General features: G+C 45.3%; 2 protein-coding genes across 3 annotated transcripts in view; both read right to left on the bottom strand.

The window, feature by feature from the left end:
- Nucleotides 1-3,054, bottom strand: part of TPGS1 (tubulin polyglutamylase complex subunit 1) — a 9,309-nt gene extending 6,255 nt beyond the window's left edge. The window contains exon 1 of the mRNA XM_040420402.1: nucleotides 2,729-3,054. Coding sequence (XP_040276336.1) covers nucleotides 2,729-3,054 — 326 coding nt within the window. The remainder of the gene's footprint in view (nucleotides 1-2,728) is intronic.
- Nucleotides 3,055-37,871: 34,817 nt separating this feature from the next.
- Nucleotides 37,872-64,965, bottom strand: MADCAM1 (mucosal vascular addressin cell adhesion molecule 1). 2 transcript variants are annotated; one of them, XM_040420400.1, is made up of 7 exons: nucleotides 64,850-64,965; nucleotides 59,951-60,217; nucleotides 59,123-59,422; nucleotides 57,415-57,672; nucleotides 51,021-51,278; nucleotides 48,130-48,408; nucleotides 37,872-37,908 (listed from the first exon to the last, which is right to left on the bottom strand). In XM_040420400.1, exons 1-6 carry the CDS (start codon nucleotides 64,902-64,904, stop codon nucleotides 48,191-48,193), a joined length of 1,356 nt encoding a protein of 451 aa, XP_040276334.1. In that variant the 5' UTR covers nucleotides 64,905-64,965; the 3' UTR covers nucleotides 37,872-37,908; nucleotides 48,130-48,190. The 2 variants fall into 2 exon arrangements, with proteins under 2 accessions (XP_040276334.1, XP_040276333.1); XM_040420399.1 differs by lacking the exon at nucleotides 37,872-37,908 and adding an exon at nucleotides 38,924-39,637 and having other exon boundaries at nucleotides 48,117-48,408.
- Between the last annotated feature and the right edge of the window lie 7,124 nt (nucleotides 64,966-72,089).

Below are 72,089 nucleotides of genomic sequence, written 5' to 3'. Positions count from 1 at the left end.
TCCTGTGTGGTGGTGGTGGTGGGGACCACCTCCTGTGGGGTGGTGGTGGTGGGGACCACCTCCTGTGTGGTGGTGGTGGTGGGGACCACCTCCTGTGTGGTGGTGGTGGTGGTGGTGGGGACCACCTCCTGTGTGGTGGTGGTGGTGGGGACCACCTCCTGTGTGGTGGTGGTGGTGGTGGTGGGGACCACCTCCTGTGTGGTGGTGGTGGTGGTGGTGGGGACCACCTCCTGTGTGGTGGTGGTGGTGGGGACCACCTCCTGTGTGGTGGTGGTGGTGGTGGTGGGGACCACCTCCTGTGTGGTGGTGGTGGTGGTGGTGGTGGTGGTGGGGACCACCTCCTGTGTGGTGGTGGTGGTGGGGACCACCTCCTGTGTGGTGGTGGTGGTGGGGACCACCTCCTGTGTGGTGGTGGTGGTGGGGACGACCTCCTGTGTGGTGGTGGTGGTGGGGACCACCTCCTGTGTGGTGGTGGTGGTGGGGACCACCTCCTGTGTGGTGGTGGTGGTGGGGACCACCTCCTGTGTGGTGGTGGTGGTGGGGACCACCTCCTGTGTGGTGGTGGTGGTGGGGACCACCTCCTGTGTGGTGGTGGTGGTGGGGACCACCTCCTGTGTGGTGGTGGTGGTGGGGACCACCTCCTGTGTGGTGGTGGTGGTGGGGACCACCTCCTGTGTGGTGGTGGTGGTGGGGACCACCTCCTGTGTGGTGGTGGTGGTGGGGACCACCTCCTGTGTGGTGGTGGTGGTGGGGACCACCTCCTGTGTGGTGGTGGTGGTGGGGACCACCTCCTGTGTGGTGGTGGTGGTGGGGACCACCTCCTGTGTGGTGGTGGTGGGGACCACCTCCTGTGTGGTGGTGGGGACCACCTCCTGTGTGGTGGTGGTGGTGGGGACCACCTCCTGTGTGGTGGTGGTGGTGGGGACCACCTCCTGTGTGGTGGTGGTGGTGGGGACCACCTCCTGTGTGGTGGTGGTGGTGGGGACCACCTCCTGTGTGGTGGTGGTGGTGGGGACCACCTCCTGTGTGGTGGTGGTGGTGGGGACCACCTCCTGTGTGGTGGTGGTGGTGGGGACCACCTCCTGTGTGGTGGTGGTGGTGGTGGGGACCACCTCCTGTGTGGTGGTGGTGGTGGTGGGGACCACCTCCTGTGTGGTGGTGGTGGTGGTGGGGACCACCTCCTGTGTGGTGGTGGTGGTGGTGGGGACCACCTCCTGTGTGGTGGTGGTGGTGGTGGGGACCACCTCCTGTGTGGTGGTGGTGGTGGTGGGGACCACCTCCTGTGTGGTGGTGGTGGTGGTGGGGACCACCTCCTGTGTGGTGGTGGTGGTGGTGGGGACCACCTCCTGTGTGGTGGTGGTGGTGGTGGGGACCACCTCCTGTGTGGTGGTGGTGGTGGTGGGGACCACCTCCTGTGTGGTGGTGGTGGTGGTGGGGACCACCTCCTGTGTGGTGGTGGTGGTGGTGGGGACCACCTCCTGTGTGGTGGTGGGGACCACCTCCTGTGTGGTGGTGGTGGTGGTGGTGGGGACCACCTCCTGTGTGGTGGTGGTGGGGACCACCTCCTGTGTGGTGGTGGTGGGGACCACCTCCTGTGTGGTGGTGGTGGGGACCACCTCCTGTGTGGTGGTGGTGGGGACCACCTCCTGTGTGGTGGTGGTGGGGACCACCTCCTGTGTGGTGGTGGTGGTGGGGACCACCTCCTGTGTGGTGGTGGTGGTGGGGACCACCTCCTGTGTGGTGGTGGTGGTGGTGGGGACCACCTCCTGTGTGGTGGTGGTGGTGGTGGGGACCACCTCCTGTGTGGTGGTGGTGGTGGTGGGGACCACCTCCTGTGTGGTGGTGGTGGTGGGGACCACCTCCTGTGTGGTGGTGGTGGTGGTGGGGACCACCTCCTGTGTGGTGGTGGTGGTGGTGGGGACCACCTCCTGTGTGGTGGTGGTGGTGGTGGGGACCACCTCCTGTGTGGTGGTGGTGGTGGTGGGGACCACCTCCTGTGTGGTGGTGGTGGTGGTGGGGACCACCTCCTGTGTGGTGGTGGTGGTGGTGGGGACCACCTCCTGTGTGGTGGTGGGGACCACCTCCTGTGTGGTGGTGGTGGTGGTGGTGGGGACCACCTCCTGTGTGGTGGTGGTGGGGACCACCTCCTGTGTGGTGGTGGTGGGGACCACCTCCTGTGTGGTGGTGGTGGGGACCACCTCCTGTGTGGTGGTGGTGGGGACCACCTCCTGTGTGGTGGTGGTGGGGACCACCTCCTGTGTGGTGGTGGTGGGGACCACCTCCTGTGTGGTGGTGGTGGGGACCACCTCCTGTGTGGTGGTGGTGGGGACCACCTCCTGTGTGGTGGTGGTGGGGACCACCTCCTGTGTGGTGGTGGTGGGGACCACCTCCTGTGTGGTGGTGGTGGGGACCACCTCCTGTGTGGTGGTGGTGGGGACCACCTCCTGTGTGGTGGTGGTGGGGACCACCTCCTGTGTGGTGGTGGTGGGGACCACCTCCTGTGTGGTGGTGGTGGTGGTGGGGACCACCTCCTGTGTGGTGGTGGTGGTGGTGGGGACCACCTCCTGTGTGGTGATGAGGCACTTGGTGGTCATGTGTCACATCACTGACAGGAAAGCCTCTGCTGGATGAAACTATGAAGATACTGACAGGCCTGCTACGACAGAAGAGGTAGTCTTCCCCTTGCACTGGCATGGCGCCCACCCTCGCCCTCTTCTGTGTCACCAACCTCTGGGAGTGATGCGCCAGCTTCAGGTACCACAGGGCATGAGCTAGACGTTGCTGCCCCGCTATGTGCGACCCCCGGTCACCGATCTTTGACACCCCGACGCCCATTTTCTTGAAGTAATCAGCCAAGAAGAGCACCGGGTCCTCCGGCCTGGCCTCCAGCAGCTTCAGCACGGCCATTCGTAGCACGTCACGTACTCCTGCCTGAGCCAGAAAGTCGGCCTCGCTGGTGGGTCGCGGCTGAGCCCGCGGTACCGGGGAGCCTGCTACAGCACGTCTCTTGTCCGCCATGCTGCCAGCCGCTGTCAGAAGCCGGTCAGGCGCCATCTCACGTACGGGCAGTGTCATAGCACTGATTCCTACAAGATAGCCCGGCTGCCATCTTTAGTTATGGCAACCCTGGTCGCCATGACAACCACAGACGCTGCCTTTATCTCACTGACTGTGGAAAGGGGTGCGATAGTGGGGAGAGGTTTCCTTGGGTGAGGGCTGTTTTTTGGCAGACAAATTGTTCTTTCTAAAGGCACCATTTAATATTACATACAATGTAGTGGGAAGCTGGAAATGCATTTCTGCCATAGTTTCATGGATTTTGTTTTCACAGCGTTCACTGTGCGGTAAAACTGGTCATCGCCATATTTTGACCCTACTATAACTTTTTTATATTTATGTCTATGGAGCTGTGTCAGGGTTCATTTTTTTGCGGGGTGACCTGTAGTTTCCATCATTTTGGGGTGTGTGTGACTTTTCGTTCATTTTTAAGGGTGCTTTCACACTAGCGTTTTTGTTTTCCGGTATAGAGTTCCATCACAGGAGCTCAATATCGGAAAAGAACTGATCAGTTTTAGGCTACTTTCATACTTGCGGCAGAGGATTCGGGCAAGGAGTTCCGTCGCCGGAACTGCCTGCCGGATCTGGCAATCCGGACGCAAACTGATGGCATTTGATAGACGGATCCGGATGCGGATCCGTCTGACAAATGCATTGCAATACCGGATACGTATCTCCGATGTCATCTGGAAAAACAGATCCGGTATTAATTTATTTTGCATGCGCAGACCGGAAAGCCGGATCCGTTTTGCCAGAATACTTAATGCCGGACAGCACTAATACACTTCAATGTAAATTAATGCCAGATCCGGCATTCCAGCAAGTGTTCAGTATGTTTGGCCAGAGAGAAAACTGCAGCATACTGCGGTATTTTCTCCATCCAAAAAACGTAAGAGGGACTGAACTGATGTATCCTAAACGGATTGCTCTCTATTAAGAATGCATTAGGATAAGGGCACTTTCACACTAGCGTTATTCTTTTCCGGTATAGAGTTCTGTCCTAGGGGCTCAAATCCGGAAAAGAACTGATCAGTTTTATCCTAATGCATTCTGAATAGGGAGCAATCCGATCAGGATGCATCAGGATGTCTTCAGTTCAGTCCCTCTTACGTTTTTTGGATGGAGAAAAAAACGCAGCATGCTTCAGTTTTCTCTCCGGCCAAAAATACTGATCACTTGCCACAATGACGGATCTGGCATTAATTTACATTGAAGTGTATTACTGCTGGATCCGGCATTAAGTGTTCCGGCAAAACGGATCCGGCTTTCCGATCTGCGCATGCGCAGACCTTTAAAAATGCAAAAAAAATTAATACCGAATCCGTTTTTTCCGGACCACATCTCTTCAATATATTTATTAATGATCTTGTAGAAGGCTTGCACAGTAAAGTGGCAATTTTCGCAGATGACACTAAACTGTGTAAAATAATTAACACTGAAGAGGACAGTATACTACTACAGAGGGATCTGGATAGATTGCAGGCTTGGGCAGATAAGTGGCAGATGAGGTTTAACACTGACAAATGTAAGGTTATGCACATGGGAAGGAATAATGCAAGTCACCCGTACATACTAAATGGTAAAACACTCGGTAACACTGACATGGAAAAGGGTCTAGGAATTTTAATAAACAGCAAACTAAGCTGCAAAAACCAGTGTCAGGCAGCTGCTGCCAAGGCCAATAAGATAATGGGTTGCATCAGAAGGGGCATAGATGCCCGTGATGAGAACATAGTCCTACCACTTTACAAATCATTAGTCAGACCACACATGGAGTACTGTGTACAGTTCTGGGCTCCAGTGAACAAGGCAGACATAGCAGAGCTGGAGAGGGTCCAGAGGAGGGCAACTAAAGTAATAACTGGAATGGGGCAACTACAGTACCCTGAAAGATTATCAAAATTAGGGTTATTCACTTTAGAAAAAAGACTGAGGGGAGATCTAATTACTATGTATAAATATATCAGGTGTCAGTACAGAGATCTCTCCCATCATCTATTTATCCCCAGGACTGTGACTGTGACGAGGGGACATCCTCTGCGTCTGGAGGAAAGAAGGTTTGTACACAAACATAGAAAAGGATTCTTTACGGTAAGAGCAGTGAGACTATGGAACTCTCTGCCTGAGGAGGTGGTGATGGTGAGTACAATAAACAGGGATCTCAAGTCTCCCGGAGGTTCAGGGAGTCTCCCGCTATTAGATAGCGGCTCCCTGACACCCACATGTGAGACAATATATCCGGAAAGGTTTATCTCAGTCAGATAGCAGAGCAGAGAGACAGAGAGATAAGAGAAGTGACAGGACACAGAGTTTACATTACAGGTTGAATTAACCCTTTAGGGTCAAATTGGCTTCTCAAGGAGATATATATGTTAAAGTCATCCCTTCCTCTGTCTCATTCAGTAGCTCTATAACTATTGAGAGAGATGTATTTTTTAAAAATACATTTACACATTTAACCCTCCATTTTAATTATATTATTTACCTCAGAGTTAAATTCACCCCCCTGGATGCTTGATTTTTTTTCCCTACAGTGGGTAGATAATTACACACAGGGTTTTAAAGAATAAACCTGCTGACTCAGACCAAGAGCCGACTCAGCGAGTCAGCAAGTGAATTGAAGCTTCCGTCATCCGCACATGCGCATTGCGCAACCTAAGCTTCGGTTGACTTGTTTCTTGTCAGCTCAGCGAGTGAACCGAAGATTCGATTCATGAACCAATTCATGTGAAAGATCCGAACTTCCCATCTCTAGTTTACTCGCAGTAAACCTTTCCGGCAACCTGTAGCAGTGTCCCCTTCTCGGCGCGTGCGCACAGTGCAAGAAGAAGCCGATGCCAGTAGTCCGCAACGGCGCATCAGGCTGAGCCTGTGCGCACGCGCGGGATCTCAAAGCGGGAGGAGGGGGAGAGGCGGCACTGAGGAGTAGAAGGCGGCGCTGGGCACGAACGGCGATGTGTGCGGCCGGGCACCATGCATCCACAGACCTCTCCTGCTTGGGCACCTTAATTCAATGATTGACAGGTTAGTAAAACCTATTTTTTCGCAGAATAAAGCCATAAATAGCTTTTATAAGGCCACCTTAGAAATCAGAATGCTACCTGGACATGAGCAGATGTTCAGCACACAAGGCTTATAGGTGGTGACAGAATCCCTTTAACCATATACAGGGTAATGAGCCCCGTCCTCCACACCATAGAGCAAAGTGTGCAGATACTGCATATGTCTGGAAAATGTCATAAAAAGTTTGTGAAAGAAAAAAAAGAAAACCTCCTTGAAATGAGTTTTTGCAGGTTGGGATGTCTGAATAAAGGAATTCAAAAGGGGCCTGGATGTATTTCTGGAGTGTAATAATATTACAGGCTATAGCTACTAGAGAGGGGTCGTTGATCCAGGGAGATATTCTGATTGCCTGATTGGAGTCGGGAAGGAATTTTTTATTCCCCTAAAGTGAGGAAAATTAGCTTCTACCTCACAGTTGTTTTTTTTTGCCTTCCTCTGGATCAACTTGCAGGATGACAGGCCGAACTGGATGGACAAATGTCTTTTTTCGGCCTTATGTACTATGTACTATGTTACATCGGAGAGACGGATCTGGTATTGCAATGCATTTGTCAGACGGATCCGCATCCTGATCCGTCTGAGAAATGCCATCCATTTGCGTCCCGCATCCTCTGCCACAAGTGTGAAAGTATCCTTATTCAATTTTTTGGGGAGGTAACACAATGAAAAAAAGCAAATCGTCCATTTTGATGTTTTTTTTTCTATCACACCATTTGCCGTATGGGATAATTATTTTTAGATTTTTATAGTATGGGTGTACTGTGACATCACTGTGTTTATTATCCCTGTACTGTGACATCACTGTGTTTATTATCCCTGTACTGTGACATCACTGTGTTTATTATCCCTGTCCTGTGACATCACTGTGTTAATTATCCCTGTACTGTGACATCACAGTGTTTATTATCCCTGTCCTGTGACATCACTGTGTTTATTATCCCTGTACTGTGACATCACTGTGTTTATTATCCCTGTACTGTGACATCACTGTGTTTATTATCCCTGTACTGTGACATCACTGTGTTTATTATCCCTGTACTGTGACATCACTGTGTTTATTATCCCTGTACTGTGACATCAATGTGTTATTATCCCTGTACTGTGACATCACTGTGTTTATTACCCCTGTACTGTGACATCACTTTGTTTATTATCCCTGTACTGTGACATCATTGTGTTTATTATCCCCGTACTGTGACATCAGTGTTTATTATCCCTGTACTGTGACATCACTGTGTTTATTATCCCTTTAGTGTGACATCACTGTGTTTATTATCCCTGTACTGTGACATCACTGTGTTTATTATCCCTGTACTGTGACATCACTGTTTTATTATCCCTATAGTGTGACATCACTGTGTTTATTATCCCTGTACTGTGACATCACTGTGTTTATTATCCCTGTACTGTGACATCACAGTGTTTATTATCCCTATAGTGTGACATCACTGTGTTTATAATCCCTGTACTGTGACATTACTGTGTTTATTATCCCTGTACTGTGACATCACAGTGTTTATTATCCCTGTACTGTGACATCACAGTGTTTATTATCCCTGTACTGTGACATCACTGTGTTTATTATCCCTGTACTGTGACATCACTGTGTTTATTATCCCTGTACTGTGACATCACTGTGTTTATTATCCCTGTACTGTGACATCAATGTGTTATTATCCCTGTACTGTGACATCACTGTGTTTATTACCCCTGTACTGTGACATCACTTTGTTTATTATCCCTGTACTGTGACATCATTGTGTTTATTATCCCCGTACTGTGACATCAGTGTTTATTATCCCTGTACTGTGACATCACTGTGTTTATTATCCCTTTAGTGTGACATCACTGTGTTTATTATCCCTGTACTGTGACATCACTGTGTTTATTATCCCTGTACTGTGACATCACTGTTTTATTATCCCTATAGTGTGACATCACTGTGTTTATTATCCCTGTACTGTGACATCACTGTGTTTATTATCCCTGTACTGTGACATCACAGTGTTTATTATCCCTATAGTGTGACATCACTGTGTTTATAATCCCTGTACTGTGACATCACTGTTTTATAATCCCTGTACTGTGACATCACTGTGTTTATTATCCCTGTACTGTGACATTACTGTGTTTATAATCCCTGTACTGTGACATCACTGTTTTTATTATCCCTGTACTGTGACATCACTGTGTTTATTATCCCTGTACTGTGACATCACTATGTTTATTATCCCTGTACTGTGACATCACTGTGTTTATTATCCCTGTACTGTGACATCAATGTGTTATTATCCCTGTACTGTGACATCACTTTGTTTATTATCCCTGTACTGTGACATCATTGTGTTTATTATCCCCGTACTGTGACATCAGTGTTTATTATCCCTGTACTGTGACATCACTTTGTTTATTATCCCTTTAGTGTGACATCACTGTGTTTATTATCCCTGTACTGTGACATCACTGTGTTTATTATCCCTGTACTGTGACATCACTGTTTTATTATCCCTATAGTGTGACATCACTGTGTTTATTATCCCTGTACTGTGACATCACTGTGTTTATTATCCCTGTACTGTGACATCACTGTTTTATTTAGGGATCGACCGATTATCGGTTTGGCCGATATTATCGGCCGATATTGAGGATTTTGAACGTTATCGGTATCGGCATCTATTTTGCCGATATACCGATAACGTATGGGGAACACAGAACGCGCTGCTCTCAGCGCTCTCTGTGTTCCCTCCGCAGCACAGGGGAGAAGGAAGCAGTGTCTCCTCCCCCTGTGCTGCCGCTGCCGCCAATGAGGGGATAGAACATAAGAGAAGGGGAGGGGCTGTGGCCGCTGCGCCACCAATGAAGATAAGCCTCTCATTCATTCATATACAGGAGGCGGGAGCTGGCTGCAGAATCACATAGCCGGCTCCTGGCCTCTATGAGCGATAGCTGCGGTCCGCGGTAGTTAACTCCTCAGGTGCCGCGGATCGCAGGTACCGCTGATAGAGGTCGGGAGCCGGCTATGTGATTCTGCAGCCAGCTTCCGCCTCCTGTATATGAATGATCGAGAGACTTATCTTCATTGGTGGCGCAGTGCGCCCCCCCAAGCCCCCCAGTATTAATCATTGGTGGCGCAGTGCGCCCCCCCACCCCCATCCCAATCCCGGCCAATAGTAAAAACATTGGTGGCGCAGTGCGCCCCCCCCACCCAGTATTAATCATTGGTGGCAGTGGCCACAGGATCCCCTCTCCCCTGCTCCTCCGATCGGAGCCCCAGCTGTGTAAGCCTGGGGCTCCGATCGGTTACCATGGCAGCCAGGACGCTATTGAAGCCCTGGCTGCCATGTTCAGCTCCATGCTGCTGTGTGCACTATGCACAGAGCAGCAGGGACAGTGTGAGATCCTATTCACCCTGATAGAGATCTATCAGGGTGAATAGGACAAAGGTTCTAGTCCCTAAGGGGGTTAAAAGTTAGTAAAAAAAAAAACACAAAAATATTAAGTATAAATGAAAAAGATTTATAAAAAAAAAATACACATTAACAATAAACAAAAAAAATACACATTAACAATAAACATATTAATTTTCAGCAGATTTGTGTAGGAATTTTTTTTTTTCTCAAAAATGAAAATTCCCAGAATATCGGTATAAATTATCGGCTATCGGCCTGAAAGTTCACAAATTATCGGTATCGGTATCGGCCCTAAAAAATCAATATCGGTCGATCCCTAGTTTTATTATCCCTATAGTGTGACATCACTGTGTTTATAATCCCTGTACTGTGACATCACTGTTTTATAATCCCTTTACTGTGACATCACTGTGTTTATTATCCCTGTACTGTGACTTTACTGTGTTTATAATCCCTGTACTGTGACTTTACTGTGTTTATAATCCCTGTACTGTGACATCACTGTTTTTATTATCCCTGTACTGTGACATCACTGTGTTTATTATCCCTGTACTGTGACTTCACTGTGTTTATTATCCCTGTACTGTGACATCACTGTGTTTATAATCCCTGTACTGTGACATCACTGTGTTTATAATCCCTGTACTGTGACATCACTGTGTTTATTATCCCTGTCCTGTGACATCACTGTGTTTATTATCCCTGTCCTGTGACATCACTATGTTTATTATCCCTGTACTGTGACATTACTGTGTTTATAATCCCTGTACTGTGACATCACTGTGTTTATTATACCTGTACTGTGACATCACTGTGTTTATAATCCCTGTACTGTGACATCACTGTGTTTATTATCCCTGTACTGTGACATCACTGTGTTTATTATCCCTGTACTGTGACATCACTGTGTTTATTATCCCTGTACTGTGACATCACTGTGTTTATTATCCCTGTACTGTGACATCACTGTGTTTATTATCCCTGTACTGTGACATCATTGTGTTTATAATCCCTGTACTGTGACATCACTGTGTTTATTATCCCTGTACTGTGACATCACTGTGTTTATTATCCCTGTACTGTGACATCACTATGTTTATTATCCCTGTACTGTACTTCAAAAGGGGCCTGGATGTATTTCTGGAGTGTAATAATATTACAGGCTATAGCTACTAGAGAGGGGTCGTTGATCCAGGGAGTTATTCTGATTGCCTGATTGGAGTCGAGAAGGAATTTTTTATTCCCCTAAAGTGAGGAAAATTAGCTTCTACCTCACAGTTGTTTTTTTTTGCCTTCCTCTGGATCAACTTGCAGGATGACAGGCCGAACTGGATGGACAAATGTCTTTTTTCGGCCTTATGTACTATGTACTATGTTACATCGGAGAGACGGATCTGGTATTGCAATGCATTTGTCAGACGGATCCGCATCCTGATCCGTCTGAGAAATGCCATCCATTTGCGTCCCGCATCCTCTGCCACAAGTGTGAAAGTATCCTTATTCAATTTTTTGGGGAGGTAACACAATGAAAAAAAGCAAATCGTCCATTTTGATGTTTTTTTTCTATCACACCATTTGCCGTATGGGATAATTATTTTTAGATTTTTATAGTATGGGTGTACTGTGACATCACTGTGTTTATTATCCCTGTACTGTGACATCACTGTGTTTATTATCCCTGTACTGTGACATCACTGTGTTTATTATCCCTGTCCTGTGACATCACTGTGTTAATTATCCCTGTACTGTGACATCACAGTGTTTATTATCCCTGTCCTGTGACATCACTGTGTTTATTATCCCTGTACTGTGACATCACTGTGTTTATTATCCCTGTACTGTGACATCACTGTGTTTATTATCCCTGTACTGTGACATCACAGGGATGTCACTCGGTCTTCTTTGGGGAGACTGGGACACCTAGTTGCTCAAATAGATTGATGGTAGCTGTGAGGCTACTGGGAGGGGAAGTGTTCTCCTCGACCAGTAAGAAATCGTCCAGGTAGTGTAATACAGTAGGGCATCTGGCTATGTTCAATAGTAACCAGCACAATTCCTCGGCAAATGTGTCGAAAATAGCAGGGCTACTTTTGGACCCAAAAGTTAAGTGGGAGAAAAAATAGTAGTTCCCGGACCACTTGATGCCATGTAAGTGCCATAGGGTAGGGTGAATTGGAAGCAATTTAAAGGCGTGAGTAATATCGGTCTTACTAAGCCATGCTTCCCCCGACCCCTGCCTGTATGATAGCTGTAATGGCGTGATCTATGGTCGTGTATTGCAGGGAGAATTCTTCGGAGGGTATGAGGGAATTGAGACTGGGGTTAGCCGATGAGTGTGGTGCAGACAGGTCAATAATGAGTCTCTGTTTAAGGGAAGATTTCCCTGTGACAATACCAATGGGGTTAGTGCGCTATTCGTTGAATGGAGGAGACTGGAAAGGCCCCAATAGGAAACCCTCAGCAACTTCCTGGGCTATGAGAGTGTCAACAGCTGTAGGATTGTGCTGTGCGGACTGTAGATTAGGGCATTTCAGAATCCCGGATGGTATGTGTAGGATACCCGTGTGGAAGCCTTCTGTTATACCAGAGATAGAAAAATCTACCAAGTGTCTAGACGGGTGATGTGACAGAAATGCTGTAAATGCCAAAATGTTAATAGACGTTAGGTATGGCTTAGGGTACATTTTATTCGAACACATGGTTTTGGCATGTGCCCTGAAACATTTTAAACAGATATACAATAATCTACAACCACTATAATTATAAGACCCGACATTGAAATTATTACATATCTGGGACTTGCCCAGAAACTTGATCGGGCGTCCCAGTTTGCCTCTGGTCAATTTCTCTGAAACACCAGAGGAACTAGCTCCTTGCGTGGAAGCATGTTCGTACGCCGTGGTGGGACAAAAATTTGTCGTAGAGGAGCAGTATGCACAAGCCGGTGTTCTTAGACCTGCAAAGTGTCTGCAAAAAATGACGGTATCGATCCTACCCCAGTTGGATCTTGAACCATACTGGGAGAAGGCCCCAGACACTTTTGCAGAAAAAGACCTATGGTAGTCATAAAAGGCTGATCTACCATATTTGTTGCCCAGGTCTACCAGCTTGTGCATATAAAGATCAAACTCCTCTCGTCTATTGGGATAGACCGCACAGATGACATCCCGGTAAATACCACATGCTAGGACAAACTCGGGGATAGTCAGTTTCCTGTTTAGGCGGGCGTCCCTAGATCTGACAACAACGGACACATCATCATAGGCATAAGTCTTATTTTCAACGATATCCTGGGAGGCAATCAGCAGAGAAGCCAGGTTGACATCTTTACCTTCCAGGATATCTCTTTTAAGGTGCTCAGGGATCATATGAGCAAGGTTAACTTCCTGGTCCTCATAGGTGATGGCTGGAGCAACTAATAGCAAGTCGGCCGGTGCTGGTGAAGCCGCAGCGGGTGGCCCGGCTAGGGTAAGGGCCGTGGTGACCGACTCGAGCCTCTCCAGCCTGGAGTTGACCTTGCTCATGGACACCATGATTGAAGACAACATGCAATGTATGTCACCCGGGTTGGAGTGGCTGGGTCCTTCCCCAGCATCCATGTTGTTAGTTGAAGTACGTAGTAGTTTAAAAAGCTCTGCTTTCCTTGCTATAGCGGGGTAGGGGATTTGCCGTCTCCTCAATTCAGTAGTTATACGAGGGATCGTCCAGGATCTGATTGATGCTGGACTGGTTACCTCTCCTCCTCGTGTAGGAGAAATTGCTCTAGCCGGGGTGCTAGGTAGGGAGAAATCCTCTACCCCTTCTTGAGACATACTAAAATAAAACAATTTAATTAGTGTATGAAGACCACAGAGTTTGTACTGGCAGGCTAGCTAAGCCAAATGGCAAAACAATTAAACTTGTTTGATGACAGGTGAGGCCCTGCTAGTTGCCAAGTGGCTTGAGAGGCTCTATCTATGCGTTGGCGCGAGGGGATTCGAGGCCACCCGTCGTAGTGGCAGGATTGTAGGCCTCTTGGTGACTGTAACACAGAAAACAGGGGAAGGGAGTGACAGGTGAGGCCCTCTCTATGCGACATGCGAGGCAACTAGCTCACGTGTGGCCCGATGGGTGTTTGCCTCCGAAACGTTGAGGCGGGGTGTTGGCCTCGTGGGACCACTAGCCGATGGCAATGCCAAGAAGGGGTAAATACCTAACTGGGGAGCCTGTGACCCTGTTGCCAGTACTCTAAACTAGGGCGGGGGGATGAAATGTATGTAAGAATACTACGTGAGCAGGCGTACGTACCTGGTAGTATGCGTATATTTCTGTGAATCGTAAGGTGAAATATAAACCTGGAAAAAAGGTAATACAGTGAGTGTGGTCTGTGTGGGAACAGTGTGGTCTGTGTAGCCCGTACCAGAGGGTCTTTAAGGACTTGATTATGGAGATAAACTGGTAACTGTCACGAAAGTGTAGTGAACGTCATGACAACAGACTGTTTACAAAAGGCCAAGTGATGCAGTGTTGTTTTTTGTTTTATTTTTTATTTTATATATAAGCCAGGATTCTGGCTAGAAACAGAGGAGTTATATGATGGGGGTAAATAATAAGGGGGAAGGGTATCACGATACTCCAAAGTGAAGATGTGAGGCGTGTATGATAGTATGTGATGCCAAGACGTATGATTGGTTGGATCAGTGCGTGTGATTCAACCTGAGAGTTCCCTGTTTGGGAAAGGAAAACATATCCTCATGTATATGTCGTGGGTCGCAGTTTGAACCCAGAAATGAGGCCTGTAATCGTAGGCTGAAAAACACGTGACAAAATGTATAATTATAAAAACCCCTGAAAGCGTGGGAGTCAAATATTTCATCCAGATAGTGAACTTGTGAAACAAAATACAACCTTGATACCTTTAAACAGAAAAATAGATTTAGTCTATATCCAGTAAGCATCGACAGCATATCACGAAAAAGCCAAAAGGTGGAAATAACCGAAAGGATTGCTGATTTCGTCAAAAACACGGAACAGATTTAGGCAAAATGATACCCCTTAAAAAAAAGAAAAAAAAAAAGCTGAATAGTGCATGAAATAATTGCACGAACCGACTGTCTGATGCAACATAGCCGTACGTATAACAGGGAAAAAAGACCGTAAAGTGAGGACCAGTGCTGTACCGGACGCCGTGGGAACCGATCCTGGCGTGACAGGTAGGTCTTAACTTACGGTTTAGGAGTCCCTGGGACGCGATCTACGACGATGACCGGGGTAAAGAGAAGCTGGACGGACTCGTGGATACTGAAAAACCAAGAAGGCGTCTGGGAGAACCTGGAAGTGGATCCTCATTCAACGCTGACCTCGAATGGTATGGAGCCAGGTAAGGGGTGTCCCTTAAATAGGCTAGGAGTAAATAACGAGCCCCTCCCACAATCACAGGCCAGCTGGCCTTAATACATACGGTACGAGTATACCGACAAGGCAGATATGCATGTCTTAAAAGCAGATATGTATCCAGAAAGGGATAGCGAAGCCGCAGCAGAGGTATAATATGTATCTCTCGTTATGCAGACTTCACTTCTCTAATATGTATAGAAATTTGAAGGAAAGAAGCCCAGTGCATTGCACTTAGTGCTCACAAACTGGCAAACGCCCCCCTACACATTGTCTCCAAGCCCATGAGAAGGTTTTCATACTGACGGTTTTACCACTGGTCCCGATTCAACCCAAGTACCCTCTGCTAGAGCGTTCTTCGGTTTAATCCGACACAGGGAGACAGATGACAATCTATAAAACACACACACAAAAATTTCCACAACAGTCCCTCCTCTTTGTCATATGCTCCCCAGTGTCCCTCGAATCTCGATCTTCTTCTTTGAAAAAAAACTGTCTTGTCTACGAAAAGTCCTGAATCCATAAAACAAAACAGATGATGGAAAACAGAAAGTCAATCTTGACACATAGCATCGGGAGCTGACTCAGGAGGTGGTGTTTCTCGTTGGTCGCCGGCTGGTTTGGAATCCTCCTGCATCTGGTCCATGGTTTGGTCTTCAGGGCGTCTTGTCTGTTCGGGCTTCGGTAACTGTCACCGCCAGCTCTCTGAGAAGGTCTGGCAGACGTTCTTCTGTACCTCTTGCATGATGTTCTTTGTTTTGGTTTCACTTTGTCATCTCCTTTCCTTCTCCCAGCTGTCATCTATTTACACTGATTGCCTCCCTTTATATTCCCTCCCATACTGCCTCACTTTGCGGTTTATACTACTTCCTGGGTTGTGTTCACTGCTGGAGGCTGCAACTGCTGATTCCTCAGATAAGTCTTTTTCCCTTTATTTGTGTTTCCTTGCTGGCTTGATTCTAGGTGACCCTGACTCCGTCCGTATTAAGTGCAGGGAGCCGGTGGTCGTGTCCCCTCACTATTATAGGGTTTTCAGGTGTCACACAGTCTAGGTACGAGGGCATGCAATCGTCTACCATAAAGACCTTTGCATGGGCATAGCAGTCAGGGAGAGCTCTAGGGTTTTTTTTAGGGCTCACCCATATGTTCCTTAGTTTGGGATCAAGTCAGTCGGATGTTTATTTATAACTTCCAGTTTTCTGCACCACCATCCGTGACATTATAAACCGCCAATACCGTCTTAAGCATGGGTCCGGTTTCAGCCTTGATTGACCGCATGCAGGGTCTTTCACTGGAGGTAGCAGATCTCCGCAAAACTGTGTCTCAGTTTCAGGTGACCGGTTCTACTTGCGTTCATGGAGTTTGTTCCGAGCCTAAGATCTCGCTTCCGGATACGTTCTCCGGGGGTAGTGAGAATTTTGTTTGCTTTAGAGAGGCTTGCAAACTCCATTTTCGCCTACTTCCCCATTCCTCTGGTGATGAGGAGCAGAGGGTGGGGATCATCATCTCGCTGCTCAGGGATAACGCTCAGTCTTGGGCCCTTTTCGCTGCCGGTGGGGGCACGGCCCCTCTGATCGGTGGATGAATTTTTTGTAGCCCTGGTGCAGATATATGATGACCCAGATCGTATTGCTCTGGCTGAATCTAAACTGCGTCTTTTATGCCAGGGTAAACAGTCCGCAGAGATATACACTGCGTGCAGAATTATTAGGCAAATGAGTATTTTGACCACATCATCCTCTTTATGCATGTTGTCTTACTCCAAGCTGTATAGGCTCGAAAGCCTACTACCAATTAAGCATATTAGGTGATGTGCATCTCTGTAATGAGAAGGGGTGTGGTCTAATGACATCAACACCCTATATTAGGTGTGCATAATTATTAGGCAACTTCCTTTCCTTTGGCAAAATGGGTCAAAAGAAGGACTTGACAGGCTCAGAAAAGTCAAAAATAGTGAGATATCTTGCAGAGGGATGCAGCACTCTTAAAATTGCAAAGCTTCTGAAGCGTGATCATCGAACAATCAAGCGTTTCATTCAAAATAGTCAACAGGGTTGCAAGAAGCGTGTGGAAAAACCAAGGCGCAAAATAACTGCCCTTGAACTGAGAAAAGTCAAGCGTGCAGCTGCCAAGATGCCACTTGCCACCAGTTTGGCCATATTTCAGAGCTGCAACATCACTGGAGTGCCCAAAAGCACAAGGTGTGCAATACTCAGAGACATGACCAAGGTAAGAAAGGCTGAAAGACGACCACCACTGAACAAGACACACAAGCTGAAACGTCAAGACTGGGCCAAGAAATATCTCAAGACTGATTTTTCTAAGGTTTTATGGACTGATGAAATGAGAGTGAGTCTTGATGGGCCAGATGGATGGGCCCGTGGCTGGATTGGTAAAGGGCAGAGAGCTCCAGTCCGACTCAGACGCCAGCAAGGTGGAGGTGGAGTACTGATTTGGGCTGGTATCATCAAAGATGAGCTTGTGGGGCCTTTTCGGGTTGAGGATGGAGTCAAGATCAACTCCCAGTCCTACTGCCAGTTTCTGGAAGACACCTTCTTCAAGCAGTGGTACAGGAAGAAGTCTGCATCCTTCAAGAAAAACATGATTTTCATGCAGGACAATGCTCCATCACATGCGTCCAAGTACTCCACAGCGTGGCTGGCAAGAACGGGTATAAAAGAAGAAAATCTAATGACATGGCCTCCTTGTTCACCTGATCTGAACCCCATTGAGAACCTGTGGTCCATCATCAAATGTGAGATTTACAAGGAGGGAAAACAGTACACCTCTCTGAACAGTGTCTGGGAGGCTGTGGTTGCTGCTGCACGCAATGTTGATGGTGAACAGATCAAAACACTGACAGAATCCATGGATGGCAGGCTTTTGAGTGTCCTTGCAAAGAAAGGTGGCTATATTGGTCACTGATTTGTTTTTGTTTTGTTTTTGAATGTCAGAAATGTATATTTGTGAATGTTGAGATGTTATATTGGTTTCACTGGTAAAAATAAATAATTGAAATGGGTATATATTTGTTTTTTGTTAAGTTGCCTAATAATTATGCACAGTAATAGTCACTTGCACACACAGATATCCCCCTAAAATAGCTAAAACTAAAAACAAACTAAAAACTACTTCCAAAAATATTCAGCTTTGATATTAATAAGTTTTTTGGGTTCATTGAGAACATGGTTGTTGTTCAATAATAAAATTAATCCTCAAAAATACAACTTGCCTAATAATTCTGCACTCCCTGTATTGTTCAGAATTTCGGAGATGGGCAGCTGATACTGGTTGGAATGATGCTGCACTCCGAAGTCAATTTTGCCATGGTCTTTCGGAGGGATTGAAAGATGCATTTGCCTTTCATGAGAGACCTGCCTCGTTGGAGTCTGCCATGTCTCTAGCTGTTCGTATTGACAGGCGTCTTAGAGAGAGAGGAGAGACCACTCCTTCCTGTCATATTCAGTCCAAGGACAGTGGGGCAGTCTCATTCAGTGCCCAGGGGCCTCAGTCTCTCTCAATTCCCTCTGAGCAGGTGGCATGCAGCTGGGTTTGCTTGCCTCTGATAGTAGAGGATTCAGCTCTCAGAGGAGGGTTTGTTTCTGTTGTGGGGGTATAAATCATTTGGCAAATGTTTGCCCCTCTACGAGATTCAGGGAGTTTTCTGAGGGTAATAAAGAAACAAAAAGAAAAAAAAACTCTAAAAACGTTCCATCTGTTACTATCGGCAAGGTTGATGCGGAAATTGAAGGTTTGCCGTTTGCTTGTAGTTCCCGTTTTTTCCTACCTGCCAGGGTGGCGCTAGATAGCAAGAACATTGTGAGATTTTTGTAGATAGTGGAGCAGCTGTCAATCTCATTGATAATCAATTTGGTTTCTAGGTATGCACTTTGGGAAAGGATATACCTGTTTTTGCTATCGATTCCGCTCCACTTTCTCAAAAATCGTTAAAGGGCATAGTTCTCAATATCCGTTTGACTGTGGGTGATGCTCATGTTGAGGATATGTCATGTTTCGTCCTAAGCGGATTACCTACTCCTCTAGTGTTGGGGCTACCCTGGCTCACTAAACATAACCCCACCATTGATTGGCAAGCAAGGCAAATAAATGGTTGGAGTGAATTTTACAGAGAATTGCCTCACAGTGTCTCTTTCAGAGGTTTCTACCAAGACTGTACCATCTTTTCTCTCTGAATTTTCGGATGTGTTTTCAGAGAGTGGTGTCCAGGAGCTGCCCCCTCACCGGGAGTACGATTGCCCTATTAATCTCATCCCAGGCGCCAAGCTGCCAAAATCACGTTTATACAATCTCTCCCAACCTGAAAGAGTCGCTATGCGTACTTATATCTCTGAGAGCCTGAGAAAGGGACACATCCGACCCTCGAAGTCACCTGTTGCTGCTGGGTTTTTTTTGTTAAGAAAAAAGATGGTTCTTTAAGACCATGTCTGGATTTCAGGGAGCTGAACTGTATCACAATTCGTGACCCTTATCCGCTTCCTCTGATCCCGGACCTGTTTAACCAGATTGTTGGGGCTAAAGTTTTTTCTAAGTTGGATTTAAGAGGGGCATACAACCTAGTCAGGGTCAGGGAAGGGAATGAATGGAAGACAGCCTTCAATACCCCTTTCGGCCATTTCGAGAATTTGGTTATGCCCTTTGGTTTGATGAATGCTCCAGCCGTCTTCCAACATTTTGTGAACAGCTTTTTTTTATCATTTAATGGGTAAATTTGTACTGGTGTATCTAGATGACATTTAGAATTTTTCTCCTGATTTCAAAACTCATAGGGACCACCTATGTCAGGTCTTGCTCATTCTGCGGGAGAATAAATTGTACGCTAAACTGGAAAAATGTGTGTTTGCGGTTCCGGAGGATCAATTTCTGGGTTTTCTTCTCTCCGCTTCTGGTTTTCGCATGGACCCTGAGAAGGTCTACGCTGTGCTTGATTGGGAGCTTCCTGAGAATCAGAAGGCACTGATGCGGTTTTTGGGTTTTGCAAATTATTACAGAAAGTTCATTTTGAATTATTCCTCTGTTGTTAAGCCACTCATTGATATGACTAAAAAGGAGATAGATTTTTCCTCCTGGTCGGTAGATGTGCTTAAGGCCTTTTCTAGTATCAAAGAGAGTTTTGCTTCCGCTCCCATCTTGGTACAACCTGATGTCTCTCTACCTTTCATTGTTGAGGTGGACGCTTCTGAGGTGGGTGTGGGTGCGGTCTTGTCTCAGGGTCCCTCTCCTGTCAAATGGCGACCGTGTGCCTTTTTCTCAAGGAAACTCTCCTCCGCAGAGAGAAATTACGATGTGGGAGATAGGGAGTTGTTGGCCATCAAATTAGCTTTTGCGGAATGGCGCCATTGGCTAGAGGGAGTCAGACACAATATTACTGTGTTTACCGACCATAAGAATCTGGCCTACTTGGTATCAGCCAAGCGTCTGAACCCGAGACAGGCCAGATGGTCTTTATTCTTTTCTAGGTTTCATTTTGTTGTCACGTTCCGCCCTGGGGTTAAAATGTGAAGGATGATGCCCTGTCACGTTGTTTTCCGGGAGGGGGGAACTTTGAAGACCCGGGTCCCATTTTGGCTGAAGGGGTGGTCGTCTCTGCTCTTTATCCTGATTTGGAGGCAGAGGTTCAGGCAGCCCAGGCAGAGGCTCCTGATCTTTGTCCTCCTGGGAGGTTGTTTGTGCCTCTCGCTTTACGACACAAGGTTTTTAAGGAGCACCACGATACTGTCCTTGCTGGGCACCCGGGGAGTAGAGCCACAGTGGATCTCATTGCTCGGAGATTCTGGTGGCCGGCTCTTCGTAAGACGGTTGAGGGTTTTGTGGCAGCCTGCGAGACCTACGCTCGTGCCAAGGTCTCTCATTCACGGCCATAGGGTTCTCTCCTCCCATTACCCATTCCTTCCCGTCCTTGGACGCATCTGTCCATGGACTTCATTATGGACCTGCCTCGTTCCTCGGGGAAGACTGTGATTCTGGTAGTAGTGGACCGTTTTAGCAAAATGGCACATTTCATTCCCTTTCCTGGGTTACCCAATGCTAAGACGCTGGCGCAAGCATTTGTTGATCACATTGTCAAATTGCATGGCATTCCTTCAGACATAGTTTCTGATAGGGGCAAGCAATTTGTTTCCAGCTTCTGGAAGGCCTTCTGTTCTCGCTTGGGGGTTCGGTTGTCGTTCTCTTCTGCTTTTCACCCGCAGTCGAATGGCCAGACCGAACGCGTCAATCGGAATCTGGAGACATATCTGCGCTGTTTTGTGGCAGAGAATCAGGAGGATTGGTGTTCTTTTTTGTCCCTTGCTGAGTTTGCTTTAAATAACCGTCGCCAGGAGTCCTCTGATAAGTCACCATTTTTTGGTGCATATGGGTTTCATCCGCAGTTTAGGACATTCTCTGGAGAGGGGTATTCTGGTTTACCTGATAAGGAGAAATTTTCCTCGTCTTTGTCATTTATTTGGCAAAAGATTCAGGGTATTCTGAAGAGGATGAGTGAGAGATATAAGCATGTGGCGGATAAGAGACGTGTGCCTGGTTCGGACCTGAATGTGGGTGATCTGGTGTGGTTGTCTACAAAGAATATCAAACTGAAGGTTCCCTCCTGGAAGTTGGGTCCTAAGTTTATTGGGCCTTACAAGATCTTGTCCGTCATCAATCCCGTTGCCTTCCGTCTTGATCTTCCTCAGACTTGGAAGATCCATAATGTTTTTCACAGGTCCCTATTAAAACCGTATGTCCAACCCACTGTACCCTCCTCTTTGCCTCCTCCTCCGATTGTTGTTGATGGTAATCTTGAATTTCAGGTTTCTAGGATTGTGGATTCTCGCATTATCCGCGGTTCTCTCCAGTACCTCGTTCATTGGGAGGGTTATGGTCCTGAGGAGAGGATGTGGGTCCCAGTGGCGGACATTAAGGCCACTCGTCTCGTCAGGTCTTTCCATAGGTCCCATTCTGAGAAGGTGGGCTCTGAGTGTCCGGAGTCCACTCGTAGAGAGAGGGGTACTGTCACCGCCAGCTCTCTGAGAAGGTCTGGCAGACGTTCTTCTGTACCTCTTGCATGATGTTTTTTGTTTTGGTTTCACTTTGTCATCTCCTTTCCTTCTCCCAGCTGTCATCTATTTACACTGATTGCCTCCCTTTATATTCCCTCCCATACTGCCTCACTTTGTGGTTTATACTACTTCCTGGGTTGTGTTCACTGCTGGAGGCTGCAACTGCTGATTCCTCAGATAAGTCTTTTTCCCTTTATTTGTGTTTCCTTGCTGGCTTGATTCTAGGTGACCCTAACTCCGTCCGTATTAAGTGCAGGGAGCCGGTGGTCGTGTCCTCTCACTTTTATAGGGTTTTCAGGTGTCACACAGTCTAGGTACGAGGGCATGCAATCGTCTACCATAAAGACCTTTGCATGGGCATAGCAGTCAGGGAGAGCTCTAGGGTTTTTTTAGGGCTCACCCATATGTTCCTTAGTTTGGGATCAAGTCAGTCGGATGTTTATTTATAACTTCCAGTTTTCTGCAACACCATCCGTGACAGTAACTCGGTCGATTAGACATCAGGAACATCTCACTCCGGCGTATAGAAGGAATGGAAACAAAAAAACATAAGTACATGTCCTATTTCCTTTCGCCCGGAACCAATGGAAAACCAGTGAGCCCCAAGACCTCCCAAAGCTTTAAAAAGGATTCCGACCCTCACTAGTCATAGCTCCGCCTCTGCTCCTGTCAGTATGGGCCTGACCCTTGTCAATGGTGTCTGCTAGCCAGGCATAACCATAGCACATCTTCGGGTCGCCTAGCTGCCTGGACACCCATATAGGATTAACAAGCGAGGAGCAGGAGCCAGAGCTAATATTAAACCTATAGCTGATATTACCCTCTAGGAATGTATCGTTATGTGCTATTAACAAATGTCTCCTTGTAACAAATAAACAAAAGTGATACTCTTCATTCTTTGACTAAGTTGAGCATCTTCTTGCAATGACTGGTGTGGATCCAGTTGTCTCGTCCCTCGAACTTCAGAGAGGTTAGCGTCCTCAGCAGCACCTGGAATGGCCCAAGATATCTCGGCTCTAGTCCCGTCCTCTGATGTTTCTTTAGCACGACCCAATCACCTGGTTGACTAGAATGAACACTGGTTATTGAGTCTGGGTCTGGGAGAAACTCCTGAACCCGGTGGTGGACATCGGGTGATAACCCGTGGGGCTGCCTGGGGGCATACCTGATTGAATAAAAGGGTTACAGCGGAACATTCAGGCCATGGATCGGCCGTGATTTTTACCTTCTTTCAAAAAATCTGACCCAAGTACCATCAAAGAAAAGGCAGTCGTGAAGGTTCTCAACGTAATTCCCTACTAGGTTAGAAAATTGATTGACAGTTGAGAGGTTAGAATGGTTAGTAAAAAGTTTGAAGATCGTTGTTTTCGGCACCACTTTCCCCCCTTTTTATCGTCCTTAAAACCAGGACGAAGAGAAGCTGGATTAATCGTCTCAAGGTTAGATGGAGAGATGAGGGAGGGATGAGAGAGAGAGGGAGAGATAGAGAGAGAGAAAGAGAAATAGAAAAGCGCTTCTATTGGACTCTGTAGCTTTAGCTGGACGGGAGTACTTGACAGTGTTAATTCGCACTGTCTGGGACTTTTGAATGCCCTGTTGCTGGAGATCGATGGATTCGTGCAGCCACAGTTCTGCTTTCTGGAGGGAACCATGGCTTTGGAGTCTAGTGGGGAATTCACGGACAAACTTTTTCCCAATCCAGACTTTAAAGGTCCCTTCCTTGGGGATGGTCCACTCTGAAGCTACAGTCTCTTGGTGCCAATATTTGAGGGGCTTAACAACTCCTCCTCCATAGATGGATTTCATGTACTGCTTGGCTGTCCTATAGTCAGAAGTGGTACCCTTCTGTTCCCTAAACCCATGCTCTAGCCTTCTAAAAGTAGGTGTGTCCACCTACAGTGTCCCGCGACACACGCTTGGACTGTCCCGCGACACACGCCTGGACAGCTGCTACTCCCCTTCGTTCGCCTCTGAGTTGCCCTAGGGTTTCTGGCACCGACACACGGACTCCGTTCACCCTAGTTAGACCTCAGGAAAAGGAGTAACAGTGTGAGAAAAAGGGCTCTCGCCGACACACGGCGGCCCTCTGAGTCTCCTAATGAGATATATCAGCCTCGGTTTTGGCTCTGAATAGTGACCTGACCACAGGATAGGGCTTCCAATTGACCTGGAGTGGAATGTGCGCACAGGAAACAAACACACAGTACTCCTGTGGGGAAAGGGGTTACTCACACAGCTATTGGTATGCCCGGGTGATATATATCACCTTGTCTCCTTAAAAAAAAAGCTCATCAACTCACTTTCCTTTACCTATATTATTCTATATAGTCAAGCTGAACAGCACACAAAGTCCTTTTTGCAGTGACTGATCAAAAACCTCTTGCTCAGCAGCAACCCTTGAATTCAGACAGTAGTTCCCACACAATATCATGAGACCCCCAGTACTCCTAACCAAATCTACAGAGAAGAGAGAGAAAGAGAAAAAGAAAGAGAAAAGCGCCAAAATATGAAAAAGGAAAAAAATTATAATAGACTAAAAATAAAAATGGGTTAGTAAAAAGGAAAAACTGAAAAAAACTTGATTACATCAATAAAAACCTAAAAAATAAAAATGGATTAGTAAAAGAAGACCTGTAAAAAGGAGAGAAAAAAACAACATAGAAAACTTCAGTTACAGAAAGTCTTGCTATATACATTGAGATTCAGTAAAAAGTAAATTTTAACTTAAAAACCGAAACTCAAATACAAAAACAAAAATCTTAGGAACACATACAACTGTATAGGACTGAATTACCACATCAATGTCTTGGAGTGTTCACCTCAAACCGTGAAAAATAGCAGAAGAATTTCTACCCACCCAGTCATTGAAATGTTAATTTGCCCAGCCCCAAACCAGCTTTAGATTAATTTTCCCAAAGAAGCAGGATTTAACATTACAAGGTCCCAAAACCGTTTTTTTTTCTAGGGGAAGGGAAAAATCTATTTAAATTAGGTCTTAAGAGTTAAAATGGTTTACAAAGACCTTAATTTACCCTTCTCTGGCACATAAAAATTAGAAACTCTACTGAATTCCAGGAACCGATCTCTTTCCTCTCTGAGCTTCACATTTTCAAATTTTAACCGTTCATATTGGTATTTAAATTCTGCTTCATGGATCAATGACCTTGGCTGTCCCTTGGTCCTATACCTTTGCAAAGAACCATGTCTGGGACATTACCCCACCTTGCTGAATAAACCACTTTACTTCTAGGTGTGGTTCTGGGGTACTTAACATGCCTGTGTCTGTTGTCATTAGTGATGTCACAATATTGTTCAATGTGCCCGTATTCCCTGCATGCAAAACAACGAATAGCTTGCCTCCCTGCACAATACCTTGTCTGGGCACATGGTGATTTGACTTGGTGTACAACATTAACCATCCTAGCATGACTAGATCCCTCACTACTATCTGTATTGAGTCCACTTACCACTGACTCTTCTGAGGAATCTTCTGGCATTGTGTTAATACTTCCAACTCCAGGATACAGACACATTGTCCATCTCCATCCCTGAGTCGGTTCCACTATCTGACCCACAGTCCTCAGACTTCTCCATGATTACAGCCCATACATTTCCTCTAATCCCAGACACATTACTCTCTAACGGTTGCTTCAATGCCTCTGGCTGCACTAAGAATGTTCATCTTCTATCATCCTGCAGAGAGCAGACAATTCCCTTACAGCACCCTGTGCATGCGTCAGGCTTTCAGATAACCATTCATTCTTGTTTTGGAGCTCAGTATTACACCTCACAGTACATTCATAATTAGCGCTAGCTTCAGCTGCCTGCTGGACAAGAGCTCTCAATTTAACAACTTCCACTTTTAAATCTTCCACTTCTCCTTCCAAACTCAGCTTCAGCCTACAAGACTCCTGATATTTATCCGCTATCCACCCAGCAGCAAAAATCAGAGCATACTTGCCTTTCCTTTTGCGCCATTTTTTGGTACCGATCAGGTTTGCTACACAATTCTGAGCCTGCAGCCATGGATCAGTAGATCCCTGCATAGCTTGAATAATGGCCACCGTGTCCTTCAACTTTGAAACTTCTTTAAAATGCTTTCCATTGCACAAGAAAACAAAACACTGTTACCAATTTCTAGGAGTTGTCCCAATACTTTTGGCACAGAACTACAAGCACCTCATTTCTATAATGTGGTACCCGTATTAATTATGCCAAACAATTCTACAATTCAGTGTAACAGCCACAGATATACAAACATTAAGCAGAATCATCAACTATAGGACGATTTCACCGCTAAACTGCCACTAATGCTCAGACAATGATTCCTGTATCAGACTGGTCACTGAGCTATACCATAACCAAACACTCAACTGATATCCAGCACAAAACTTACCAAAACAAAATCAAACTGTACATAGAAAGTTACAAAAAGACAAGATAATTATTCTGGACAAAACTGACATTTCAGGCAAAAACAACCAAATCGCTTTCCATAGCAAACTAACCAAGATGGCCGACAAAACCTCATGTCTTCACACACCACACAAAGGAAATTAAAGATGGCTGACAAACAACATGGCTTGACACAAAGGAAATCAAGATAGTGTCTACAAAATCCAGCAATAGAAAATCCAAATTAAACAAAACAGTTTCTATATTCCCTGTTCCCCACCCCCGAAACCAAAGTAAAACCTCCACTCTGCGGGTGATTTACAGCCTAACAATATAAAAATACTCTTTAAATTCTGTCTCTAATGTACAAACACTAAAACAAATTGCTACCTCTATAAACCTCTATAAAATCGGCTCTTACAAAATCACAGTAATATGAAAGTTAAGAAGTTACAACAAAAAACACAATATTCTGTACTGCAGCACACACATCACAATCTCTGTACAATCAACTCAGATCCACCCCTTGACGCAGCAGACATCAACAACATACACCAAAAGGTTCTTTCAGTAGATTTTTTTCCTGATATAAGCAGATTGGAGTACACAAATTTCAGTTCACAAAGAGCAAAACTTTCTCAAAAATAAGAGTAAGGAAAAGGATATTATTACCTTATGCCGGCCTATTTTTGCTTTTTGAAAATTAAGCTGTGTCTCCATTAAGTTCTGCTGATAACGGGGAAAAAAATTATCTCCCTAACTGTGCTCGCCATCTGTTGTAGAAATTTTAATATTAGAAATCCGCTCTCATCAGGCTTTGTGTAAGGAAAGGTAAAAATCTCAACCGCAGTCAGACAAAGGTGTTACCATCTTGAGTTCTTCTGAGCAACTGCCCCTCCTCCACAGTCTGCTTACCTTTTATTTAGTCACAGTAGAAAGGGGCTGGCCAGTCACCCGACCACTTACTTCATGTAACAAGGATACAGGAAGTGATGACACAGGAAGATGAGATAGTTCAGGTACTTGTCAGAGGACAGGGGAGGGCGTCAATGTGGCTGGACAGTGCAATGCACACACCCCATCCCTGTATAAGGAAGGATGAGTCATATCCATTGTCTGATCAGCCAGGTGGCTGCCCATCCCCCATCACTGTCAGCATGGATCCCATTCAATACTGCTCAAAGTGACCAGTATCAAACCGGCAAACGCCCCCCTGAGAACACGTCTCCAAGCCCATGAGAAGGTTTTCATACTGACGGTTTTACCACTGGTCCCGATTCAACCCAAGTACCCTCTGCTAGAGCGTTCTTTCCACAAAATTTCCACAACAACTGTGTTTATAATCCCTGTACTGTGACATCACTGTGTTTATTATCCCTGTACTGTGACATCACTGTGTTTATTATCCCTGTACTGTGACATCACTGTTTATTATCCCTGTACTGTGACATCACTGTGTTTATTATCCCTGTACTATGACATCACTGTTTATTATCCCTGTACTTGACATCACTGTGTTTATTATCCCTGTCCTGTGACATCACTGTGTTTATTATCCCTGTCCTGTGACATCACTGTGTTTATTATCCCTGTACTGTGACATCACTGTGTTTTATTATCCCTGTACTGTGATATCACTGTGTTTATTATCCCTGTACTGTGACATCACTGTGTTTATTATCCCTATACTGTGACATCACTGTGTTTATTATCCCTGTACTGTGACATCACTGTGTTTATTATCCCTGTACTGTGACATCACTGTGTTTATTATCCCTGTACTGTGACATCACTGTGTTTTATTATCCCTGTACTGTGACATCACAGTGTTTATTATCCCTGTACTGTGACATCACTGTGTTTATTATCCCTGTACTGTGACATCACTGTGTTTATTATCCCTGTCCTGTGACATCACTGTGTTTATTATACCTGTATTTTGACATCACAGTGTTTATTATCCCTGCACTGTGACATTACTGTGTTTATTATCCCTGTACTGTGACACCACTGTGTTTATTATCCCTGTACTGTGACATCACTGTGTTTATTATCCCTGTACTGTGACATCACTGTGTTTATTATCCCTGCACTGTGACATCAATGTGTTTATTATCTCTGCACTGTGACATCACTGTGTTTATTATCCCTGTACTGTGACATCACTGTGTTTATTATCCCTGCACTGTGACATTACTGTGTTTATAATCCCTGTACTGTGACATCACAGTGTTTATTATCCCTATACTGTGACATCACAGTGTTTATTATCCCTGTCCTGTGACATCACTGTGTTTATTATCCCTGTCCTGTGACATCACAGTGTTTATTATCCCTGCACTGTGACATCAATGTGTTTATTATCCCTGCACTGTGACATCACTGTGTTTATTATCCCAGCACTGTGACATCACTGTGTTTATTATCCCTGTATGTGACATCAATGTGTCTATTATCCCCTGTAAGAAGGTACCTGGAATCATCGTGAATGGAAGGTATGTGTCACCGAGGTTCCTGGCCTCGGTGAAGTAAGAGCCGGTATTTTATGTGTCAGCAGCAGCTATTGCTAATTGACACCATGAGATTAAGCATGGCTGTCATAGGCTACTTTCACACTGGTGTTTTTGCTTTCCGTTTGTGAGATCCATTCAGGGCTCTCACAAGCGGTCCAAAACGGATCAGTTTTGCCCTAATGTATTCTGAATGGAAAAGGATCCACTCAGAATGCATCAGTTTGTATCAGTTCAGTCTCTATTGCTCTTTGGAAGCGGACACCAAAACGCTGCTTGCAGCGTTTTGGTGTCCGTCTGACAAAACTGAGCGAAACGGATCCGTTCTGACACACAATGTAAGTCAATGCAAACTGTTGTATTATCTGAACGGTTCTGTCTGTGCAGATCCATGACGGATCCGCACCAAACGCGAGTGTGAAAGTAGCCATAGCTGATGCGGGACAGCTCTTACTGGGAGTAGTCAAAGTGCTGGGTGGGTGACTACTCCCCATGTTCCAGGCCGGGTTTTGCCAGGCATAAAAACCAGCCAGCACTGCCAGCTGTGGTGGATTTACCTCCCTCTGACAGTGGAGCTCAGGAGTCTGTGTGCTGTGAACTCAGGGCTGTGCTGGAATTTGAGGATTGAGCCCGGCTGGAGGACTTTGGCCCCTCTAAAGGCGAACAGTCCGCCTATGGACTTGATGAGGCTGAACTGCTAACAGGTTGTGAATTAACACCCAGGAGAAAAGGTGACTTTTTATTGCTTATGGACTTTCCTTGTCTGTGAACAAACACCAAGCTACCTGCGTTTTTGTGATACACATTATCTGCATTTTGTTAAACACCAATGTGTGAATAAAGACCGCTGTTAGATTCAAGTACTGTGTACTTTGCCTCTATACTGCATCCGCTAGTCTTAACTACCAGAGCGAATCCCCACACCCTCGTACTGTAACATCACTATGTTTATTATCCCTGTATTGTGACATCACTATTTTATTATCCCTATAGTGTGACATCACTGTGTTTATTATCCCTGTAGTGTGACATCACTGTGTTTATTATCCCTGTACTGTGACATCACTGTGTTTATTATCCCTGTAGTGTGACATCACAGTGTTTATTATCCCTGTAGTGTGACATCACTGTGTTTATTATCCCTGTAGTGTGACATCACTGTGTTTATTATACCTGTACTGTGACACCACTGTGTTTATTATCCCTGTACTGTGACATCACTGTGTTTATTATCCCTGTAGTGTGACATCACAGTGTTTATTATCCCTGTACTGTGACATCACAGTGTTTATTATCCCTGTACTGTGACATCACTGTGTTTATTATCCCTGTAGTGTGACATCACAGTGTTTATTATGCCCATTTAATAACTGATACCGCACATGTGGCGCTCTCTTCTTCCTATTTTTATCTTCACTCATGTAGTGGCAGTGGCAGATGCAATCTGGCACAGCCAGAAGGACAGACAGACTGTGTCTGCAATGCAGGTACTGAGATTTGAGAAGGCGGAACTGGAGCAGAGAAAGAAATAAAGTCCAGACGTTAGGCAATAGTATTCAATTATTCTACAAGTTGTCCCTGGCTACTACATTGATTAGTCAGCCACTTAAATACATCCTGTAACCCCAATCTGGGGGTGCTAGTGGGCTCCATGATTTGAGCAAACTAATATAGTGTGTCCACCCACTGTGTCACTGAATGGATTTGGTATAGGGCTACTCACAAAGGTGTTTGCTTAGTGACCTCCCTGGTTTTCACCCTTCCACCCCTACACAGGCATCTGGTCTTCACTGCAGGGGGACTACCAGTCTAAGGCCTCTTTCACACGGGCATGTTTCCTGCTCGGATGCAATGCGTGAGGTGAACGCATTGCACCCGCACTAAATCCGGACCCATTCATTTCAATGGGGCTGTGCACGAGTGGTGATTTTCACACATCACTTGTGCGTTGCGTGAAAATCGCGACATGCTCTATATTGTGCGATTTTCATTCAATGCAGGCCTCATAGAAGTGAATGGGGCTATGCGAAAATCGTAAGCATCCGCAAGCAAGTGCGGATGCAGTGCGATTTTCATGCATGGTTGCTAGGTGATGATCGGGATGGGGACCCGATCTTTGTTATTTTCCCTTATAACATGGTTATAAGGGAAATTAATAGCATTCTTAATACAGAATGCTAAGTAAATTAAGGATGGAGAGGTTAAAAAATAATAATTAAACTCACCTCATCCACTTGTTCGCGCATCCCGGCTCGTCTTCTTTCTTCTTCTTTGAGGACCTGGGAGGAAAAGGAGCTTTTGGTGACGTCACTGCGCTCATCACATGGTCCATCACCATGGGAAAATAATAAAATCTACACAACACCGATCCCAAACCCGAACTTCTGTGAAGAAATCCGGGTTCGGGTCTGGGTACTAAACATGCCGATTTTTCTCACGCGCGTACAAAACGCATTAAAACGCTTTGCACTAGCGCAGAAAAATTGCGCATTTTCCCGCAACGCGCCTGCATCTTTTCCCGCAATGCCCGTGTGAACCCAGCCTTATACTTCTTGAAGTAGTCTCCATTCAGTGACAGCAGACCTAGGTGGGTTAAGAGACACCAGTACGAGGCACCAAGAGGAAATCATGGTCAAAAGACAAGCCGAGGTCGGGCAGGTGGCACAGGTTCACCTCAGTAATTAAGCAGAGGGCAAGCATGGAAGTTCAGACAACAGAATGATAATAAGCTTAGAACTTAGATAATAGTATGACAACTCTATTGTTCTCTTGATAGGCCTAGATAAAGATAACCACAGAAGGGCATTTAATGAGTGTGATGTTTGACGCTCTAATTGAGACAATCCACTGGGGGTTCTCTATGGTCTGAGGGAATGGTCTCACTGAGAAAGTTGAGCAAGGTTTTTTGCCATGCCAAAAGTCCAAAAAAAAGAGGAAGAGTCAAGGCAGAAAGCACAGTACATGGAATTGCTTTAATAAATTAAATTCAGAAAACCATCCACCCAATTAAAAACAAAACATACAGTATTCATATATAAGTTGTTAATATATGATACAAAAATTTTGATGGAAGTGTCCCTTTAAACTCTTCTCGACCACTCCATGTAAATATACATGACCGATACAGGAGGTCTATATGGAGCTGGCTCATGAGCTGAGCCTGCTCCATACGCAGCTAGTACTGGCTGTGTAATACAGCTAACACCCACCGACAATGACTGGGATCATATATTACTCCAATCTCAGTCATTTAACCCATCAGATGCAATAGTCGATACTGATTACAGCATCCGAGAAGCTAGTCAGAAGGAGGGGGCACCCTTTGGTTTCTGATTGGCACATATGCAGCCAGTGGTGTACATGGAGAAGTAAGGGCCCCATACCAAGGATCAAACCAAGCCCCCACACAGGACAGAAGGGTTTCCACCTAAACCCTTTTCGATGACCCTTGGTCCATTTTTCAACTGCCTCATTTGCTAAAAGTTGTTCCTTTAGAAAGTTTAGAGGGTAGCGTCCTGACCTAGTTTTCCCCTACAGTAGAAGAGGTGATAATCCCAACTAAGACTGGGCCCCCTCTTGCCCTGGGCCCCATAGCAGTCGCATGGTCTGCCGCTATTGTAATTACTCCCCTGTATGCAGCAAAATTGCAGGGTGTTGATCATCTGCTATGACCTCCTAGGAGCTTGTGAAGGTCTATTTAAGGGGTTTTCAAACTTCAATGTGCTTTTTTAAAATATCCTCCAACTTAGTGGTACCTGTCAAGGGAAACTTACTTGCTCCTAGATGCTTGGTTCTGGCTCCATGGGCCAACAGCTGTCTTCACTGCACTTCCATCCTCACATGTTAACTGGCCGGACAGATGGGAGCCACATGCGCCACAGCGGTGATGTGTCCCCCAAGCACAAGTAAACGTGAATGCAGTGACATGCCACTTGGGCATATGTCACCGCAGCAGCCAGTCATTTAGTGCAGCGGGACACATGATGCATCTGTGCAAGAAGTTTTCATGTGGGCACCGAAGCACAGTGAAGACAGCGGTGGACCCACAGAGTCAGAATCAAGCATCTGGGAGCAAGTAAGTATGCTTCCCTTAACAAGTCTTCCTGGGTGTGTGGGTAATTAAGAAAAAACACATTAAAGTTGGAAAACCTTTAAAAGGTTTAATAGGAAGTCTGAAAATTCAACAGAGTGCAATACTATACTATTGCAGTCTATGGTATAAGCCAGTGATGCCCAAACTGTGGCCCGCGAAGCCGTGTCATGCGGCCCGTGCAGTGACCGGACTTTATCAGCGCAGGGCGTGCTGCGAACGGCACAGCCAGCAAAGCGATGCTGCCTGTGCCTGCAATCTCCCCGCCCAGCGCCGCCTCCTAGCTAATTTATTCACTGCACTTGCCTCTGTGAAATTGAAGAGAAGCGCTGTAATCTCGCACTGGCAGAGGCATTGAAGTGCGCATGCACCGTCTTCCTGGCCTCTGCCAGTGCGCCTGTGCGAGATTACAGCGCTTCTCTTCAATTTCACAGAGGCAAGTGCAGTGAATAAATTAGCTAGGAAGCGGCTCTGGGTGGGGGGCATATCTGTGGATGACACTGAGGGGGGGGGATATCTGTGGATGACACTGAGGGGGGGATATCTGTGGATGACACTGAGGGGGTGGGGATATCTGTGGATGACACTGAGGGGGGAGATATCTGTGGATGACACTGAGGGGGGATATCTGTGGATGACACTGAGGGGGGGGGTGTATCTGTGGATGACACTGAGGGGGGTCTATCTGTGGATGACACTGAGGGGGGGTGTATCTGTGGATGACACTGAGGGGGGTGAATCTGTGGATGACACTGAGGGGGGAGGATATCTGTGGATGACACTGAGGGGGGTGTATCTGTGGATAACACTGAGGGGGGTGTATCTGTGGATGACACTGAGGGGGGGTGTATCTGTGGATGACACTGAGGGAGGGGAGGATATCTGTGGATGACACTGGGGGGTGTATCTGTGGATGACACTGAGGGGGGGTGTATCTGTGGATGACACTGAGGGGGGGATCTGTGGATGACACTGAGTGGGGATCTGTGGATGACACTGAGGGGGGATCTGTGGATGACACTGAGGGGGGATCTGTGGATGACACTGAGGGGGGATCTGTGGATGACACTGAGGGGGGGTCTGTGGATGACACTGAGGGGGGGATCTGTGGATGACACTGAGGGGGGATCTGTGGATGACACTGAGGGGGATCTGTGGATGACACTGAGGAGGGATCTGTGGATGACACTGATAGGGGGATCTGTGGATGACACTGAGGGGGGATCTGTGGATGACACTGAGGGGGGATCTGTGGATGACACTAGGGGGGATCTGTGGATGACACTGTGGGGGGATCTGTGGATGACACTGAGGGTGGGATCTGTGGATGACACTGAGGGGGGGATCTGTGGATGACACTGAGGGGGGGATCTGTGGATGACACTGAGTGCGGATCTGTGGATGACACTGAGTGCGGCTCTGTGGATGACACTGAGGGGGATGTTGGGGTGGGAGCTCTGGAAGGGGTGGGAGGTCCGATAGGTGGAGGATCTGACTGAAGCCTAAAGACCAGACATCAAGGTAGACCTGCAGAAGAAGGTCACAGCGCAGTATGTGATGTATAACTTTGTGTAATGTATGTAGTGCAGTGTGTGATCATCACATACTGCACTACATACATTACACACATGTATACATCACATGCCCCCTCACAGTAATAATGCCAAGATATGTGCCCTCTTCACAGACGTAATGCTCACACATGCCCCCTTACAGTAGTTATGCCCAGCTATGTGCCCCCTCACAGTAATAATGCCAAGATATGTGCCCTCTTCACAGTAGTAATGCTCACTCGTGCCCCCTCACAGTAGTTATGCCCTGATATGTGCCCTCTTCACAGTAGTTATGCCCTGATATGTGCCCTCCTCACAGTAGTTATGCCCAGATATGTGCCCCCTCACAGTAATAATGCCAAGATATGTGCCCTCTTCACAGATGTAATGCTCGCACATGCCCCCTGACAGTAGTTATGCCCTGATATGTGCCCTCCTCACAGTAGTCATGCCCTGATATGTGCCCTCCTCACAGTAGTTATGCCCTGATATGTGCCCTCCTCACAGTAGTTATGCCCTGATATGTGCCCCCTCACAGTAGTTATGCCCTGATATGTGCCCCCTCACAGTAGTTATGCCCAGATATGTGCCCTCTTCACAGTAGTAATGCTCACACATGCCCCCTCACAGCGTTTGCATTTCTTTCTGGCAAAGCTACCTGCTACCGGCCCGCAAAATTTATACCAAGTCTAGTGCGGCCCTCAGACAAAAAATGGTTGGGCACCACTGGTATAAGGTATTGAATGATCACATGTATAACTGTATACATTTTCTTAAGTATGTACTACAGGAAAATAAAAAGAGGTATCTAATAAGCTTAATGCGGTTGAGCTGAGATTTACAAAGTATAAATTGCTAGGGGTGTCAATGATCACACAACTAAGGTGGATGGTGCATCCTTTATTTTAGGTTCTACATCAGGAATATGTTGAGGCAGGGTCATATTAATTTGATATAGGCTGCCACTCTGACATGGTAACAGTCATACAGATGCTGGATATCTTTCTGTGGTATTTCATTCCAAGCACTTTCAACTTGTACCCGTAGTTCAGCCAAGGAGGTTGTTGGCTGCTGTACATGGGAGATTCATGTCCCCATCCAGTCCCAGACATTCTTTTTTTTTTTTTTGTAAATCTTTATTTATGTCAATTTTTTGGCATGAAAACAAACAAAGCTCAGTTGAATACATCAGATATTACAGCAGATAAGAGCAAAATAGTTACACATATCTGACCATCGGACACAGCGAAAAAGGAATCAGCCGTATGGGCGGCTCGTCTCCTGCCGCAATTGAAATAAGCAGTAAGCCCTCGTTTAATGCTAGAGTCAACTAACTCTTCCAAACACGCTGTTATATTTTGAGGCCTAGATGAGGCATTGGCTAAGAGACCAACCTCCCCCAGTCGTCCCCTCCACCATGCTTAATGCAGTATGAAAGGACAAACATGAAAGAACCATTAAACAAAAAAGGGTAAAAGGAGAAAAAATTAAATATGTCAGTCAGGATATCTAGTAAATGGTTATCTGGTTGTTACCACACAACTTACACCTCTTGAAAAATAGAATGTGAACTAGGGAAAAGTGGAGTATGCACTATCTATCGCAATATGCTAGTAGGATATACAACATGAATGAGCTTACACTACCCCTGAGCATACTTCTCCTCCATATGCGTGAGCCAAGGTTGCCATATTTTAAGGAACAGCTTCCTATTGTTGTTTTCCCACCCCGCCAATTCCTCCATTCGACATATTAGGTTCATTTTATCATACCACATAGTCAAAGTTGGGGGATCTACCTCCCTCCATTTAATAGGAATAAGGAGTTTTGCAGCTGTAACCATATGAGTGGCTAGTGAAGTTTTATTAGGTCTAAAGTTTTTCTCTGGACGCCACAGTAAGATCAATGGGCCCGTGAGGACAATTTGAGTGTTGCATACCTTATTGATTATAGTTTCAATTTCATGCCAGAAATGTCTCAGGGTTTGGCAGCCCCACCAAATGTGCGATATGTTACCTACTCCAGTGGAACATCTCCAACAAACATTGGAAGGGATTAGGTTAATTTTATGAAGAAATTCCGGAGTTCGGTACCATCTAGTAAGTATCTTGACCGAGTTCTCTTGGACCCGCACGCACCTCGAGAACCCATGTGAGTTAGATAGTATAAATGCCTTATCCCGATCATCTAAAGTGATATTCAGTTCTCTCTCCCACTCCCTCAAATAGGCAGGAGTCTGTTTATCTCTCCCAATCAATAGTTGTCTATATATTAAAGAAAGGCATTTTGGGGGAATGGAGGGGAGAAGGACATAATTTTCCAACCAGGTAGGATCTGGAAGGGGGAGATGTGCAGACCTCGAAAACTTTGCGCATGTATTCTCAAAATCCCATTTCTGGATCATATTTATCACCTCACCTGTATTTTCAGTTAGAGCAGTGTAATAGTCAGAGTTCGGGAGAATTCTGTTTAAGTCCCCCAATCTAAGATTATGAACAAACCCCCAAACCTCTGATTGTTTAATAGACGTGGCGGAAAGTACTTGTGGGAGTATCTGGAGAGGCACCATGGGAGAAAGGCGGTTCCCACTCATGTTGAGAGCTGAGGTGGCATTGCAATGTGTAATAGTACACCAGTCCCAGACATTCTTGAAGTGGTAAAGATCCAGCAATTGAGTTGGCCAGGGGAGCTGCAGGATATCCTGAAAAGCACGTTGTGTAGCAGGGACAGTATGTGGACGGGTGTTATCTTGCAGTAGGACTAGTTACACAATGTCCTGGACATACTGGTCAATGCTTCCTCCATGAATACCAGATAGGACTGATATGCAATAAATTGCGTGGCACTCAAGCCCAACGCGGTGGGTGCTTCCAATTAGGGTTCACAACCCTAAATCAAGTTAGCAAAGCAACTTCAGCACTCTATGAGTAAAGTGAAATCAGTACGTCTTTTTTATTTTTTCAGGCAATCAAAATGTGTTGTGTGACATTTCAGTGAATTATGACTTTTTTCAAACACTGATTGCTGTAGAAGGAATAGGAGAAATGAGAATTCACTGATATTATGTGCGCCAAGACTCCACTGCACCATGAGAAGACACCATGAGAATACTACGCTAGGGGGTTGCTCTGTTACATGGGTACCAGGAGCTTCATGCTACAACTCTGGCAGTTTTCCAATAGTGGCTGTGTTTTCAAGCTCCATTCAAGTGAATTACATTACGCTACCACTCCACAGGAGACGAAATGTCGTTTAAAGACCAGGAAGCGGCACTTGCATGGAGTGCCGCCTCCTCGCCAAACAGCTGATCGGCGGGGGTGACTGGTATCAGACCCCCACAATCTCATATTGATGACCTATATTGACAATAGGTCATCAATATTAACGGCTGGACAACCCCTTTAATGAGGAATATTGGAGAATACAGATAAAACAGTATTAGTTTAGTAGTAATAGCACTAGTGAATAAGTTAGATTTTTCACTTTATTTTTAGAGTAGCAACATATTCCATAGTAAAGTGAGGCCGTACTGGGACGTCAGTTGAGGGGAGGCCGACATGATAGGGTTTGGATGGAGGGGGCCGGCAGTGTGAGGGTTAAGGGTTTTGAAATGATGGGGGGTGGAGAGTAAGAAGGGGTGGGCTTGCAGAGTAGGCTATGTGAGGGGGAGGTAATCGGTGCCATTTTAGAGCGTTTAGCTAAAAGGACAAACTCCCACCCTCACTCCCTTATGGAACAGGGGTCAGTTGGTGTGTGGGTTTGGAAGGGGGTGGGGGCAGGGCGGTGGTTAGGTTATGATTTGAGTGGGGGTTGGGTTTGTGTTTCTTGTGTCTGTGTGTCTTTGTTGTCGCGGCAGTCGGGGGCGGTGGGAGGTCCTCGAAGTTGGTGGTACGGATACTTCGGGAGAATGGGAGGGCTTCAATGGTGGGGCTGGACTCCCATGGTTGGACAGTTGGCTTGTGTAAAAGGCGTCCGTCAGTTGGTCTCCGAGCTGGTGTTTTTACAGCTGGAGGCAAGATGGATGGGCCAGTTTGGGGAGTCGTGATAATGAGTTTTTGGGGCTTCAAGGACCTCCCTCGTCAGGGAATAAACAATTGTAGTTATGTTTATATATGTTATGTATTTATTAATAAACGGCTGCTGTGGCCATTTAAATCCGAATTGGTCTCAGTGTATTATTGTTAAGTTTGGGTTGGAATGTGGTTTAAAGGGGGTGTGAAGGAGGCCCACGAGAGATAGACAAGTCCCTACTCATGTATAGAGACTGAATCAACTCACATTATTTAGTCAGTCACAACTGAATTCCTATCTAACATGCACACGCGCAATGTAACTGCAATTTCAGAAAGAGTCACTAGTGCAAAATTCATATATGCATCATAACTGTTTTTGTGGTCTGTCCTAAGAGGAGAAAGATGTAATTCAAGATGTAATGGATCCTTCACAAGACTGATACTAACAGGCCCCATTTCCCTGGAAAAAGTAATGCATGCTATACAATTTTTATTTTTTTGCAAATATGATGGAATCCTGCAATGAAGATTCAAAATGGTGTCTCCAAAGCAGATGTAAACAGAACCTAACCTATCAGTAAGTTTTTGGATCACTGAAAGAATCTGGTGCATTCAGTGAAACACACGCAAACATGAATAAAACATACAAACTCTATGTTTTTGGTCAGATATCAATCCAGGTCAACCATGACAACTTTACGGGCTGTTTGTGCTTCTCCAATTCCAGGATACAACATTCCATCCCCACAGGGGATATGACATCCCATGTCTTAATGCCTAGAGAGGATACCACGTCCCATGTCCTAATGCCCAGAGGGGATACCACATCCCATGTCCTAATGCCCACAGAGGATACCACATCCCATGTCCTAATGCCCAGAGAGGGTACCATGTCCCATGTCCTAATGCCCAGAGAGACTACCACGTTCCATGTCCTAATGCCCAGAGAGGATGCCACGTCCCATGTTCTGATGTCCAGAGGGGACTTTCCTGTGTCTATTTTACATGGAATGAGGAGTCTATACTAATGTATGGACATTCTTATATATAAATATATATTCTTTATATTACAAGTATTTTACATTCACGTCAAATTAAATTATTCGTCTCAGTAGTTGTGCAGCACGCCAGACCTGCAGGGTATTGCGATAGTGAGGTCACGGTTATGGGCAATCGAGGGTTACTCACTGTATTGGAGAACCCTGGGCAGGCATGCGGCAGTGAAGGAGAGGTAGACACAAGTTCCTCTGGGGCACACTCTGTATGTAGGAACCAGGCCTGATGGTGGATGAGGTGCCCTGGATGTTACAGGTATTTTGAGTGCCTGGGGCAAGGTCCCTTTAAGGATCGTGACGCCAGTGCCTGTAACGGTGGCACACCGATTTATAGGAGGAGTAGTAATTGAGGTACACAGATGGTATGATGAACCAAACGTTGCTTTACTTAAAACAGTCCAAACTTTGTACATACAGTTGATAATGATGCAGTTCCTTTTAGCATATGTTCCACAAGCAGGCTTACATTCAATAATGGCAGGTATAATCTTGCAAGATACATGGAGGGTAAACAGTTAATGCTTGGCAGACAAGGCTGCTCTATCCCCACAGCTATTCTAGCTGGCTGGATCCCAAGGCCCGGATGCCCAAATGCTAGCTTTAATCCTTGGTAATAAATCTTCCTCCCATATTGACCCTTGCTTCTATTTTATAGTACCTCTGCCCATCAGGTTACTTATCTGAGCTGGTTGTACTAGCACTGCTTTGCTTGAGGGTACTGCAGGTTTTCTCCTAGGAGGTACGTCTCTTCTCTTGGGGTAATCTTCTGAGCTAACTGAGGCTCACTTTATCAACAGGCAGGCTAGAGTTCTTCACTAGCCTCCTGGTAGCAACTAACAGCCAGGACTATCTAGCTGCATGTCAGGAGGAGGCTCTCAGCATATCTCTGGCTAAAATGCCCTCTCACTTCTGTGTCCACAGACTCCTGACTACAGACTAACTCCTCCCTGTCTGGGCCTGACCATTTATACTAGGGGCTCCCTATCTCCCTCTAGTGTCTAGGATGCCTAACTACACTCTCATAGGCCTGCTATGCATGACACAGGGGAAACATTGCATACAAAAGCACATAGAAAATACATTAAAGTACCTAGTTAAATATAATTTCACTGTCCCTTAGGAGTAGGAGTAACAAGTGACCAAATTGACCCTTGTGTAGTGTCCACCCCTACCTAGTGGGACACTACATACACCAATGCTACAACGTTGCCCGTCCTCGGCGCAACATAAAGGGGCCCTGCCCAGCTGGAGACTGCACCTGGAAGACAAAAATAATGCAAAGCAGGAACATACATCTACATTTGCAAATACATATATATACACATCAGGCAGTTCTGCTGGCTTAGGAACAAGTTCGGTGAAAAGGGGCGTCGTTCTCTTCTCTAAGGATAGTATAAGGGAACAGGGGCGCTGACCTGGTGCAGCGTATCAGTAACACCAGGATAGTCCATAATAAAAGTAGAAACGCAATTGTCCATAATAAAACAGTAGTAGTCCATAGAAAAATATAAAACAATTATAAGTTCTTGGAGGCTCAAAGAATAAAAATTGAGTCCGTACCCAGGTTTCCTTCTTGTGAATAATTCAGTGAAAGTGATAAGTATAGCTGCATATAAAGCAAGGACAGAGGTATAAGATCTCAGAGGCTCACATACAGTGGAGTCCATCTCTGGGCACATTTCTTTAAAATAGCAAAATCTCAGAGGCCCACATACATTAGAGTCATCTCTGGGCACATTTCCTTAAAGTAGCAAGATCTCAGAGGCTCATGTGCATTAGAGTCTATCCCTGCAGTGGCGTAGGGATCGCCATAGCAACCATAGCAGTGGCTATGGGGCCCTACGCCACTGGGGGCCCATCCGGATCGCATTCATTTTATTTATTTTTTTTATTAACACACACACACAGGCACTGGCAGCCAGGCCCGACCGCCCGCCCAGTGTAGTGGGTGGGGGGTGGGCGGTCCGCGGCCTGGCTGCCAGCCCGCATGCGCAGTAAAGGGCTGCTGTAGCCTGTAGCGCGATCCCGGCTCCGGCTCGTACACTCAGCCGGCTTCAGTTTCGCTACTGCGCATGCGCCCAGCATCTTCTGTAACTGCGCTAGTATGTAAGGCTGGCGGGCGCATGCGCAGTAGCGAAACTGAAGCCAGCTGAGTGTACGAGCCGGAGCCGGGATCGCGCTACAGGATACAGCAGCCCTTTACTGCGCATGCGGGCTGGGAGCGCGGTCCCGCACTGAGATCCGGCGTGTCAATAAAGGCGGCGGGAGGCGGGGAGAGCAGGATTGGAGACGCCTAGGCCGCTGCCCCCTTGACTTCAAACCTGACTTGAAGCACGGGGCAGCGGCTGAATAAAACATCGATTTCTCAAGGAGGCTAAATGAAGAAAAAGTGCATTAGGAAACTACTATGCAGCACTATAAGGTACTATTAACAGTTTAATAAGTGATTTTTTGGTGACAGGTTCCCTTTAAGCTCACTTACATAAGGAACGCGGGGTCCGTCTTACAATAGTTGTCGGCCTCCACCCCCTGTTGGGGGTCAATCACTGTCAGGGACACTGTTATGGGGGGGGGGGGGCCCATAAATTTTTTTTGCTATGGGGCCCATGCATTTCTAGCTACGCCCCTGTATCCCTGGGCGCATTTCCTTGGAATTTAACCACCTCAGCCCCTATAGCTTAAACACCCTGAAAGACCAGGCTACTTTTTACACTTCTGACCTACACTACTTTCACCGTTTATTGCTCGGTCATGCAACTTACCACCCAAATGAATTTTACCTCCTTTTCTTCTCACTAATAGAGCTTTCATTTGGTGGTATTTCATTGCTGCTGACATTTTAACTTTTTTTGTTATTAATCGAAATTTAACGATTTTTTTGCAAAAAAATTACATTTTTCACTTTCAGTTGTAAAATTTTGCAAAAAAAAACGACATCCATATATAAATTTTGCTCTAAATTTATTGTTCTACATGTCTTTGATAAAAAAAAAATGTTTGGGTAAAAAAAAAATGGTTTGGGTAAAAGTTATAGCGTTTACAAACTATGGTACAAAAATGTGAATTTCCGCTTTTTGAAGCAGCTCTGACTTTCTGAGCACCTGTCATGTTTCCTGAGGTTCTACAATGGCCAGACAGTACAAACACCCCACAAATGACCCCATTTCTGAAAGTAGACACCCTAAGGTATTTGCTGATGGGCATAGTGAGTTCATAGAACTTTTTATTTTTTGTCACAAGTTAGCGGAAAATTATGATTTTTTATTTGTATTTTTTTCTTACAAAGTGTCATATTCCACTAACTTGTGACAAAAAATAAAAAGTTCTATGAACTCACTATGCCCATCAGCGAATACCTTGGGTTGTCTTCTTTCCAAAATGGGGTCACTTGTGGGGTAGCTATACTGCCCTGGCATTCTAGGGGCCCAAATGTGTGGTAAGGAGTTTGAAATCAAATTCTGTAATAAATGGCCGGTGAAATCCGAAAGGTGCTCTTTGGAATGTGGGCCCCTTTGCCCACCTAGGCTGCAAAAAAGTGTCACACATGTGGTATCTCCATATTCAGGAGAAGTTGGGGAATGTGTTTTGGGGTGTCATTTTACATATACCAATGCTGGGTGAGATAAATATCTTGGTCAAATGCCAACTTTGTATAAATGGGAAAAGTTGTCTTTTGCCAAGATATTTCTCTCACCCAGCAAGGGTATATGTAAAATGACACCCCAAAACACATTCCCCAACTTCTCCTGAGTACGGAGATACCACATGTGTGACACTTTTTTGCAGCCTAGGTGGGCAAAGGGCCCATATTCCAAAGAGCACCTTTCGGATTTCACTGGTCATTTTTTACAGAATTTGATTTCAAACTCCTTACCACATATTTGGGCCCCTAGAATGCCAGGGCAGTATAACTACCCAACAAGTGACCCCATTTTAAAAAGAAGACACCCCAAGGTATTCGCTGATGGGCATAGTGAGTTCATGGAAGTTTTTATTTTTTGTCACAAGTTAGTGGAATATGAGACTTTGTAAGGGAAAAAAAAAAAAAAAAAAATCATCATTTTCCGCTAACTTGTGACAAAAAATATAAAATTCTAGGAACTCGCCATGCCCCTCACGGAATACCTTGGGGTGTCTTCTTTCCAAAATGGGGTCACTTGTGGGGTAGTTATACTGCCCTGGCATTTTCCAGGGGCCCTAATGTGTGGTAAGTAGGTAAATGACCTGTGAAATCCTAAAGGTGCTCTTTGGAATGTGGGCCCCTTTGCCCACCTAGGCTGCAAAAAAGTGTCACACATGTGGTATCGCCGTATTCAGGAGAAGTTGGGGAATGTGTTTTGGGGTGTCTTTTTACATATACTCATGCTGGGTGAGAGAAATATCTCGGCAAAAGACAACTTTTCCCATTTTTTTATACAAAGTTGGCATTTGACCAAGATATTTATCTCACCCAGCATGGGTATATGTAAAATGACACCCCAAAACACATTGCCCAACTTCTCCTGAGTACGGCGATACCACATGTGTGACACTTTTTTGCAGCCTAGATGCGCAAAGGGGCCCACATTCATTTTTGAGGGCATTTTTAGACATTTGGATCCCAGACTTCTTCTCACGCTTTAGGGCCCCTAGAATGCCAGGCAGTATAAATACCCCACATGTGACCCCATTTTGGAAAGAAGACACCCCAAGGTATTCAATGAGGGGCATGGCGAGTTCATAGAAATTTATTTTTTTTGGCACAAGTTAGCAGAAATTGATATATATATTTTTTTCTCACAAAGTCTCCCTTTCCGCTAACTTGGGACAAAAATTTCAATCTTTCATGGACTCAATATGCCCCTCACGGAATACCTTGGGGTGTCTTCTTTCCGAAATGGAGTCACATGTGGGATATTTATACTGCCCTGCCATTCTAGGGGCCCTAAAGCGTGAGAAGAAGTCTGGAATATAAATGTCTAAAAAATTTTACGCATTTGGATTCCGTGAGGGGTATGGTGAGTTCATGTGAGATTTTATTTTTTGACACAAGTTAGTGGAATATGAGACTTTGTAAGAAAAAAAATAATAATTTCCGCTAACTTGGGCCAAAAAAAATTCTGAATGGAGCCTTACAGGGGGGTGATCAATGACAGGGGGGTGATCAGAGAGTCTATATGGGGTGATCACCCCCCTGTCATTGATCACCCCCCTATAAGGCTCCATTCAGACGTCCGTATGCGTTTTGCGGATCCGATCCATCTATCAGTGGATCCGTAAAAATCATGCGGATGTCTGAATGGAGCTTTACAGGGGTGTGATCAATGACAGGGGGGTAATCAATGACAGGGGGGTGATCAGGGAGTCTATATGGGGTGATCACCACAGTCATTGATCACGCCCCTGTAAGGCTCCATTCAGACGTCCGTATGCGTTTTGTGGATCCGATCCATCTATCAGTGGATCCGTAAAAATCATGCGGACGTCTAAATGGAGCTTTACAGGGGGGTGATCAATGACAGGGGGGTAATCAATGACAGGGGGGTGATCAGGGAGTCTATATGGGGTGATCAGGGGTGATCAGGGGCTAATAAGGGGTTAATAAGTGACAGGGGGGGGTGTAGTGTAGTGTGGTGCTTGGTGCTACATATTGATGAGCTATCTGTGTCCTCTGGTGGTCGATCCAAACAAAGGGGACCACCAGAGGACCAGGTAGCAGGTATATTAGACGCTGTTATCAAAACAGCGTCTAATATACCTGTTAGGGGTTAAAAAAATCACATCTCCAGCCTGCCAGCGAACGATCGCCGCTGGCAGGCTGGAGATCCACTCTCTTACCTTCCGTTCCTGTGAGCGCGCGCGCCTGTGTGCGCGCGTTCACAGGAAATCTCGCGTCTCGCGAGAGGACGCGCCGGTGCGTCCAGGCGGAATCAATCAACCACCTCCGGGACGCGTCGCTGCGTACGGCGGTCCGGAGGTGGTTAAATGGCATAATAAAAGTCACAGCACATAAAAGTAATCCACATTATTTAAAATGGCATATAAAAATAAGTGCTGCAATATCCCTTAATCAACCTGAAAAGGGGGTTAAAATTGCAACATAAAAATAGGCACAACTTGGTGAAGTATTGCAGAAGCAGGCAGGGGGTCCTGTAAACAATATGGCCTTGATGCATGTGGTATTTTCAGTGGCCTACCGCCACCACTGAGCCGTGGGTAACTGGCAGCAGCAACATAGGACCAAAACAAAGGACTCCTGTCCTGGAAGGGTTAAATCCTCTTTAGTAAGGTCCCTTGATAAAAGAAATCACATAGTGGCCTAGCAGGCCTACTCACAGGGGCATGTCAAATCCACTTGGCATAACAGTGGTGCTCCCTGGCTCCATTTTCAAACTGGGCCTGTATTGAGATTCCACAGACGGATGGGCCCACAAAATGGTATTAGGAGGTAACTGCAAGATGAAGGGACCCCTAATTGGTATGGCCCCATAGGCCTAGGGGTAATTACAGTTGGTAGCTCCATGGGCCTAGGTGCAACCACAGCAGGAGGCTCTGTGGGTTCCGGTGTTGCAGACTGTACGCGGTAACTCCTGGCGTAGGTAAGTCTCACCGGTGCCGCAACAGCAGCGGCATTTACAATTGTTGGCCGCCGGACAGGGGCAGGCACTTTTACCTCTAGCTCAGAGGCGTCTGAGTCCTTGGTTACGTCCTTTTCAGGTGACGGAGGCGCCACTCTGGAGGTGACAAACTGGCGCAGGCCACGAAGTTGAAGCTTCAGCCGCACGATCTGGTCTTCCAAGATTTCAGACGTTGCGTCGCTGCAGGGATCCTTCGCACTCGCCACAGGTGCAGGTAAGGGATCCGGACGCTCTGGCACGACCGCCGCAGGTTCCGGCGTTGAGTCCGAATTTTTCCCGACAGGTAAAGCAATTAAATCGGAGTAGTCTTTTCTTTCCAGCATGCTCGATCCTATTTTGGAGAGCGACAGGGCGGCACACAATATCTCCATTGCTCTGGGAGGCCGCCCCCCAGGTACTCCTGCATAGGGGAGGCAGAGTCCATTTCAGCAGACATGCAAATGTCCAGACAGGGCGGTGGCGTGGACATATAGCCTTTCCCGCACTTTTCAGCAGAAGGCGCCAATTTTTACCGCCAAGAAGTTATGAAGATGACGCAGCAGTAAATCCAGTCAAGCTAAGCGGCCATCTTTGAGCAAAACGCTGTCTATTCACTGACAGCAAGTGGTGGCTTTACAACAGCAAAACAGTCCACAAAAAGCACAGTTTTCACACCGCAAATTGGTACAGTTCTCTGGCCCAGCAATTTTCAATAAACAGTAGGGCTTAGTCACTTTTTAGGTGGATAATGGCACACAGTTTTGTAATCCAACAATGGCGCAGATATAATCGAATCCTGTTTGTGACGCCAATTTATGCAGCACGCCAGACCTGCAGGGTATTGCGATAGTGAGGTCACGGTTATGGGCAATCGAGGGTTACTCACTGTTTGGAGGAGAACCCTGGGCAGGCATACGGCAGTGAAGGAGAGGTAGACACAAGTTCCTCTGGGGCACACTCTGTATGTAGGAACCAGGCCTGATGGTGGATGAGGTGCCCTGGATGTTAAAGGTATTTTGAGTGCCTGGGGCAAGGTCCCTTTAAGGATCGTGACGCCAGTGCCTGTAACGGTGGCACACCGATTTATAGGAGGAGTAGTAATTGAGGTACACAGATGGTATAGTGAACCAAACGTTGCTTTACTTAAAACAGTCCAAACTTTGTACATACAGTTGATAATGATGCAGTTCCTTTTAGCATATGTTCCACAAGCAGGCTTACATTCAATAATGGCAGGTATAATCTTGCAAGATACTTGGAGGGTAAACAGTTAATGCTACGCAGACAAGGCTGCTCTATCCCCACAGATATTCTAGCTGGCTGGATCCCAAGGCCCGGATGCCCAAATGCTGGCTTTATTCCTTGGTAATAAATCTTCCTCCCGTATTGACCCTTGCTCTCACTTTATAGTACCTCTGCCCATCAGGTTACTTATCTGAGCTGGTTGTACTAGCACTGCTTTGCTTGAGGGTACTGCAGGTTTCTCCCAGGAGGTATATCTCTTCTCTTGGGGTAATCTTCTGAGCTAACTGAGGCTCACTTTATCAACAGGCAGGCTAGAGTTCTTCACTAGCCTCCTGGAAGCAACTAGCAGCCAGGACTATCCAGCTGCATGTCAGGAGGAGGCCCTCAGCATATCTCTGGCTAAGATGCCCTCTCACTTCTGTGTCCACAGACTCCTGACTACAGACTAACTCCTCCCTGTCTGGGCCTGAACATTTATACTAGGGGCTCCCTATCTCCCTCTAGTGTCTAGAATGCCTAACTACACCCTCATAGGCCTGCTATGCATGACACAGGGGAAACATTGCATACAAAAGCACATAGAAAATACATTAAAGTACATAGTTAAATATAATTTCACTGTCCCTTAGGAGTAGGAGTAACACGTGACCAAATTGACCCTTGTGTAGTGTCCACCCCTACCTAGTAGGACACTACAGTTGCTGCCTGTACCTTAGGTTAATCACAGTTTGGATCAGTAGACCTCTATAGGTTTGCTAACAGCAAAAATCAATTAGCACATGGAAAACTCCTTTTTGGTTGATCTATCATAAGATAGTACTGCCTGCAAGCTTCCTAGGGATTGGATGTCTTTTTTGACTTTTGAAAATTCCATATGATTGGGTTCAAAGAATCCTTTCTTGTTCAGATGTCTATAGATTTGTAGAGAAAGTACAAAGCTCCCAACCACACCTATAGCTGGAAGAATTGTCCACGTAAGATAAAGGACATCTGCAAAATAAATGATGGCATCTTTAGAGACCTTTCCATTGCATCTAATTACTTAAAGTGAACCTGTCATCAACACTGCCACCATACTATTACATAGGATGTTAGTAGATTTGTAAAGATTTCACACTCTAAGTTGTCACTTTTCCAGATCTCAGTAGTAGACATACAGTCCTGGCTTTCAATTCAGCCCCAGCGGGATCCTACGCATGAAGCCAGGGCCGATGAGGCATTCGCTGGATGTGCCAGGATCAGACTTGCAAACCATGACTGCATAACTATTTCTGAGACTGGTATCACCCATATCACTATTCACAGGTAGCACGGGCTACTTTATACTCAATACTGGTGTACTACACTACACTGGATAATTCTGATGGCCCATCCATGTACTATACAAATCAAGGTTAGTGGTTTTTGTATTGTAAGTTGTACAGGTTTTGTTGGTTTAGCTTAATTCTGTAACTTAAAGGGAGTCTGTCACCAGCATTTCACTTTTTTAACCCTTACCATAGCTCCCTAGCATGCTTACAGTTAATAAAAACGTTACCTCTGGCATCAATCCTGGACTTATAGAACCCTCAAAAACGATCTTTATAAGATATGCAAATGAGGGCTCGCAAGTGCCCAGTGCGGCGTTACTCTCTTAGGTGCCCTGCTTGCTCAGCCTTCTCATTGCGTCCCCCCGCCCCTTCCTACCCTCTGCCCGCCCATCCTTTCCCTGTGACCGCCTTTCTACTAACTTGTTATTCTGCCGATATCCCGCACCTGCGCACTCATTCCTTTGGCCGGCGCATGCGCACTGCGATGCCCATTCCTTGTACGGCATCACAGTAACTATTGCGCATGCGCCGGCTAACGACGCGAAAACACAACAAAGGAGGCGGTCCATCGGCGTCATTAGCTGGCGCATGCGCAATAGTTACTGTAATGCCGTACAAGGAATGGGCATCGCAGTGCGCATGCGCCGGCCAAAGGAATGAGTGCGCAGGCGCGGGATATCGGCAGAATAACAAGTATAAATAAAAATCTCAAAGTTAAAAAATACACTTTTCCATTGAAAAAAATCCTTTTTAATGGAATAAATTGCAAAAATAAAATTCCCTCCACATATTTGGTATTGGCAAGTCTTTAACAACTCACATTACATAATTATGGCTCTTGCACATGACCATTGTTGGCTGTTGACTATATTGCAGCCTGCAAACAGCATGTCCGCAATATATGGGTACCGGCCATCACTGATGCGGACCCATTCACTTGTTCTATTTTTTGCAGTGCGGATGGACCACAGACCCATTCAAGTTAAATGGGTCTGCATCCGTCTGTCAGCCACACGGATGGTGCCTGTGCATTGGGGACCACAGTTTGCGGTCCCCAATGCACAGAACGGGCGACACACATTCGTGTGCATGAGCTCTTATCGTGTAATTTATCTTGCACTGTGAACTCCGTAAAGAAAGAACAAAAAAAAGCTAGAATTGCTGTTTTTTGCTTATTTGCTACAGAAAAATAACTGAATAAAAAGTGTTATGTACCCTAAAATGAAAAAGCTCTCTAGAACAGCTCTCTAGAACGAAAAATAAAAAAAAGTTAAGGTTCTTAGGATGCAGCGATGCAAAAACAATTTTTTTCTTTGTGCAATTTGCAAAAGTATTAAAACATAAAAAAAAAAAAACTGTTATTTATGCCGAACAGTGAACGCTGCAAAACTTATAACATAAAACTCAGGGGCAGTATTGCTGTTTTCCCATCCCCCCAGAAAGAGTTAATAAAAGTTAATTGGTAAGTTATGTGTAATCCAAAATGGTGTGCCAATAAAAACTATAACTTGTCCCGCAATAAAAAAAGCCCTTGTATGGCTACATTGATGGAAAAATAAAAAAGTTATAGCTCTTGGAAGGTGAAGATGAAAACATTTTTTAGAGCTCCTTTGTAAAATGAAAAGTGAAATCTGGTTGCTGTGGGCAACTAAGCCAGTTTTCTTTTCCAGAAATTGTGATAAATCTCCCCTACTGTCTGCAAAAAAAAAAAAAAAGGCAGAAAAACTGCCACAACAAATGGCAAAAACTGCAGGTGGCCAAGAAAATGCAATCAGTTAGGGCTCGTTCACACGACCGTTGGTGTCCCGTACCCGTATTGCAGACCGCATTTACGGATCCGCAATACACGGGCACCGTTCCGTTGTCATTTCGCATCACGGATGCGGATCCATTCATTTCAATGGGTCCGCAAATCCGGAGATGGGGAACGGAAGCACGGAACGGAACACTACGGAAGCACTACGGAGTGCTTTCTGGGGTTCCGCTCCGTGCCTCCGCACCGCAAAGAGATTGAACATGCTCTATCTTTTTGCGGAACGGAGGGATCGCGGACCCATTCAAGTGAATGGGTCTGCGATCCCCATGAGCCTGCCCAACGGAAGGTGCCCGTGCATTGCGGGCCACAATTTGCGGTCCACAGCACGGGCTTCACACGTTCTTGTGAACGAGCCCTTATTCTAACAATTTTTAGTGGTAAAAAATGCCAGTGCCAAATTCATGTGTATATCAGACCCTACGTCAGTCTGATATAAAGGTAGTGTTAATGTATTGTAGCTTAGTCTGTGTACTTACCTAAGTCAGTGGGTTTGGCAGGAGCCGTTGATGGAGCAGGCCGTGTGCTCTGGATGGTGACTGTACTGATTGTAGCATTCCTTGTATATTCTCCAGGAATGGTCCACGGGTGACTTACAGTTGTAGTACTCCCCTGTATGGTATGAGGATTTGGAGATCTGCTAGTAGTGGTTGTTACATAAGGTGTCTCAGGCTTCCATGATGGGGTAGATGTGATTTGGGAGATGGAAGAAGCAGGGACTGCACTGGTGGTCTCTACTATAAATGAAAATATTTAGTATTAGATGATAGATAATGTCTAACAATATGACATGTAGCACAATCCTGCTACTGAAGAAAATGATTCATAGGGTCCCTACTCACATGAATTTGGCACCTGTGTTTTTATGGCAGTTTTGTGGCATTTTTTGCAGACAGTGGGGGTCATTTATTAAGACCATTTTAGACGCCGGTCGTAATAAGCACGCTGGCGGTGGCGCCGGCCTCTATATAACTTCAGTGTATCATGCACTAGTCCAGGGGCTCATTCACACGACCGTATGTATTTTGCGGTCAGCAAAATACGGATCCACAAAAAATACAGATGACGTCCATGTGCATTCCTTATTTTGCGGAACGGAACAGCTGGCCCCTGATAGAACAGTACTATCCTTGTCCGTTATGCGAACAATAATAGGACATGTTCTATTTTTTTGCAGAACGGAAATACAGATATATGGAAATGGAATGCACATGGAGTAACTTCAGTTTTTTTTTGCGAATCCATTGAAATGAACGGTTCCGCATATGGTCTGCAAAAAAACCGGAATGGACACGGAAAGAAAATACATTTGTGTGCATGAGGCCTAAATGTAAGACAGCTTCCTCGCTGTCATACAATTAGACCATTTTCTATGCCTAAAACAGATGTAGAAAATGATTGCCGGCCGACCCCTTCCCCTCACACATCACGCCCTCTTTTTTTAGACCTGGCGTGAGCAGGGAAAAGTCGCAGATTGCGGCGAAAATAACCTTAGCACCGCAATATGTGCCAGAAATACGCCTAATATAGGTGTACTTCTGGATAGTAAATGACACCCAGTGTGTCTTACATCTAGTGTTTTCTTCATGGCGTTTTTTCCCCCATAGAGAAGGTCATGTGAAAAAAAATAAAAAACTGCTAAAATGCTGCAAAAAACACAGGGGCAAGAAATACCACCAAACATGCAAAAGTGCAGAAAAACGGCAGGAAAAACTTGTGTGTGAAAGCACCCTTACAAACCAATATCTCATCCGTTTACTAATCCATGTGTGTATAGTGTTCACTGTACAGCTTGCAGTTTGCCAGTTCTCCATAAATCAATAGAGAAGGTAATCCAGTATATCTCATATCTATTATCTATCTCATATCTATCATCTATCTATCTCATATCTATCTCATATCTATCTCATATCTATCTGTATATCTAATATCTATCTATCTATAATCTATCTATCTCATATCTATCTATATATCTAATATCTATCTATCAATCATCTATCTATCTCTCTTATCTATCTTATCAATAAAAACTAAAGATGACTGCAAAAAATTTGCCCTCATTCAACTCCGTAGATGTAAATAAAATAAAAAAGTTATGTGCGTCAGAATATAGCAATGCAAAGAAAATATAATTTATTTTCCCAAAGTTTTTATTTTAGAACAAGAAAAACCATACAAATGTGGTATCGCTGTAATCATACTGATCTGAAGAATGAAGGTAACAGGTCAGTTTCAGTGCATAGGGAACACCGTAAAAACAACCCATAAAATTGTGTCAGAATTGCAATTTTTTTTTCCCAATTTCATCCCATTTGGAATTTTTTTCCACCTTCCCACTACATTGTATGCAATAGTAAGTGGGGCCATTAGAAAGTACAACTTGTCCCGCAAACCCCCCCCCCCCCAAAAAAAACAAAATAAAACAACAACTCGTACTGCTATGTGAACAGAAAAATAAAAAAGTTATGGTTCCAGGAAGGCAGGGAGTAAAAAAATAAAACGGAAAATCTTAGGGTCTTGAAAGGGTTAAATATATTATTCATGTACAGTAGCTGAGGTGTAACTAAGCTTGCACTTCTATTTTCTGAATGTATTTACTAGAACCTGAAATGTTATAACTTCCGGTACCCTATCCAGGGGCTGACGCACACAGCAGTGGGCCTCTGTTCAAGAGCAGTAGATGGGACCATTGCTCTCTAACTGCTCATCGAAGAACACACTGATACTGTATGTCTCTGCGAGCTCACAATTCATTACTTTAATACTAATAGACAGAAGCTGTTTTAAAGGGAATATGTCACCATGACCTTGGACTGTTATCTGCAGTGTTATACAGGAGCAGTAAGGAGTCCAGATTACTGTCAGCGCTCAGAGATGCATTGAAATACATTGTCTGATCTGCTGTGCATGCGCACAGGAGTCCTCTCCATTATGTTGGCACAGCACAGCAGTCCTGACTGTGTATTTCAGTAAATCTCTAAACGCTGACAACGGGATGGCCTCTCTTCTCGTCTATTAAATCTGGGGACAGTGCCAAAGACAACAGCAAGCTTCAGTGCTGTCAGAAGCTGCTATCGCCATAAGTCTCACAGACAGTCAGTGGAGCAGTAGTACGCATGTGTGACCACCATTGCATCCACACAGGGGACCCCCCATCATATGATTGTGGGGTTCCCTGCGGTCTGACCTCCACCAGTCATGCATTTATCCCCTATAACTGTAAGAATGTTGTAGTCTTCTTAGGGTACAAATCATTTTCCATAACCATGTGATAGGCCAGGATATTAGGAAGGCCTCATGCACACGACCGTTCATTTTTTTGCGGTCCGCAAAAAACGGAAGCCGCCCGTGTGCCTTCCGCATTTTGCGGAACAGAACGGGCGGCCCATTATAGAAATGCCTATTCTTGTCTGCAAAACGGGCAAGAATAGGACATGTTATATTTTTTTTTGTGGGGTCACGGAACGGAGCAACGGATGTGGACAGCACACGGAGTGCTGTCCTCATCTTTTGTGGCCCCATTGAAGTGAATAGGTCCGCACCCAAGCCGCAAAAACTGCGGCTCGGATGCGGACCAGAACTACGGTGGTGTGCATGAGGCCGAAGAAATGACTGTAAATTGATTAGAATACATATGTTTCTGGGACTGTAAATAAAATAACGTACTAAAAATTATATCAGCAGGTCTTTTTTCATGACAGATTAATAAAGAAATCATTTTTGTTTTATATACTAAGGAATTACACAGTTCTGGATGACACTCTTGGGATTGTACATCAATGTGTATGAAATAAACTACCTGCAAAACTGAGTAGCAGAGCTCTTAGCCCGAGTTCACATCACTGTTTAGCTTTCCGTTCTTCTGATCTGTCAGAAGAACAGAAAAATTTAAAAATAAAAAATAAAGATCTGTTATTTTAAGCGTGGTTGTGCTCAGTTTGCATCAGTTTCTGATACTTCCCATCACACATCAGAACTGATCTCTGACAGAAGTAACAAAAACTGATTAAGGCCTCATGCACACGACCGTTGTGTGCATCCGTGTCCGTTGTTCTGTTTTCCGTGATGTTCTGTGGACCCATTGATGTTCAATGGGTCCGTTGAAAACGCAGAAAATGCACCGTTGTTCATCCGCGTCCGTGATCCTTGTTTCCTGTCCGTCAAAAAAATATGACCTGTCCTATTTTTTGGACGGACAACGGTTCACGGACCCATTCAAGTCAATGGGTCCATGAAAAAACACGAATGCACACAAGATTGTCATCCGCGTCCGTGATCCGTGTCCGTAGGCTACTTTCAAACAGACGGATCCGCAGATACGTCTGCATAAAAGCTTTTTCAGATCTGAGTTTTCACTTTGTGAAAACTCAGCTCTGACAGCATATTCTAACACAGAGGCGTTCCCATAGTGATGGGGACGCTTCAAGTTAGAATATACTAAGAACTGTGTACATGACTGCCCCCTGCTGGCTGGCAGCACCCGAACTCTTACAGGGGGCTGTGATCCGCACAATTAACCCCTCAGGTGCCGCACCTGAGGGGTTAATTGTGTGTATCATAGCCCCCTGTAAGAGATCAGGTGCTGCCAGGCAGGAGGGGGCAGACCCCCCTCCCTCCCCAGTTTTAAATTCATTGGTGGCCAGTGCGGCACCCCTCCCTCCCTTCCCCTGTATTAAATTAATTGATGGCCGGTGCGGCCCCCCTCCCTCCCTCCCCTGTATTACATTCACTGGTGGCCAGTGCGGCCCCCCTCCCTCCCTCCCTCCCCTGTAGTACATTCATTGGTGGCCAGTGCGGCCCCCCCTCCCTCCCTCTCCTATATTACATTCATTGGTGGCCAGTGCGGCCCCCCCCTCCCTCCCCTGTATTACATTTATTGGTGGCCAGTGCGGCCTCTCCTCTCTCCCCCTCCTAATTAAAATCCCCCCCCCCATCATTGGTGGCAGTGGAGAGTTCCGATCGGAGTCCCAGTTTAATCGCTGGGACTCCGATCGGTAACCATGGCAACCAGGACGCTACTGCAGTCCTGGCTGCCATGGTTACTTAGCAATTTTAGAAGCATTATACTTACCTGCGCTGTCTGTGACCGGCCGGGCGCTCCTCCTACTGGTAAGTGACAGGTCTGTGCTATAAGCAATGCGCCACACAGACCTTTCACTTACCAGTAGGAGGAGCGCGCGGCCGGCCACAGACATCGTGTCACTACCAGAGCTTTGAGACGTTCTCACAGCTCTGTTTCTCCACCCCTGTGATGATGTCACTACAGAGCAGAGAGAACTCCTCCAAGCTCTAGTAGTGACAGTAGGGGGGTTGCTCTGTAGTGACATCATCACAGGGGTGGAGAAACAGAGCTGTGAGAACGTCTCAAAGCTCTGGTAGTGACACAGCGAAGGTAAGTATAATGCTTGTAAAATTGCTAAGTAACCATGGCAGCCAGGGCTGCAGTAGCGTCCTGGTTGCCATGGTTACCGATCGGAGTCCCATCGATTAAACTGGGACTCTGATCGGAACTCTCCGCTGCCACCAATGATGGGGGGGGGATTTTAATTAGGAGGGGGGAGAGGGGAGGTCGCACTGGCCACCAATGAATGTAATACAGGGGAGGGAGGGGGGCCGTACAGGCCACCAATGAATGTAATATAAGGGAGGGAGGGGGGGGGCCGCACTGGCCACCAATGAATGTAATACAGGGGAGGGAGGGAGGGGGGCCGCACTTGCCACCAATGAATGTAATACAGGGGAGGGAGGGAGGGGGGCCGCACTGGCCACCAATGAATTTAATACAGGGGAGGGAGGGGGGGCCGCACTGGCCACCAATGAATTTGATACAGGGGAGAGAAGGAGGGGGGCCGCACTGGCCACCAATGAATTTAATACAGGGGAGGGAGGGAGGGGGGGCCGCACTGGCCACCAATGAATTTAATACAGGGGAGGGAGGGGGGGTTGCACTGGCCACCAATGCATTTAAAACTGGGGAGGGTGGGGGGTCTGCCCCCTCCTGCCTGGCAGCACCTGATCTCTTACAGGGGGCTATGATACGCACAATTAACCCCTCAGGTGCGGCACCTGAGGGGTTAATTGTGCGGATCACAGCCCCCTATAAGAGATCGGGTGCTGCCAGGCAGCAGGGGGCAGTCATGTACACAGTTCTTAGTATATTCTAACTTGAAGCGTCCCCATCACTATGGGAACGCCTCTGTGTTAGAATATACTGTTGGATCTGAGTTTTCACGATATAACTCAAATCCGATGGTATATTTTAACATAGAGGCGTTCCCATGGTGATGGGGACGCTTCAAGTTAAAATATACCATCGGATTGGAGAAAACGCTGATCCTATGGTATAATAGGGACTCCTGACTTTACATTGAAAGTCAATGGGGGACGGATCCGTTTGCAATTGCACCATATTGTGTCAACGTCAAACGGATCTGTCCCCATTGACTTGCATTGTAAGTCAGGACGGATCCGTTTGGCTCCGCACGGCCAGGCGGACACCAAAACGACTTTTTCCTTCATGTCCGTGGATCCTCCAAAAATCAAGGAAGACCCACGGAAGAAAAAAACGGACACGGAACTACGGAACCCATTTTTGCGGACCGCAAAAAAAAACCGGTCGTGTGCATGAGGCCTAAGACTGAACACAACTGATGCTCAGAATAAGGGCTCATTCATACTACTGTATGAATGGGTCCGCATCCGTTCTGCGGAACGAGTGAAGACCCATTCACTTCAATAGGGCCACAAAAGATGCGGACAGCACACGAAAAGCTAAACGATGGAACAGAAAGCTAAACGATGATGTGAACTTGCCCTGCGTCAGTCTGATATAAAGGTAGTGTTAATGTATTGTAGTTTAGTCTGTGTACTTACCTAAGTCAGTGGGTTTGGCAGGAGCCGTTGATGGAGCAGGCAGTGTGCTCTGGATGGTGACTGTACTGATTGTAGCATTCCTTGTATATTCTCCAGGAATGGTCCATGGGTGACTTACAGTTGTAGTACTCCCCTGTATGGTATGAGGATTTGGAGATCTGCTAGTAGTGGTTGTTACATAAGGTGTCTCAGGCTTCCATGATGGGGTAGATGTGATTTGGGAGATGGAAGAAGCAGGGACTGCACTGGTGGTCTCTACTATAAATGAAAATATTTAGTATTAGATGATAGACAATGAACAGATAAAGAGGTTTTCCGCTACTTTTGGGCCCCATTGAAATGAATGGGTCCGCACCCATTCTGCTAAATTGCAGAATAGATGTGGACCCAGAAATATGGATATGGACCCTAAAACAAAAAGCCTGCTAGCTTGCAAATGCACTCAAAGTGAAAGCTGTATCAGAAAAACTTTTGGAAATTTTTAATAGAGATTGAAATTGAAAAAATTATTAAAAAATATTGCCTCTAAAGGTGTCCATAGCCTTTAAGCTTTGATGCAACGCACACATGGGATGTGTAAACTAATGATAGCTTTGACATGTATAAAATACCACATGCCCGGTGGTGTCAGTAGGCCAGGGCATCCGCTCCAGCTCTATTATGAGGTGCTTTTGATATTTTGGTAGAAAGTGCCATTGCTCCTTGTATCAGCCCATGTAAATAGGGACTTTACAGGTGCCAATATCATTGGGCAATGAGTGCAAACAAACATTTGTATGAATGGTCTCTCCAGATCATTACCCGCTCATTTAGCTGCATTTACATACAACAATGATCCCCTCAATCATTACTACGATCATTCATGCCCATACAGTTTCATTGTTTATCAGAAGCACATCCCTGTTTATACAGGACAATGTGCTGCTGACAAACAATTATTTGCCCCATGAAGGATCAGCTGTCGAACTAGCATTTTTCTCATTTGTCGGGTGACTGGAGACACATTTACATGGGGCAATTATCGGGAACAAAGGCTTGTATAAATGATCATTCCTAATAATCGTTCTGATAATCTGCCCATGTGCATGGACCTTAAAGCGGTTGTCCAAGTTCACATTTTTGGAGAGCAAACTGCATGGAGGCTGTTAAAATAATGAAAGCAGGTTAAACTCACCTTTCTGAGCAACCTCCGATCCAGCGACTTGCCCATATCCACTGTCCTCAGTGGTATACGACATGAGACCACTGATTCCACGTCACTGCTGCAGTCAAAACATTAATTCATGGCTGCAGCCTTGTGGAGAGGACAGAGGGGCGCCATGGATTGGAGAGGGCTCAGGATAGGGAGCTTATATATTTTTTTAACTAACCTGCAGTTTGCCCTAAAATAATTTAACTCTGCTTTCTCATTGCCTGCTCCTAAAAAAAAACGGACCCAAAATGGCTGGCTTCATAACTGATGTGTGAACAACGTGCCGCATAATAGGATAACGTCCTACAAAGGGACAAAGAACGGGTTGTAAAGTGGAATAGACATGCTGGCAAAGATATATACCAGTGTATCGCAGAGGTCAAGAGCATAAACGAAATTTTGCCGTGAGGTGAAATTTTTGAGGGGAGTGTATGGACTTAATTGGTATTCCGGCTACTCCCTAAAAAAAAATGATACCCCAAGTGTACAGTGTGTTTCCATTTAGAGAATTTATACCTTTGCTTGATATATACAAGGTTCCTTCTCTTGTCAACACTTCATTCATTAGAGACACTTGTGCCTCACATCTGTATAAGGTCCCTGGAATCCAGTCCTCCTCAGGGATTTCCCAGCTCCATGTTACATTATGTAGGTCATCCACATCAGGAATCTCATTTTGGTCAATGGGTTCTCCCAATATTTCGGGTCCTCTGTAGCAGATGATGTCAGGTAGAGGATACACACGCTCTACTAGGCAGTTCAGATAACGGACGCCATTTTTCATGGTGTTGCTTAGGAGCAAAGTTTTTGGTAAAGCTGCAAAATAGTGAGCAGATTGATTAGGTTGGTACGTATTTAGAAACATAGAATGTGTCGGCAGATAAGAACCATTTGGCCCATCTAGTCTGCCCAATATACTGAATACTATGAATAGCCCCTGGCCCTATCTTATATGAAGGATGGCCTTATGCCTATCCCATGCATGCTTAAACTCCTTCACTGTATTTGCAGCTACCACTTCTGCAGGAAGGCTATTCCATGCATCCACTACTCTCTCAGTAAAGTAATACTTCCTGATATTACTTTTAAACCTTTGCCCCTCTAATTTAAAACTATGTCCTCTTGTAGCAGTTTTTCTTCTTTAAAATATTCACTCCTCTTTTACCTTGTTGATTCCCTTTATGTATTTAAAAGTTTCCATTATATCCCCTCTGTCTCATCTTTCTTCCAAGCTATACATTTTAAGTAATTCCTTTTAGTAATTCCTGAATAGATAACTGTTACGTTACAATAGCACTTGAGCATCATATGTATGTATCATCCATATTATATAATGGTACATACCATATACATGGAGTTGCGCTGTTTTCTGGTAACGCTTGGAGCTGCCAGGACAAGACCCCACACAGATCCTGGTGCCTTCCATGGGGATACTTATATTTTTTAAGATCTGGACACTGTATCCAGGAGCAATATATTGTCCATTATCAGCATTGTCAAGCCCTTTCCACTCTACGTTACCCAAGGGACAATTGATTGAGCAGTTTAGTTGTATTGAGGATCCCACAGACACCACTGTATTCCCAGGACGTACCGTCAAATAGTGCTCCGCTGTATATGAAAGAAAAAGACATTTACATACAAATAAGACAGATAAAGTTAGGCTTTATTAGCTTTTTTCGCTCATATTTTGTCACGGCTGAGGGTGGGGGAAACCCTCAGCCGTGCGGTGTTAAGGAATAAGGAGGCTGCTTGACCAGGACAACAGAATTAGGGAGCAGGTCACCTCCTAACGCATCCCTAAATCTGACCCTGACTCCTAGCTGTATGAGCCAACCCTGAAGGTAGGAGGACTCATACTCAGGAACCTTGGGTCCCTACTAGCCCTCAAGGGATCCCTGAACTAGGAGCTTGGTAAGACAACCTGTTCCTCCTTGACACGGACGAACAGGAGTCTAAACTGGCCAAACTGCAAGGAAGGGGAAACATAAACAGCCTATGGATATGGCAGGTGAGTAAAACCACTTCCACCCCTACCTGCCATAGACACACTGACTGGATCCCGTGCTCAAATGCTGACGTCCACACCAAACATAGAAAGGACACAGCACACACACAAAAACACACAGGAACCCAGATCCATAGCTGCAGTAAGAATAGACACCACACACACATAAAGTAACATCGTGACATAATATTTATGACCACAAGGGTGGCCCTCACTGGCAGATGGTATAAGAGACCAGGAGGATGACTCCAGCTTACTGCAAAGCTGGAGTACCCCTCAGCTACAGGTCTCAGCAGAGGCTAAATAGCCCAAGTGGCCACACCCACACAAACACACACTGGAAAGGGAATTAACCCTTCCAAGGCCAGACAGGGTAGTGAAGCTACTTAAAAAGGGAAAAGCACAAACAAGCATTCCACTGCACCTGTTACCACCGGCAACGGCATGGGTGGCAACCATGTCCTGGGGAACAGCCAGCAGGCCGAGGTGTCACAGGGGAGGTGTCACAGTGCACACATACATAAACCTCGTGCACCTCAAACAGGGAAAGTGCACACATACATAGACAGATTGTCAGGTGGAACCGCCTGCCCTTGACAGCAAGCTGCCTAGCAACAGCTCAGGCTGCTATACTGCCAATACTATTATGTTGCTAGCGGCAACCACACGTGAGGCAACATACTGCAGTCCTCACCTGTGATTGAGAAGGAAACCAGACCGTAGGCGACTGCACGCGGTGCTAGGAGTCACGACCATGACCATGGTCGTGACATAGTTTCACTGATTTGGAGAGCTAATATACTAAATGTTGTGAGCAGGCAATTCTGAATTGGTAATTGCCTGTTCATTAGTGGAGGTGAGGAGCTGCATTTACTTGCTGCAATCTCCTTCACTGTGTGGGGACAAGAGATCGCTATGGCCATCGTTCATCCTCATGCGGATTCGTTGTTTCTGGGCAGCAAAGATCATTTCACCTGATGCTCATTCATCGGGTGATCGGTAGCACATTTACATAGGTCTATTATTGGGAATAAGAGTTTGTAGTAATCTTGCCTGACAGTTACAAGGCTGGGGCTACATGGCGATCTTGTGCGCGACAGGTGTTGTGTGACCAGGGATTGCAGTGTAGTACTGCAGCCATAGAAATAAAAGAGGGCCCCAACGCAAGTCTCACATTTGCAGCGACTACGACCCCAAAATTGCAAACAATCCAACCCTGCTGGATTTTTTGTGATTCTGGGGTTGCGGTTATGGCAAACATGTTGGTCACGCTGTGACCCTATTCATTTGTATGGCTGCAAGATCACCAAGTTCGCCTTACTCTCCACATGCAGCCAGTATACCCTTGCAAAATTGGTCACAATATACAATATTAACCTTTTCCAGACCTCCGCTGTACATTTAGAGAGGAAGTCTGATCTTTAAAAATGTTCGCTCGTGAGCACAAGGGTCACCATAGCCACTGGGTTTCTGCTGTTTTAAAGAGCTGACACCCGGGGCTAATGTCTGCGATTGGCGATAACACTGATTGCAGACATTTAACCCTTCAGATGCTGTGGTCAATTGTGACCATGGTATCTGAAGCAGCTCTTCTCAGGAGCTCCCAGGAACATGGCAATTGGGGGAGACTTTGCTTCGCTCTGAAAGCCCTAGTCTCTCTGAAGAAACTTGGGCTTTTAGAGCTATAGTTCCTATAGAGCCCTGCCCCTGCCACTAAGAACATAGGAAATCTGCATTGAATTGCATTAGCAATTAAATCTAATGGTTGCTTATTATTGTCACCTAGAGTGACTTAAAAAAGTAAAAAAAAACAAGTACAAAAAGTTTTTAAAGCTATAAAAAAAAATATACAAATTTACATGACCCCCTTTCCCAATAATTAAAATAAAAAAAAACAATTAAAAAATAAATATCATATACATAGTCTTGTAAAAAATGCCTATACTATTAAAGTATAAAAATATTCTTCCGATATGGTATAACAGCTTAACGGAAAAAAATATATCAAACTGGCCACTTTGCCATTTATTTCATGGCCTTACCTCCCCCAAAATTGTATAAAAAGTGATCAAAAAGTCATACACAGTCCAAAATGATATCAATTAAAACTATAGCTCATCCTACAAAAAATTAGCCCCGTACAGCTGCGTAGAATGACAATAAAAAGGTTATGAATATGGCGATGAAAAGAAAAAAGTAATTTTTTCCAAAGTTATTTTTTTCTTTTTTTAGTATACAAGAAAAACTGCATTAAAGTGGCATCATTGTAATCTTACTGACCCAGAGAATGAAGGGCACACGTCAGTTTTACCGCATAGGAAACACCGTAAAAACAAAAACTGTAAAACTGTGGCAAAATTGATTTTTTTTCCCAATTGCACCCCATTTGGAATTTTTTTCCAGCTTCCCACTACTTCATATGAAACATAAATGGTGCCATTAGAAAGTACGACCTGTCTCGCCAAAAATAAGCCCTCATACGGGTATGTGAAAAATGAAAATGCAAAAACGCTGAACAGGGTTATAAGTGTCCACACCTTGTTAACAACGTATATAACATTTTCAAACACAAATCAAACATAGCATTTACGAACATTGATAGATTATGCATCATCATACTGTAGTGACAAAAAATTCCTGTGAACGGTTAATTATTATTTTTTTACTTGCAATAAAAATGTGATCTACACATTAAAAGTAAAAATGTAGTAAAAAAGTTATAAACCTACTTGGGCCAGACATCTAGACCAGTAAAGGTTAATGGGCATAGATTGAGCATAAGCAATTATGTCAGGCAGATATTATCAGTCCAGATGATCTTCCTGTGCAAATGTGCTGCCGATCACCCGATGAACAAGCAAAACGCTTACGCCCCTTTCACACAAGCGAGTTTTCCGCGCGGGTGCAATGCGTGAGGTGAACGCATAGCACCCGCACTGAATCCTGACCCATTCATTTCAATGGGGCTCTCCAGATGAGCGGTGATTTTCACCCATCACTTGTGCGTTGCGTAAAAATCGCAGCATGTTCTATATTCAGCGTTTTTCACGCAACGCAGGCCCCATAGAAATGAATGGGTCTGCGTGAAAATCGCAAGCATCCGCAAGGTTGCTAGGAGATGATAGTAATGAGCAATCCCGGACCCCATTAAAGTAAATTCACTGTATTATTTTCCCTTATAACATGGTTATAAGGGAAAATAATAGCATTCTGAATGCAGAATGCTTACTAAAATGTCGATTGAGGGGGTTAAAAATGAAAGGGTTAAATGAAAGCTATAGTTTTAGTGTATTCTTATGATGCCTGTAAAGGTAATGCTATCTTCCATAATGTATTTCATTTACAGTAGAAGCAATGAAAATGATTCTAAATAACTGATCTGCATAACCCATCAATGTCCCCAAGTGATATGTATGATATATAACATCTTGCAAACATTGTAAAGAAGGTATTGATGCCTTTGATATTGTATATCTTACAAGGGTACACCAAGTGCATGGGGAAAGTTAGAGGTGGACCCGGGCATTGCCCATGAGGAAGGGGTTGTGGCGCCCCAAAATGTTGTTTGGTAAGCCCCTTGAGGAGGGAAGCTTCAGCAATCTCATATGACTTTGATGGACTATAAGTGGTAAGTTACTAAAATAATAAAATGGACTATTGCAACTTTGAATGAATAGAATTTATCCTATCGTGGAGAGTGAGTGGTCAGTTGACTTGCATTATACTGCGCTGTTTGAGTCCAAATGATGTGATATTTGCTGTGGTTGTCAAGCCGAGTAGGACTTGGATGCAAGTTACGTGTATATTACTGGGCAGGTGCAGACTGCATTGGATATTGGATGGGTGAGCCACACACATAGATCTCTATGTAGGAAGCCCTTATGCAGCTGTGTCCATAGACATAGACATTTTGTATGTGGCTCCTTCCTACAGTAAGCTGCCTCCTCCAGACCATGCATAGTGGTACACTTGCTACTGTACATGTACTGTAGTCCCACAGCCAAAAATTTTAAAATATTGCCAATTGCAAACTTGTCAAACAGGGAGCCTCCATGAAGCCCTAGCCTAGATGTAAATGAATACAAAATGTCCTTCAAATTTTTCTAACATGGTCATTTAACCGAGGAAGGCCATTTCAATGAAACAAAGACTCTAAAATGGGAAATTAAAAAAATTTTTTAGAACTGAGTGAAGAAGAATAAAAAGGCAAAATAGAGATTATTCATGGGTCTTACCATTGCTTTGAAGGAACAGCAGCAGGATGATGCAGCAGAGTGAGCAAGGAGCCATGGCTGTGCCTCAGAGTTCTCTCACAAGTAGTTCCTTCCTTTCTCCACTTTACTCTCCTTATGCTGCCAATATATATCCCTCCACATAACCTTTACTGATAATGGGGACTCTTTAGGATGCAGGGAAATGGACAAGAAGGGGGTGGAGAAATTGAAGGAATTTTGACGGGGAATACCAAGAATGGAGAGGATATGGAGGGGGATAATAATATACAAGACTTTTACTAATATAGTTTAAAGGGTATTTCCAGGACTAACATATTTGTGACCTATCCATAAGATAGGTCATCTATACGAGATCAGTAGGCATCCAGGAACCCAAGTAATCAGCGGCAGCCACAGGTTTTAGATGTCAATAATGTATGGAGCTGGAACACTACACTGTGTGGTGGCCATACTCAGGCACTGCTGCCCAGCTCCTATTCAAGTGAATGGAAGTATCAGCTGCAGTACCCAAGAATGGACTGTACACAGTGTGTAGAAAAAGTGGAGGGCCACAGCAGCATATCCAAAATCCTTCTTTATTTCAATCGATCACCGCATAAAAACAGCAGCAACGTTTCGGCTAGGAATAGCCTTTGTCAAGCATATTTTACAATTAAAACACCAAGTATATATTCAGCATGTCAATGCCGCCCACAATGATAACAATCCAATCAACTGTTGTTTCTCTATGTTACACCTACCTAGTTAATATTCACCAAGCTGTTGTATAACATTCATTAGCTGTTTCAAACAAACATGGGCTGAATTCACATATTCACATATTCACCTGTGTGGGGTAATGGCGTGCAGGCATCCTCATAGTAGCTGGCGTCTCAAGATAGAAAGTGCGCATGCACGTGAGCGTCATCAGGAGGCGACACAAACCGAGCAGCGCCGCAACCACTACTGACGAACATCTCAACGTGGTGGCTAGTGTCCCAATGTTCACACTGCGCATGTCCGCAAGCGTCATCAGAGGGCGGCCGGCTAGCGTCACGATGCCGCACCTATTAGTGACGTGGCAGGCAGCGTGACAGGGGAGGCAACATGACTGCAAATGAGGAATGTCCGCGTTGCCAAGGTACAAAACAACGCATAAACTAATGGATACAATCACACATGGTAAAAATACAATGTGTAACGTACCTCAGTTAAAACGGAGATCGCCATGTAAATAAATAGACGCAATACCCACACAGGTGTGTACATATAATAATATACAAGAATACAGAAGCATAAAGCATGTGTACCCAACATATGATATTATAATGAAAGAGATCATCCTAATTGGTGACCTGTCAGTTGAGACTGGTGATCAGATGGTTATCAATCATAATCACAGGGCTATGCATTGTGATATATTCAAATAGTTTTCAAATACGTAAAACATAACATAAAAAATACATATAACAGAGAAGAGTCTAGCTGATTCCTGCCACATTGAACTCAAGATTGAGTCCAAATGGCTGCAAGGACCTCAGCGTATAGATCCATTTGAGTTCCTTTTTTCTCAATATCGCATCCTTATCACCACCTCTCCGTAGAAAACCCACACTGTCTATAACTCTAAAGCGAAGTTGGTTGACTGAGTGTCCCGCCTCAACAAAATGTTTAGCAACGGGTTTATCCATGTTCTTCTTGCGTATAGTGCTTTTGTGCTTATTAATGCGTTCCCTAACTTCCATGGTAGTCTCTCCCACATAAGTGAGGCTACACGGACATTGGATGGCATATATCATGTCCCGTGACCTACAGGTATAATAGCCATTGATTTTATATTTTTTACCACTATATGGATGGAAGAAGTGATCTCCTTTAAGAACATTGCCACAATTGCAGCAGGATAAACATGGGTAAGTACCGTTTTTACGCGGAGCAAGCAGTTTTTGTGCAGTCACAGACTGATCGCTTACATCAGTTTTAACCAGCCTATCAAGTAGGCTAGGGTTCCTCCTGTATGCCATAATCGGCGGGGACTTAAATTCGTCTATGTCTGGCAATCCCCTTTGGAGTATGTGCCATTCCTTCCTGAGGACATGGGCAATGTCGCCACTGTCCCGGCCGAAGATGGAGACAAAGGGAACCCTAGCCTTGGATCTGGTTTTTGTAGAATTCTGAAGTGTGGAACCTCTGTCAACCAACTTCACCTTATGTCTAGTTCTGTCAAGAAGATGTTTGGGGTAGCCACGTTCAACGAATCGTGTGCACATGGCATCCACCCTTTGTGTGCAAACATCTTCCTCGGAAACTATGCGTCTAACCCTTAAAAGTTGACTCCAGGGTATGGAATCAAGCATTTTGCGCGGGTGATAGCTATCATGCATAAGGAGGGTGTTTCTATCAGTGGGCTTCTGATAGAGGACCGTAGCTAAAAGACCCTCCATCACATACACCCGTACATCAAGGAACTGCAATTCACTAGCTGATGAAGTGACTGTGAATTGCAGTCCTGGGACACCCGCATTCAAATGTGAGTGGAAACTGTCCAGCTCATCTGTCGTCCCTGTCCAGATCATGAAGATGTCGTCGATGTAGCGCCACCAACACAGGACCCTCCCAAAAAAGGGGGAACGGTAAACCAGCTTGTCCTCAACCTCGGCCATAAAGATGTTAGCGTAAGTTGGGGCCATGTTAGACCCCATGGCCACACCCCGCTGTTGCTGTTGGAAGGTGTCCCTGAAGAGGAAATAACTCCTCCTCAGGACCACCTCCAAGAGATGGAGGACAAACTGGCACACCCCCGGGGAGAGTCCCATGTCGGTCAGGGCCACATCGACGACACCTAACCCATAGGTATGGTCAATCGATGTGTACAAAGACACTACATCAAAACTAACCAATAAAAATTGGGTGGGTAATTGTAACCCATGTAGTTTGGATAGAAAGTGTCCCGTATCCTTGATATAGGATGGGGCGGAGGTCGCCCGGACCTGCAGCAACCTGTCAAGAAAGACAGACAAAGGGTTAAAAACAGAACCCCTACCGGAGACAATCGGCCCGGAGGGTTATTCAGTCGCTTATGTATTTTGGGGAGTATGTATAACATCGGGGTGATAGGGTGAGGCACCGTAAGGTATTGATACAAACCATCATCAATGATTGAGTTTAGTCGTGCCTCACCTAATATCACCCCGATGTCTCGCATGATGTTCCATTTGGGATCCCCAGGTAACTGTTTATAGACTTCAAAGTCACCCAATTGTCTGTCAATCTCACAGATGTACATCGCAGTGTCCATCTGGCTATTATACCTGTAGGTCACAGGACGTGATATATGCCATCCAATATCCGTGTAGCCTCACTTATGTGGGAGAGACTACCATAGAAGTTAGGGAACGCATTAATAAGCACAAAAGCACTATACGCAAGAAGAACATGGATAAACCCGTTGCTAAACATTTTGTTGAGGCGGGACACTCAGTCAACCAACTTCGCTTTAGAGTTATAGACAGTGTGGGTTTTCTACGGAGAGGTGGTGATAAGGATGCGATATTGAGAAAAAAGTAACTCAAATGGATCTATACGCTGAGGTCCTTGCAGCCATTTGGACTCAATCTTGAGTTCAATGTGGCAGGAATCAGCTAGACTCTTCTCTGTTATATGTATTTTTTATGTTATGTTTTATGTATTTGAAAACCATTTGAATATATCACAATGCATAGCCCTGTGATTATGATTGATAACCATCTGATCACCAGTCTCAACTGACAGGTCACCAATTAGGATGATCTCTTTCATTATAATATCATATGTTGGGTACACATGCTTTATGCTTCTGTATTCTTGTATATTATTATATGTACACACCTGTGTGGGTATTGCGTCTATTTATTTACATGGCGATCTCCGTTTTAACTGAGGTACGTTACACATTGTATTTTTACCATGTGTCATTGTATCCATTAGTTTATGCGTTGTTTTGTACCTTGGCAACGCGGACATTCCTCATTTGCAGTCATGTTGCCTCCCCTGTCACGCTGCCTGCCACGTCACTAATAGGTGCGGCATCGTGACTCTAGCCGCCCGCCCTCTGATGACGCTTGCGGACATGCGCAGTGTGAACATTGGGACGCTAGGCACCACGTTGAGATGTTCGTCAGTAGTGGTTGCGGCGCTGCTCGGTTTGTGTCGCCTCCTGATGACGCTCACGTGCATGCGCACTTTCTATCTTGAGACGCCAGCTACTATGAGGCTGCCTGCACGCCATTACCCCACACAGGTGAATATGTGAATATGTGAATTCAGCCCATGTTTGTTTGAAACAGCTAATGAATGTTATACAACAGCTTGGTGAATATTAACCACCTCCGGACCGCCTAACGCAGGATCGCGTTCCGGAGGTGGCAGCGCTGCGCAGAGTCACGCATATACGCGTCATCTCGCGAGACGCGAGATTTCGCTCAAAGCCGGCCCGCGCATGCGCATCGCGGGCCGGCAAAAGTTAAAGAAGAAGTTCGTCACCAGCCTGCCAGCAACGATCATTGGCTGACAGGCTGGCGATTTTTAAAAAATCCAATCACTGGCCATATAACAGATCATATTAGTAAATATGATCTGTTATATGGCTTCTCTGCTTCTCTGCTGGTCCTTTTCGTCGGTTGGATCCAGCAGAGAAGCAGACTGAACTGATTTTACAAACTTTGTTAACCCTTTAGGTGTTCTACAAGAATTTATGGAATATAAAGATGAAATTTAAAAATTTTACTTTTTTGGCAGATTTTACATTTGAATCCATTTTTTCCGATTACAAAGCAAGGTTTAACAGCCAAACAAAAGTCTATATTTATGGCCCTGATTATGTAGTTTACAGAAACACCCCATATGTGGTCGTAAACTGCTGTACGGGCACACGGCATTGCGCAGAAGGAAAGGAACGCCATACGGTTTTTGGAAGGCAGATTTTGCTGGACTGGTTTTTTGACACCATGTCCCATTTGAAGCCCTCCTGATGCACCCCTAGAGTAGAAACTCCAAAAAAGTGACCCCATTTTGGAAACTACGGGATAAGGTGGCAGTTTTGTTGGTACTATTTTAGGGTACATATAATTTTTGGTTGCTCTATATTACACTTTTTCTGAGGCAGGGTAACAAGAAATAGTTGTTTTGGCGCCGTTTTTATTTTTTGTTATTTACAACATTCATCTGACAGGTTAGATCATGTGGTATTTTTATAGAGCAGGTTTTACGGACACGACAATACCAAATATGACTACTTTTTTGGGTTGTTTGAAAAAGAAAAGATTTTTTAGTGTCTCCACATTCTGAAAGCCGTAGTTTTATTTATTTTTTGGGCGACTGTCTTGTGTAGGGGCTCATTTTTTTCAGGATGAGGTGACGGTCAGATTGCCACTATTTTTGCGGGCATACGCCTTTTTGATCGCTTGGTGTTGTACTTTTAGTGATGTAAGGTGACAAAAAAAGGTTTATTTAGCACAGTTTTTATTATTATTTTTTTTACGTTGTTCATCTGAGGGGTTAGGTCATGTGATATGTTTATAGGGCCGGTTGATACGGACGCGGCGATACCTAATATGTCTACTTCTCTTTTTTTTACAATTTAATTTTTTTTTACGTTATTTGGGGAAAATGACTTTTATTTTTTTATTTTTTTACTTGAAACTTAATTTGTTGGGGGGAAAACTTTATTTTTTCAACTTCTTTTTCACTTTCTTTTTTGTCCCACTTTGGGACTTCAACTTTTGGGTATCTGATCCCCTTTACAATGCATTCCAATACTTCTGTGTGTATTACTCATACAGCTTCCTGCCTGTGAGATCCAGGGGGCTGGATCTCACAGGCAGTGATGGCCAGTTCGCATTGTTCGCCCGCGAACATATGCGGGCTGCCATCTTTTTTCACAAGTCCGGCGAGGCACAGGTAAGCCCTTACCTGTGCCTGTGCTGGGAGCCGGTCTGAAAACAAATGCGGTCACCGGGAGCAGGCAATTCCGAGAACAGCCCGATGAAGGCCCCCGGTGGCTGTTCTCGGAACTGCCTGCTCCCGCTAACAGCACTTGTTTTCAGACCGGCTCGTGCACAGGCACAGGTAAGGGCTTACCTGTGCCTCGCCGGACTTGTGAAAAAAGATGACAGCCCGCATATGTTCGCGGGCGAACAATGCGAACTGGCCATCACTGCTCACAGGCTCTCCACCAGAAGGGAGCCCCGATGCCTAAGGAAGGCATTGCGCTGCCTTCCATGCCATCGGGTCCCCATCACAGTGTCACGACCATGGTCATGGTCGTGACTCTTTGGTCGCATGCTGTTGTCAGCGGTTTCCTTTTATTGTCAATCACAGGTGAGGGCTCTGTGTATGTTGCCTCATGTGTGGTTGCCGCTGGCAACATGATGTGGTTGGCCGTGTAGCAGCTGGAGCTGGTGGCTAGGCTGCTCGCTGTCAACTGTGAAAAGATATGTGAGTGATTCTCAGCACAGGCGAATACGTTCTGATAAATGCTTATTAAGCGCTTATAATCTGATTACAAGGGCAGCTGTAAAAAAAATGCTATTGATGAGCAGTAAACAGGTATTACCCCTTGACATGACATTTTACAGTGGTCACTACGGGGCCTGAGGCTAGGCCGCTGCCTTTTCATAGCGGTTTAGTCTAATCACTGCACGGGTCTCCTGTGCAGTAGAGAGCGAGGGCTCTCCGCAACCAGATTCTGCCCTTCATTTTCCAAAGGAGCTGTCAAAAATGAAAGGTGGAATCTGATTTGTTGCTATGGGCAACTAAGCCAATTCTACTTTACATCAGCTTGATAAATGACCAAATTAATTTAAAAAACTAAAAGCTAAATGCTCATTTTACTACAAATCCTATTAATATTTCACTTGCATAATAATTTGAAAAACAGTGTACAGCCATAGCATTTCTGGAGGAAATTTATTTTATGACTAAACATGGAAAGAAAAAACATGAAAGAGTATCTTGATGCAGTTTATAATAGTCATTCATAAGTTTATCTGAGCCTGGTGCTTTGTGAGGTTTCAGATTAGAAATAGTTATATGAAGTTTCTTTATTGAGAAGAGACAGATTTATTAAGTCCAGCATGTCTTTAAGAATGCCGCCCGATCCTGAGCGCAGCAGGTGACATAGCCGACACGTTTCTGATGTTTTAAACAGCAGAAAACCAGGGCTAGTGTCTGCAATTGACGATAATGCCGATCGCATATGTAGTGTCCCACTATGTAAATGTGG

The sequence above is a fragment of the Bufo bufo genome, chromosome 2 (genome assembly GCF_905171765.1).
Source record: "Bufo bufo chromosome 2, aBufBuf1.1, whole genome shotgun sequence".
NCBI lineage: Eukaryota > Metazoa > Chordata > Amphibia > Anura > Bufonidae > Bufo > Bufo bufo.
This window is presented reverse-complemented; position numbering and strand designations above follow the sequence as displayed.

Bases quoted from the DNA above. Each gene is read 5' to 3' on its own strand.
- MADCAM1 (XM_040420400.1), bottom strand. From the start codon at position 64,904: ATGGCTCCTTGCTCACTCTGCTGCATCATCCTGCTGCTGTTCCTTCAA. The intron at 60,218-64,849 runs GTAAGACCCATG...TTTCATATACAG, and splicing joins GCTGTTCCTTCAAAGCAATG to CGGAGCACTATTTGACGGTA. The intron at 59,423-59,950 runs GTATGTACCATT...ACTATTTTGCAG, and splicing joins AGCGCAACTCCATGTATATG to CTTTACCAAAAACTTTGCTC.